Source organism: Oncorhynchus masou, chromosome 13 (genome assembly GCF_036934945.1).
Source record: "Oncorhynchus masou masou isolate Uvic2021 chromosome 13, UVic_Omas_1.1, whole genome shotgun sequence".
Classification (NCBI taxonomy): domain Eukaryota; kingdom Metazoa; phylum Chordata; class Actinopteri; order Salmoniformes; family Salmonidae; genus Oncorhynchus; species Oncorhynchus masou.
The window spans coordinates 5,296,795-5,368,883 of NC_088224.1; the positions used below are offsets into that span (position 1 = coordinate 5,296,795).

The following is a 72,089-nucleotide window of genomic DNA, read 5'->3' on the forward strand; positions in this document are numbered from 1 at the left end:
GCCCCCAGCTCGCACAGAGGGTGTGTCTCCCTGCACCCCCACCAAAGCCCCAGCTGAAGCCCCAGCCCACACCAGCTCCCTCTCCAAAGCCATCTCCAAGGCTGTCTGCAATGACTCAGGATGAGCCAGCTGGGTCTGTATGCGCAGCTCCGTAGGAGAGAGCGCCCGTATGAACTGGTCCCGTGCTAGCTCGCTCTGCACGGAGGGGGCATGTGAGCATATGCCCGCCGAGAGAGGCTCTCAATGTCATTAGCTAGCACCCGTAGAGGCTCTCCAGGCTGCCTGCGTCTATTACTCAGTTCGGAGCGCAGTAGCCCGGGCTGTACACACTGTCCATAGCGCCTCCTCAGTGCTCCCACTAAAGCACCATAATCATGCCTGTCCTCGGGGCTAATCAATATCAAACAGGCCAGAGCTTCATCCGTGAGGCATAAAGCCAACTGCAGTGCCCTTTCTTCATCCGACCACCCCCTAAAATGAGCTAACAGTTCAAACTGAGCATGAAAAGCTTCCCAATCCGAATTACCGGAATACTTCGGGGTCTTAACAGATACGGACGCAGCCGGGAACTGGGCGCCGCCATGTTTGTTTACATCCTGAGCCCCAGATTCCTCGTCACGCCGCGTCGACGTCGCCACTTCGGTCCGCCCACCAGAATCCGCGCGAAATACAGTCGACGAAGCACTCATGCCTGCTTCAGCCGCCATCGCTCTAACGTCCTCCCTCAAGCGGCCTCTGCGCTCCGACGCCCTGGCGATCTCCTCAGACAGAACCCCCGACGTCCATTCACACGCACCTCCTTGGCCATAATCGTCCCCTACCTCCACCTTCGGATTCCCTCGACGCATTTTCAACCCCCGTTCTCACCTACGGTAGCTAGCCACATAAGTCAGCTAGCTAGCTGGCTAACTTGTATCAACGTTTTTACTTCTGACACCAATGTAATGACCTGACTAGATCATAAAGGAACAATTGTCCAGACAGAGGCTTGAGTTTGCGAATTGACGGTTTATTAAACCAACTTTACACAGGCTACTGTTTGGGCCGTAGCACACGCCAAAAAGATAACAGATAACCCATAAGCCAATCGTGACCTTCTCTTGGGAAGCCCAGACGTAAGAGAGAGAATAAAGGCTGAACCTGGTCTTAACTTCCAATGCTCACCCCCTGCCCAACCCCCTCCACGCCACTCCGCCAACCACCAGGATGCCCGGCATCAGAACATTCCAGGCATTCCCGTGATTGGCAGATAGCAGGTTGACTGACATGTCGGACCCCGCGAACACCGGGTACTGGTCAGTACAACACAACCACATCCTAGCCTAAGACATAACACACAGCTGTCTGTGCGGGTCGCTACACATATGATAAAAATGACAGACCTCTACATGCTTTGTTAGTAGGAAACACTGCCGATTTTGCAGGTTATCAAATACTTGTTCTCCCCACTGTATTTATATGTACATATTATTATTCATTCCTTTACACTTGTGTGTAAACGGTAGTTGTGAAATTGTTCAATCACTTGTTAGATATTACTGCATGGTCGGACCTAGAAGAACAAGCATATCGCTACGCTCGCATTAACGTCTGCTAACCATGTGTATGTGACAAATAAGATTTGATTTGTAGAACAGTGTCATGTTTCTACTGGTCAAGACATCTCCACTACAGGACCTTGATGAGTGTGGATGTAGAATTGTAGTGACTGAAGGGTTCAGTTGTCTGTTTGTCCCCAAGGAGTAGGAGTCCAAAGTAGGTTAGGAATTTCCTAGTCTTGGAGTATAACCTTACACATCTATACATATGCTAATTATAAGTTAGGAGTTACCTAGTCTAGGAGTTTCACCCATAAATATGCTAATTATTTCGACACCCTAAAGAGATACTGGAGCAATATCATTCATAGCACTCTATCATTAATATTACTACTTACTGGATATGACTTTGAACTGAATACAGAGGCCTATGGGTCCTGGTCAGAAGCAGGGTACTTCATATGAAATAGGATTCCATTTAGGATGTATAGTAGTGCACTACTTAGGGAATAGGATTCCGTTTAGGATGTATAGTAGTGCACTACTTAGGGAATAGGATTCCATTTAGGATGTATAGTAGTGCACTACTTAGGGAATAGGATTCCATTTAGGATGTATGGTAGTGCACAACTTAGGGAATAGGATTCCATTTAGGATGTATAGTAGTGCACTACTTAGGGAATAGGATTCCATTTAGGATGTATGGTAGTGCACAACTTAGGGAATAGGATTCCATTTAGGATGTATAGTAGTGCACTACTTAGGGAATAGGATTCCATTTAGGATGTATAGTAGTGCACTACTTAGGGAATAGGATTCCATTTAGGATGTATAGTAGTGCACAACTTAGGGAATAGGATTCCATTTAGGATGTATAGTAGTGCACTACTTAGGGAATAGGATTCCATTTAGGATGTATGGTAGTGCACAACTTAGGGAATAGGATTCCATTTAGGATGTATAGTAGTGCACTACTTAGGGAATAGGATTCCATTTAGGATGTATGGTAGTGCACAACTTAGGGAATAGGATTCCATTTAGGATGTATAGTAGTGCACTACTTAGGGAATAGGATTCCATTTAGGATGTATAGTAGTGCACTACTTAGGCAATAGGATTCCATTTAGGATGTATAGTAGTGCACTACTTAGGGAATAGGATTCCATTTAGGATGTATGGTAGTACACTACTTAGGGAAAAGGATTCCATTTAGGATGTATAGTAGTACACTACTTAGGGAATAGGATTCCATTTAGGATGTATAGTAGTACACTACTTAGGGAATAGGATTCCATTTAGGATGTATGGTAGTACACTACTTAGGGAATAGGATTCCATTTAGGATGTATGGTAGTACACTACTTAGGGAATAGTATTCCATTTAGGATGTATAGTAGTACACTACTTAGGGAATAGGATTCCATTTAGGATGTATGGTAGTACACTACTTAGGGAATAGTATTCCATTTAGGATGTATAGTAGTACACTACTTAGGGAATAGGATTCCATTTAGGATGTATAGTAGTGCACTACTTAGGGAATAGGATTCCATTTAGGATATATAGTAGTGCACTACTTAGGGAATAGGATTCCATTTAGGATGTATAGTAGTACACTACTTAGGGAATAGGATTCCATTTAGGATGTATAGTAGTGCACTACTTAGGGAATAGGATTCCATTTAGGATGTATGGTAGTACACTACTTAAGGAATAGGATTCCATTTAGGATGTATGGTAGTACACTACTTAGGGAATAGTATTCCATTTAGGATGTATAGTAGTGCACTACTTAGGGAATAGGATTCCATTTAGGATGTATGGTAGTACACTACTTAGGGAATAGGATTCCATTTAGGATGTATGGTAGTACACTACTTAGGGAATAGGATTCCATTTAGAATGTATAGTATTCCACTACTTAGGGAATAGGATTCCATTTAGAATGTATAGTATTCCACTACTTAGGGAATAGGATTCCATTTAGGATGTATAGTAGTGCACTACATAGGGAATAGGATTCCATTTAGGATGTATAGTATTCCACAACTTAGGGAATAGGATTCCATTTAGGATGTATAGTAGTGCACTACTTAGGGAATAGGATTCCATTTAGGATGTATGGTAGTGCACAACTTAGGGAATAGGATTCCATTTAGGATGTATAGTAGTGCACTACTTAGGGAATAGTATTCCATTTAGGATGTAGCATATTTCACTGGTTTCCCAGAGAGTTCTGTTCCTGAAGTGTCCCCAGAGGTAGATCCTCATTCTTCCCTGACATCATCTAACTGCTGGCAGCATAACTGGCTCCTCTCTCCTGCCAAGCACCAGTTCTCCCTCATGCAGTGGCCTCATGAAATATCTCTCCTCTCTTTGCACTGCAATGCAACAACACCGCCCCCTTTTGTGATGTCACTGCTGACTCCACCAGTAGGGGCGTGTCCTGACACCAGATCTTCCATCCAGCTTAGACTAGGCTGCTGCTCTTGGGGGAGGAAAGCTTTGACACTGCAGCGTACAGAGATAATAATGGGGAATGCACAGGATAAGCCCTCTGGATCCGGGGGGGCTAAAACGGACCAGGCCACCCCAGGATTCAGGAGGAGAAGCAGAGCCGGGAGTACGGAGAAGCCCAAGGCAGCGAAGTGTCCCCCAGAGAAAGGGTCGATGGCCAACGGAGCCACACAGGGGGACAGGAACCAGAGTAAGGACATCCCACCAGACACCAGCTATCTGGACGCCCCCGCTGGAGCTCTGCCGCCCCACCTGGGCCGGCTCAAGAACGAGGGTAACCACCTCTTCAAAAAAGGACAGTTTGCAGATGCTGTGGAGAAATACTCTGCAGCCATCGATGGCTGCTGTGACGCAGGTGGAGTACAATCAATAGCAGTGGCTTGTTACAGAGTTTGATGTCTCAGGATGGGGTTTAGTCTCAAGAGTTCATGACCTCATACATGTCTTTGATGTGTGTTTCATCTCAGCAGGCAGCAGCATGTTACTCAATCAGGACCGGCTCTAGCCTTTTGGGGGCCCTAAGCTAGATTTGGTTGGGGGGCCTCACACCTTATGTATGCGGGTGTTTGAAAAGCCAGAAATTTCAGCCTGTTTTGGTGGGATGGAGTTTTGGCCTTCCATGGTGACATCACCATGTGTTAAATTAGTTAATCGACCAATAAGAAAGAGAGTTCCCAACCTCTCTCTCAATAACAGCACATTCTTTGTTTCCCCCTCATCACTCCTTGACAGTTCTAGCAAAATTCTTGATTAAGAAATTGCCTTTTGCTAAGAAGCTATTTTAGTTTATTTTGAACCATTTTAATTTAAAACAATCTCAGTAAGGTACTTAAATGTTACAAGAAATGATTTATTATTGAGATAAAAACTGCTGCATTGGACCATTAAAGCATGTTTCCTGCAATTCTTATTCTACACATTTTCACATGGGGCAGAGAGGAAGTTGCAATTGTACAACACATTTTATGCAATTCTACCCATTTTGCCAAGGGGTGGAGATATTTATTTAGCAGTTTTAGAGCAAATTTCCTGCAATTCTATACATTGTACATGGCTTATGCTGTGTTAATGACTTCTGAGTGAGAATGACAAACAAAATCAATGGGGACCCCTGGAGGTCAGGGCCCCTGGACACGTGCCCTGCGTGCCCGGTCGCTATTTGGCCATGATTAATACAAGTTTAGATAGCTGGCAAAAAGAAATGTTAGCTGGCGGCTAATTGAGTGACTGTCGGTGATGGACATAACAAGACAAACTGCTGATGCACAACCACATTTCAAAATTCTACTATTTTAACTCTCAATAGTAAGTTGAGACTGAGTTCCTAATATACAACAACAACAAAAATGTCGTGACCGCTTATATTGCTTATGCCTGGAACCGGCCCTGAACTTAATATTTCAGGTTCCAGCAGTGAAGGAAAGTGGGTTAGTGCAAAATCCATTTGATATAACTGAGGAAACCGGCCTACACTAGATATTTTAACAGGAACAGGCCCAACACTAGATGTTTTAACAGGAAACAGGCCTACACTAGATGTTTTAACAGGAAACAGGCCTACACCAGATGTTTCAACAGGAAACAGGCCTACACCAGATGTTTTAACAGGACACAGGCCCAACAGTAGATGTTTTAACAGGAAACAGGCCTACACTAGATGTTTTAACAGGAACAGGCCCAACACTAGATGTTTTAACAGGAAACAGGCCTACACTAGATGTTTTAACAGGAAACAGGCCTACACTAGATGTTTTAACAGGACACAGGCCTACATTAGATGTTTTAACAGGAAACAGGCCAACACTAGATGTTTTAACAGGACACAGGCCTACACTAGATGTTTCAACAGGAAATAGGACTACACTAGATGTTTTAACAGGAAACAGGCCTACACCAGATGTTTTAACAGGAAACAGGCCTACACTAGATGTTTCAACAGGAAACAGGCCTACACCAGATGTTTTAACAGGAAACAGGCCTACACCAGATGTTTTAACAGGAAACAGGCCTACACCAGATGTTTTAACATGACACAGGCCTACACTAGATGTTTTAACATGACACAGGCCTACACTAGATGTTTTAACAGGAAACAGGCCTACACTAGATGTTTTAACAGGAAACAGGCCTACACTAGATGTTTTAACAGGAAACAGGCCCAACGCTAGATGTTTTAACATGACACAGGCCTACACTAGATGTTTTAACAGGAAACAGGCCTACACTAGATGTTTTAACAGGAAACAGGCCTACACCAGATGTTTTAACAGGACACAGGCCTACACTAGATGTTTTAACAGGAAACAGGCCTACACTAGATGTTTTAACAGGAAACAGGCCCAACAGTAGATGTTTTAACAGGAAACAGGCCTACACTAGATGTTTTAACAGGAAACAGGCCTACACTAGATGTTTGAACAGGAAACAGGCCTACACCAGATGTTTTAACAGGAAACAGGCCTACACTAGATGTTTGAACAGGAAACAGGCCTACACTAGATGTTTTAACAGGAAACAGGCCTACACTAGATGTTTTAACAGGAAACAGGCCTACACTAGATGTTTTAACAGGAAATAGGACTACACTAGATGTTTTAACAGGAAATAGGACTACACTAGATGTTTCAACAGGAAATAGGACTACACTAGATCTTTTAACATGACACAGGCCTACACTAGATGTTTTAACAGGAAACAGGCCCAACACTAGATGTTTTAACAGGAAACAGGCCTACACTAGATGTTTTAACAGGAAACAGGCCTACACTAGATGTTTTAACAGGAAACAGGCCTACACCAGATGTTTTAACAGGAAACAGGCCTACACTAGATGTTTTAACAGGAAACAGGCCTACACTAGATGTTTTAACAGGAAACAGGACCAAGAGGCCCACTGTCAGTTATGTAGGATATTGTGGGTACTTGAAGAATGACAATGAAGGTATTCATAAGGACTGCGACAGGAAGATCATGTTCCTTCCAGCTGCTGTTTGCGTGTGTCATGGAGGAAATGGGCATTAGACCCAGGTTCACGTTAAGTGTCACTCGTTCCTAGTTTCTACAGGGTCCATTTCCTGACACACAGGCCTCTTTGTTGTCATTGGGCTTTATGATAGTCATCCCAGAGCCCTCATCAGCCAATCCCTATTTCTGGTAGTGTGTCTGGAGTATGGGCTCGTGACATGCTGCTGCGTAGGCATTAACATTACACTCCTGCAAATTGGATTCAGTTGAATTTCCAAAACGTCGTGAAAGCTCGTGGGTGGCAAAACAAATAGATGCTAGTAGCAGGGAAAAACACAACAGCCAACAACATTATCTAGACTGACAGGAATCCATCACTACTATGTAATGACTGATGATGGTCAACAATGGCTGATGCTGCAGATTGAGCTCCTTGGAGAAAAGGCAGTGGAAAGCCTTTTCCTTGTAAATGGATTGACCATGTAAACTGTACGGTGTGCACACACACACACTCAACACCATAGTCTGTCCTATTAACAAGTTTAACTGAGATCTGAGCAGAGTATGTACAAAATGCTCTCTGTTATTTTCGTTGCTCGCTTTGTTATTTTTTAAATTATATTTTTATTTAAATTACTTTGAAATACAAGTTGTCTTTGTTGTTAAAGGTATAGAGAGTGGAGAGGATCTGTGTATTCTCTACTCTAACAGAGCTGTTTGTTGTTATAGGTATAGAGAGGACCTGTTATGAACTTGAGTGAAGACCCAAAAGCGGTTTTAACAGAAAACAGAGTTCTTTAATGAAAAAACAGGAATGGCATAAATCCTCTTCCAACGTTGTCAGCGGAACAAAAGAACGTTAGTATAGTGCAGGTGGCACCTGCCAGGCAGACTCCGACAGGACAGGACAAGGTGGAAGCAAACGAGACGACAGCTTGCTTCTGGCATCAAAAAACACAAACAAGAATCAGACACTGAAAGTAGCAGGAACAGAGAAAGAAATAGAGACCTAATCAGAGGGGAAGAGAGAACAGGTGTGAAAGAGTGAATGAGCTAGTTAGAGGAGATGTAGAACAGCTGAAGAATGAGAGACAGAGAAGGTAACCTAAAAAGACCAGCAGAGAGAGAGAGTGAAGAGAAAGGACAGGAACAGACATAACAAGACATGACAGTACCCCCCCACTCACCGAGCGCCTCCTGGCGCACTCGAGGAGGAAACCTGGCGGCAACGGAGGAAATCATCGATCAGCGAACGGTCCAGCACGTCCCGAGAGGGAACCCAACTCCTCTCCTCAGGACCGTACCCCTCCCAATCCACTAGGTACTGATGACCACGGCCCCGAGGGCGCATGTCCAAAATCTTACGAACCCTGTAGATGGGTGCGCCCTCGACAAGGATGGGGGGGGAGGGACGAGCGGGGGCGCGAAGAACGGGCTTAACACAGGAGACATGGAAGACCGGGTGAACGCGACGAAGATAGCGGGAGAAGAAGTCGCACTGCGACAGGATTAATGACCTGGGAAATACGGAACGGACCAATGAACCGCGGGGCCAACTTGCGAGAAGCTGTCTTAAGGGGAAGGTTCTGAGTGGAGAGCCATACTCTCTGACCGCAACAATATCTAGGACTCTTGGTCCTACGCTTATTAGCGGCCCTCACAGTCTGCGCCCTATTACGGCAAAGTGCCGACCTGACCCCCTTCCAGGTGCGCTCGCAACGCTGGACAAAAGCCTGAGCGGAGGGAACGCAGGACTCGGCGAGCTGAGATGAGAACAGCGGAGGCTGGTACCCGAGGCAACACTGAAAAGGGGATAGACCAGTAGCAGACGAGGGAAGCGAGTTGTGGGCGTACTCTGCCCAGGGGAGCTGTTCTGACCAAGACGCAGGGTTACGAAAAGAAAGACTGCGTAAATGCGACCAACAGTCTGATTGGCCCGTTCGGCTTGACCGTTAGACTGGGGATGAAAGCCGGACGAGAGACTGACGGAAGCCCCAATCAAACGGCAAAACTCCCTCCAAAATTGAGACGTGAACTGCGGGCCTCTGTCGGAAACGACGTCAGACGGAAGGCCATGAATTCGGAAAACATTCTCGATAATGATCTGAGCCGTCTCCTTAGCAGAAGGGAGCTTATCGAGAGGAATGAAATGAGCCGCCTTAGAGAATCTATCGACAACCGTAAGAATAACTGTCTTCCCCGCTGATGAAGGCAGTCCGGTGATAAAATCTAAAGCGATGTGAGACCACGGTCGAGAGGGAATGGGAAGCGGTCTGAGACGGCCGGCAGGAGGAGAGTTCCCAGATTTAGTCTGCGCGCAGACCGAACAAGCGGCGACAAATCGACGCGCGTCACGTTCCCGAGTGGGCCACCAGAAACGCTGGCGAATGGAAGCGAGCGTACCCCGAACGCCGGGGTGGCCGGCTAACTTGGCAGAGTGGGCCCACTGAAGAACGGCCGGACGAGTAGGAACGGGAACGAACAGAAGGTTCTTAGGACAAGCTCGCGGCGACGGAGTGTGAGCGAGTGCTTGCTTTACCTGCCTCTCAATTCCCCAGACAGTCAACCCGACAACACGCCCGTCAGGGAGAATCCCCTCGGGGTCGGTGGAGACCTCAGAAGAACTGAAGAGACGAGATAAAGCATCAGGCTTGGTGTTTTTTTGAGCCCGGACGATAAGAAATAACAAACTCGAAACGAGCGAAAAACAGAGCCCAACGAGCCTGACGCGCATTAAGTCGTTTGGCTGAACGGATGTACTCAAGGTTCCTATGGTCAGTCCAAACGACAAAAGGAACGGTCGCCCCTCCAACCACTGTCGCCATTCGCCTAGGGCTAAGCGGATGGCGAGCAGTTCGCGATTACCAACATCATAGTTACGTTCTGACGGCGATAAGCGATGAGAGAAAAACGCGCAAGGATGGACCTTGCCGTCAGAGAGAGAGCGCTGAGAAAGAATGGCTCCCACGCCCACCTCTGACGCGTCAACCTCAACAACAAACTGGCTAGAGATGTCAGGTGTAACAAGAATAGGAGCGGATGTAAAACGATTCTTAAGAAGATCAAAAGCTCCCTGGGCGGAAACGGACCACTTAAAGCACGTCTTAACAGAAGTAAGGGCTGTGAGGGGAGCTGCCACCTGACCGAAATTACGGATGAAACGACGATAGAAATTAGCGAAGCCCAGAAAGCGCTGCAGCTCGACGCGTGACTTAGGAACGGGCCAATCAATGACAGCCTGAACCTTAGCGGGATCCATCTTAATGCCCTCAGCGGAAATAACGGAACCGAGAAAAGGGACAGAGGCGGCATGAAAAATGCACTTCTCAGCCTTCACATAAAGACAGTTCTCCAAAAGGCGCTGGAGGACGCGTCGCACGTGCTGAACATGAATCGAGAGAGACGGAGAAAAAATCAGGATATCGTCCATGTAAACGAAAACAAAAATGTTCAGCATGTCTCTCAGGACGTCGTTAACTAGTGCCTGAAAGACAGCTGGAGCGTTAACGAGGCCGAAAGGAAGAACCCGGTATTCAAAGTGCCCTAACGGAGTGTTAAACGCCGTCTTCCACTCGTCCCCTCCCTGATGCGCACGAGATGGTAGGCGTTACGAAGGTCCAATTTGGTGAAAAACCTGGCTCCCTGCAGGATCTCGAAGGCTGAAGACATAAGAGGAAGCGGATAACGATTCTTAACTGTTATGTCATTCAGCCCTCGATAATCCACGCATGGGCGCAGGGACCCGTCCTTCTTCTGAACAAAAAAAAACCCCGCTCCGGCGGGAGAGGAGGAGGAGACAATGGTTCCGGCGTTGAGCGAAACCGACAAATAATCCTCGAGAGCCTTACGTTCGGGAGCCGACAGAGAGTATAATCTACCCCGGGGGAGTAGTTCCCGGAAGGAGATCAATACTACAGTCATACGACCGGTGTGGAGGGAGAGAAGTGGCCTTGGAACGACTGAACACCGTGCGCAGATCGTGATACTCCTCCGGCACCCCTGTCAAATCGCCAGGCTCCTCCTGTGAAGTAGAGACAGAGGAAACAGGAGGGATAGCAGACATTAAACAGGTTACATGACAAGAAACATTCCAGGATAGGATAGTATTACTAGACCAATTAATAGAAGGGTTATGGCGCACTAGCCAGGGATGACCCAAAACAACAGGTGTAAAAGGTGAACGAAAAATTAAAAAAGAAATGGTTTCGCTATGATTACCAGAGACAGTGAGGGTTAAAGGCAGCGTCTCACGCTGAATCTTGGGGAGAGAACTACCATCTAAAGCGAACAAGGCCGTGGGCTCCCCTAACTGTCTGAGAGGAATGTCATGTTCCCGAGCCCAGGTCTCGTCCATAAAACAGCCCTCCGCCCCAGAGTCTATCAAGGCACTGCAGGAAGCAGATGAACCGGGCCAGCGGAGATGGACCGGAAAAGTAGTGCGTGATCCAGAAGGAGAGGCCTGAGTAGTTGCGCTCACCAGAAGCCCTCCTCTTACTGATGAGCTCTGGCTTTTACTGGACATGAGGTGACAAAATGACCAGCGGAGCCGCAGTAGAGACAGAGGCGATTGGTGATTCTCCGTTCCTTCTCCTTGGCCGAGATGCGGATACCCCCCAGCTGCATAGGCTCAGCATCCGAGCCGGCGGAGGAGGGTGGCAGTGATGCGGCAGGTGGCAGTGATGTGGAGAGGGGAGCAGCGGAGAACGCGAGCTCCTTTCCTCGAGCTCGGCGACGAAGATCAAACCGTCGCTCTATGCGAATGGCGAGAGCTATTAAGGAGTCCAGACTGGAAGGAACCTCCCGGGAGAGGATCTCGTCCTTAACCTCGACGAGGAGACCCTCCAGAAAACGAGCGAGCAAAGCCGGCTCGTTCCAGTCACTTGAGGCAGCGAGAGTGCGAAACTCAATAGAATAATCCGTTATGGATCGATTCCCCTGACATAGGGAAGACAGGGCCCTGGAAGCCTCCTCCCCAAAAACAGAACGGTCAAAAACCCGTATCATCTCCTCCTTAAAGTCTTGATACTGGTTAATACACTCAGCCCTCGCCTCCCAGACTGCCGTGCCCCACTCACGCGCCCCGTCCGGTAAGGAGAGAAATGACGTAGGCGATGCGGGCTGCGCTCCTGGAGTAAGTGTTGGGCTGGAGAGAGAACACCACATCACACTGAGTGAGGAATGAGCGGCACTCAGTGGGCTCCCCAGAGTAACACGGCGGGTTGTTGATCCTGGGCTCCGGAGACTCGGAAACCCTGGAAGTGGGCGGTGGATCGAGGTGGAGTTGGTGAACCTGTCTTGTGAGGTCGGAGACTTGGACGGCCAGGGTCTCAACGGCATGTCGAGCAGCAGACAATTCCTCCTCGTGTCTGCCTAGCATCGCTCCCTGGATCTCGACGGCGGAGTGAAAAGGGTCCGGAGCCGCTGGGTCCATTCTTGGTCTGATTCTTCTGTTATGAACTTGAGTGAAGACCCAAAAGCGGTTTTAACAGAAAACAGAGTTCTTTAATGAAAAAACAGGAATGGCATAAATCCTCTTCCAACGTTGTCAGCGGAACAAAAGAACGTTAGTATAGTGCAGGTGGCACCTGCCAGGCAGACTCCGACAGGACAGGACAAGGTGGAAGCAAACGAGACGACAGCTTGCTTCTGGCATCAAAAAACACAAACAAGAATCAGACACTGAAAGTAGCAGGAACAGAGAAAGAAATAGAGACCTAATCAGAGGGGGAAGAGAGAACAGGTGTGAAAGAGTGAATGAGCTAGTTAGAGGAGATGTAGAACAGCTGAAGAATGAGAGACAGAGAAGGTAACCTAAAAAGACCAGCAGAGAGAGAGAGTGAAGAGAAAGGACAGGAACAGACATAACAAGACATGACAGGACCTGTGTATTCTCTACCCTAACAGAGCTGTTTGTTGTTATAGGTATAGAGAGTGGAGAGGATCTGTGTATTCTCTACTCTAACAGAGCTGTTTGTTGTTATAGGTATAGAGAGGACCTGTGTATTCTCTACTCTAACAGAGCTGTTTGTTGTTATAGGTATAGAGAGGACCTGTGTATTCTCTACTCTAACAGAGCTGTTTGTTGTTATAGGTATAGAGAGTGGAGAGGACCTGTGTATTCTCTACTCTAACAGAGCTGCTTGCTACCTGAAGGATGGGAGCAACACAGAGTGTATCCAGGACTGCACCAGGTGAGGAGGCCTTGCTATCGCCCCTTTCTACAGGCCAATACTCTTCTACATCTGTGTCCCAAATGGAACCCTATTCCAGATATAATGCATTACTGTTGACCAGGGCCCTGGTTATAGTACACTATATAGGGCATATGGTGCCATTTGAAACACATCCCACCTCGCCCTGGGCTCAGTAAACATGTTAATAGTGGCAGGAGTATTAGGCTCTCAGAGAGACAGAGTATTAGGCTGTCAGAGAGAGACAGAGTATTAGACTGTCAGAGAGACATAGTATTAGACTGTCAGAGAGACAGAGTATTAGACTGTCTGAGAGAGACAGAGTATTAGACTGTCAGAGAGAGACAGAGTATTAGACTGTCAGAGAGACAGAGTATTAGACTGTCAGAGAGAGACAGAGTATTAGACTGTCAGAGAGACAGAGTATTAGACTGTCAGAGAGACAGAGTATTAGACTGTCTGAGAGAGACAGAGTATTAGACTGTCAGAGAGACAGAGTATTAGGCTGTCAGAGAGACAGAGTATTAGACTGTCAGAGAGACAGAGTATTAGACTGTCTGAGAGAGTCCGAGTAGTAGACTGTCTGAGAGAGACAGAGTATTAGGCTGACAGAGAGACAGAGTATTAGACTGACAGAGAGAGACAGAGAGAGACAGAGTATTAGGCTGTCAGAGAGACAGAGTATTAGGCTGTCAGAGAGACAGAGTATTAGGCTGTCAGAGAGACAGATTATTAGACTGTCAGAGAGAGACAGAGTATTAGACTGTCTGAGAGAGACAGAGAGAGACAGAGTATTAGGCTGTCAGAGAGACAGAGTATTAGGCTGTCAGAGAGACAGATTATTAGACTGTCAGAGAGAGACAGAGTATTAGACTGTCTGAGAGAGACAGAGAGAGACAGAGTATTAGGCTGTCAGAGAGACAGAGTATTAGGCTGTCAGAGAGACAGATTATTAGACTGTCAGAGAGAGACAGAGTATTAGGCTGTCAGAGAGAGACAGAGTATTAGGCTGACAGAGAGACAGAGTATTAGACTGACAGAGAGAGACAGAGTATTAGACTGTCAGAGAGAGACAGAGTATTAGACTGTCAGAGAGAGACAGAGTATTAGACTGTCTGAGAGAGACAGAGTATTAGGCTGACAGAGAGAGACAGAGTATTAGACTGTCAGAGAGAGACAGAGTATTAGACTGTCAGAGAGAGACAGAGTATTAGACTGTCAGAGAGACAGATTATTAGACTGTCAGAGAGAGACAGAGTATTAGACTGACAGAGAGAGACAGAGTATTAGACTGTCAGAGAGAGACAGAGTATTAGACTGTCTGAGAGAGACAGAGTATTAGACTGACAGAGAGAGACAGAGTATTAGACTGTCTGAGAGAGACAGAGTATTAGACTGTCTGAGAGAGACAGAGTATTAGACTGACAGAGAGAGACAGAGTATTAGACTGTCAGAGAGAGACAGAGTATTAGACTGTCAGAGAGAGACAGAGTATTAGACTGTCAGAGAGACAGATTATTAGACTGTCAGAGAGAGACAGAGTATTAGACTGTCTGAGAGAGACAGAGTATTAGGCTGTCAGAGAGACAGATTATTAGACTGTCTGAGAGAGACAGAGAGAGACAGAGTATTAGGCTGTCAGAGAGACAGATTATTAGACTGTCTGAGAGAGACAGAGAGAGACAGAGTATTAGGCTGACAGAGAGAGACAGAGTATTAGACTGTCAGAGAGAGACAGAGTATTAGGCTGACAGAGAGAGACAGAGTATTAGACTGTCAGAGAGACAGATTATTAGACTGTCAGAGAGAGACAGAGTATTAGACTGTCTGAGAGAGACAGAGTATTAGGCTGTCAGAGAGACAGATTATTAGACTGTCAGAGAGAGACAGAGTATTAGACTGTCTGAGAGAGACAGAGTATTAGGCTGACAGAGAGACAGAGTATTAGACTGACAGAGAGAGACAGAGAGAGACAGAGTATTAGGCTGTCAGAGAGACAGAGTATTAGGCTGTCAGAGAGACAGAGAGGGACAGAGTATTAGGCTGTCAGAGAGACAGAGTATTAGGCTGTCAGAGAGAGACAGAGTATTAGACTGTCTGAGAGAGACAGAGTATTAGACTGTCAGAGAGAGACAGAGTATTAGACTGTCAGAGAGAGACAGAGTATTAGACTGTCAGAGAGAGACAGAGTATTAGACTGTCAGAGAGAGACATAGTATTAAGTTGTCTGAGAGAGAGACAGAGTATTAGGTTGTCTGAGAGACAGAATATTAGACTGAGAGAGACAGAGTATTAAGTTGTCTGAGAGAGAGACAGAGTATTAGGCTGACAGAGAGAGACAGAGTATTAGGCTGACAGAGAGAGACAGAGTATCAGGCTGACAGAGAGACAGATTATTAGACTGTCAGAGAGACAGAGTATTAGGCTGTTAGAGAGAGAGACAGAGTATTAAGTTGTCAGAGAGAGAGACAGAGTTTTAGGCTGTTAGAGAGAGAGACAGAGCATTAGGCTGTTAGAGAGAGAGACAGAGTATTAAGTTGTCTGAGAGAGACAGAGTATTAGGCTGTTAGAGAGAGAGAGAGAGACAGAGTATTAAGTTGTCTGAGAGAGACAGAGTATTAGGCTGTTAGAGAGAGAGAGAGAGACAGAGTATTAGACTGTCAGAGATGGACAGAGTATTAGACTGTCAGAGAGACAGAGAGAGACAGAGTATTAGGCTGTCTGAGAGAGACAGAGTATTAAGTTGTCTGAGAGAGACAGAGTATTAGGCTGTTAGAGAGAGACAGATTTCCAGTCTGTATTAAACTCATTCATGCTCATCATGTGGTTGTTGTTGTAGTGTTTAACACATGTTCGTGGCACTACAAACACATTATTCACAGACTGTCTGCCTCTGTTCACAGACTGTCTGCCTCTGTTTACAGACTGTCTGCCTCTGTTCACAGACTATCTGCCTCTGTTTACAGACTGTCTGCCTCTGTTTACATACTTTCTGCCTCTGTTCACAGACTGTCTGCCTCTGTTCTGCATCTGTTTATAGGTTAGACAAATGGCATGTGTTTTAGGTTTCCATCCACACACACCATCTCTCTATCACATGTTTCTAAATGGCAGACATTATCTGCTGCAGCCTAGAGTGTCAGGACTGAGGTGAAGTCTTGTCCCACCACCTGGAACACAACGTGACCAAACGCAAAGTGGGGGTTGTGATCCTCTCTCACTCTCTCTCTCTTTCTCTCCCTCCCTCTGATCCTATTAACCCCAGGGCATTGGATCTTCAGCCCTTCTCCCTGAAGCCCCTCCTCCGCAGGGCCACGGCCTATGAGTCAATGGAACGTTACCGACAGGCCTACGTGGATTTTAAGACTGTTCTGCAGATAGACATCGGGGTGCAGGCGGCACATGACAGTGTCCACAGGTAAACCAAGGATTTAAAGCAGCCCCCCTCAGAGGACATTGTGTATGGCCATACAACCATGACAGTGGAGGTTCCCCTGCAGTGAAATTCTGATGTGAAAATGAACTTGCAGTTGTCTCTGTCAATATGGTGTCAGGGTTTATTTTAGGATGTGAACTGTGTGACCGGAGTGTGTTTTCCTCCAGGATCACCAAGCAGCTTATTGAGCAGGACGGCCCTGACTGGAGACAGAAGCTTCCGGAGATCCCTCTAGTCCCACTGTCAGCTCAGCAGCACCACAAGCAGAAAGACCCCAGCGCTGAGCTGGTCCAGGCTAGAGAAGGTCAGAGGTCACTTCCTGTTTAGCCACATCACTTCCTGTTTACTGGCTAGCCACATCTCATCCTGGTTACTGGCTAGCCGTACCGTGAAATGACCAGATATTTTTTTTACCTTTATTTAACTAGGCAAGTCAGTTAAGAACAAAGCCTTATTTTCAATGACAGCCTAGGAGCAGTGGGTTAACTGCCTGTTCAGGGGCAGAACGACAGATTTGTACCTCAGGGACATGAACTTGCAACCTTTCGGTTACTAGTCCAACACTCTAACCACTAGGCTACCCACTAGTTCAGACCTAGCAGATATCAAACAGTTTGAACATGTTTCATCGTGATCTAATTTAAAAAAAAGTTTTATTTATTTTATTTAACCAGGTATGCTAGTTGAGAACAAGTTGTCATTTGCAACTGCGACCTGGCCAAGATAAAGCATAGCAATTCGACACATACAACAACAGAGTTGAACATGGAATAAAACAGTCAATAATACAACAGAACAAAAGAAAACAAAAAGTCTATATACAGTGAGTGCAAATGTGGTAAGATAAGGGAGTTAAGGCAATAAATAGGTCATGGTGGAGAAGTAATTACAATATAGCAATTCAATACTGGAATGGTAGATGTGCAGAAGATGAATGTGCAAGTAGAGATACTGGGGTGCAAAGGAGCAAAATAAATAAATACAGTATGGGGATGAGGTAGATTGGATGTGTTATTTACAGATGAGCTATGTACAGGTGCAGTGATCTGTGAGATGCTCTGACAGCTGGTGCTTAAAGCTAGTGAGGGAGATATGAGTCTCCAGCTTCAGAGATTTGTCAGTTCGTTCCTGTCATTGGCAGCAGAGAACTGGAATGAAAGACCAGGTATTGAACCTGGGTTGTCCATGCAATTCAAGACAGATTTAGTCCACTAGAGCTGTCGTTCTAATGCCTAGGCAATACGCAAGTCTTCAGGTCTGAGGAAAGGATTACTCATCACAAATGAAACATGCAAAGTTGACCAAATCCATCCAAGTGCTGAAGTTGTGTTCTTGATCTAATAGCTGCAACATATAACATATACAGTAAGTGTGTCACAGGGACTCTGAGTGAATGGTAGAAGTATTCCTGATGAGGTGTCTCAAGGGAATCAATGAATTATGTAGAGTGTAACCTAATACCCACGGGTCTGCCAGTCACAGTGACAATGGCACCGGGGGGACGGCTGCCGTTTTACAGGCTCCTAACCAATTGTGCTACTTTGTGTTTTTTTGGTTGTTGTTTTGAACTTATTTTGTACATAATGTTTCTGACCGAAAAGAGCTTCTGGATATCAGAACATTAATTACTGACCTCAAACTGGACAAAGATTTTTCTTTAATGAGTCTGACGCGAAGGATATACTGTTGCTCCCGGACCAGGCCCAAATCCCCGTCATTCACATGAAGAGGAGACGGAGATCCAATTCCCTGACTTTCCATAACAGAGCCATCACCTACAAAGAGATGAACCTGGAGAAGAGTCCCCTAATCAAGCTGGTCCTGGGGCTCTGATCACAAACACACCCCACAGAGCCCCAGGACAGCAACATAACAAGACCCAACCAAATCATGAGGACACGAAAAGATAATTACTTGGAAATAATTTACAAAACAACTGAGCAAACTAGAATGCTATTTGGCCCTAAACAGAGAGTACACAGTGGCAGAATACCTGAGCACAGTGACTGACCCAAAATTAAGGAAAGCTTTGACTATGTACAGACTCAGTGACCATCGCCTTGCTATTGAGAAAGGCCACCATAGGCAGACCTGGTTCTGAAGAGAAGACAGGCTATGTCACGTAGAGTAGGCCAGAAGGCTAAACTGGATAACCTAACCTCTATCAAAATAAAAAGATGGCGGAACCGCAAAAGTTCTTCTGTGCAAAGGTGTTTATTTACAAGTGATTCCGGAAGAAAAAACAACAGTACTGCCATCAACGTCTTAGCCATGCGCTCAAACCTCAGCAGATAGTTTTCAATGTCCTCCCCCTGCTGGTATGAGGGCATCTTTGGCTCCTTCCTCAGGAATGCTGGAAGATGGACGTTAACACTGCTGGACTGGTCTCCTGGTACTGGCCTCATTACTGCTTGGGGTGCCTGGTGTGGAGTTGAAGTCCCTGCTGCATCGAGCCTTTGTCGTCCTGGTGTTGGAAGACCCAATCTTGGGCTCTCACTGACGAGTTCCGCCTGGTGGGGAGCTGTGAGGATAGATTGGCGTAGGCCACGTAACTCCTGCTTGAAGTCTTCGTCCCTCCTCTCAAGGCAGGTGAAAAGTTGCTGAAAAAGGGTTACCATGGTTGGGTGTGGTTCTGGTCCCCCAACTGCTCCTTCAGTCAGCAGCTCACCCAGTTCTGGTTGCCTTTGGCCCCGCGGTCGGGCTCCTAGTTTCTCATACTTGACCTCTTCTTCACCAGACGATTCCATGGTATTCCACCCCGGTTCAACTTCAGGTACCTTTTCTGACAGTTGATGCTGTTGCTGAGAACGCAATCCTGTACGCATTCCTTTACATCTCTTGTTGGAATTCACTGATTTGCGGTACGCCATCCCACCACTGCCACCATATGTCACGTAGAGTAGGCCAGAAGGCTAAACTGGATAACCTAACCTCTATCAAAATAAAAAGATGGCGGAACCGCAAAAGTTCTTCTGCGCAAAGGTGTTTATTTACAAGTGATTCCAGAACAAAAAAACAACAGTACTGCCATCAACGTCTCCCTTATGGGACAGCTTAAAAACAATGCTGCCCCATCCACAGCTCAATCCAAACTGCCTCTCCATGACTGAAAGAGAGGCTCCTTTTGTAGGGCTAGCCCCTCCCCTCAGAACAATTAACCCTAATTAATTAATCAATTAACAATACAAACCTACATTTTCCATGAACTAAACATACTAAAGGATATACATTGCAACACGGTTTTAAACAATATCACAACATAACATTTACAACATTACATCACTACTGACAATATCTTTCAATATGCCCATATGCATTTATGAGCCATTTGGGACAGGCACTATAAAGCCAACCCAATTCCCTTAGCTCGGGTCCTTTTCCAGCATACCCGGAAGCTACAGAGATGGAGAGAGAGGAACAGAACAAACAAACAATGCGCTCATCCACAACATTGATAAGTATAATAATTATTGTATCTCTCAAATATGAACATTGACAAGTGTAAAATGCATGCACCAAGACAGAAGTTAATTTGTGTGTCGACCCACATTGTTAACTTATCTTATAATGGCGCAGGGAGGAGTGATGAATATGTGTGTGCGTTAAAGAACCAAATGCTGCCCGCGGCCAGTGACTGACTTCTACGTCACAGGCTATGATGTGCAACACTGCCCACAAAATTAGGTGGAAACTGAGCTGCAATTCGGAACCTTCTGCCAAATGGAAAGACACATATTTCAGATTACACAGACCCACAAATATTTTAATTTTTTTGATAAACTCACATATCTATTGGGTGAAATCCCACAGTGTGCCATCACAGCAGCAAGATTTGTAACCTGCTGCCACAAGAAAAGGGCAACCAGTGAAGAACAAACACCATTGTAAATTCAACCCATATTTATGTTTATTTATTTTCCCTTTTGTACTTTAACTATTTGTACAATTTGTGCAACACTGTATTTAGACATAATATGACATTTGAAATGTCTTTATTCTTTTGGGAACTTTTGTAAATGTTATACTTACTGTTCACCTTTATTGTTTATTTCACTTTTGTTTATTATCCATTTCACTTGCTTTTGCAATGTAAACATGTGTTTCCCGAGCCAAGGCCCCTTGAATTGAATTGATAAAGGGGGCACAGATCTGGGTGCCTTGTGAGAATTTGTCGGCGAGTGGGTAACCCGCCTCTACCATCCGTTCTACTGGCCAACGTGCAATCACTGGAGAATAAACTGGATGAGCTCCATTCGAGACTATCCTACCAACAGAGACATTAAAAACTGTAATATCTTATGTTTCACGACGACACAGATAATATACAGTTGGCTGGGTTTCCCGTGCATTGGCAAGACAGAACAGCAACCTCTGGTAAGACGAGGGGTGGTGCTTGCCTGAGGTAAAGTACCTCATGATAAGCTGTAGACCACATTTTTCATTGCTGCCTATTTACCACCACAAACCGATGCTGGCACTAAGACTGCACTCAACCAACTGTATGAAGTCATACATAATTATTTGTTATTTTATTTTATTTAACCTTTATATAACTAGGCAAGTCAGTAAAGAACAAATTCTTATTTACAATGTTGGCCTATCCCGGCCAAACCCAGACGACTCTGGGCCAATTGTGCGCCACCCTTCGGGACTCCCAATTGCGGCCGGATGTAAAATAGCCTGGATTCGAACCAGGAACTGTAGTGACACCTCTTACATTGAGATGCATTGCCACCCGGGAGCAAACAAGGAAATGTTCATCCAGAAGCGGTGCTCCTAGTGGCCGGGGACTTAAATGCAGGCAAACTTAAATCAGCTTTACCTCCTTTCTACCAGCATGTTAAATGTACAACCAGAGGAAAAGAAACTCTAGACCACCTTTACTCCACACAGAGACGTGTACAAAGCTCTCCCTCGCCCTCCATTTGGCAAATCTGACCATAATTCTATCCTCCTGATTACAGCTTACAAGCCAAAACTAAAGCAGGAAGTACCAGTGACTCGCTCAATACGGAAGTGGTCAGATGAAGCGAATGCTACGCAACCGGACTGTTTTGCTTGCACAAACTGGAAAATGTTCCGGGATTCATCCAATGAAATTGAAGAGTATACCACAGCCAACGGCTTCATCAATAAGTGCATTGAGGACGTCATCCCCACAGTGACTGTACGTATATATCCCAACCAGAAGCCATGGATCACAGGATCACAGGAAACATCCTCACTGAGATAAAGGCTAGAGCTTCCGCTTTCAAGGAGCAAGCCGCTTATAAGAAATCCCGCTATTCCCTCAGACAAACCATCAAACAGGCAAAAGCGTCAATACAGTACTAAGATTGAATCCCACAACACCGGCTCTGACACTCGTCGGGTGTGGCAGGGCTTGCAAACTATTACGGACTACAAAGAGAAACCCAGCCCTGAGCTTCACAGTGACTTGAGCCTACCAGATGGGCTACATTTCTTTTTATGCTCGCTTTGAGGCAGCACCAGCTGTTCCAGACGCTTTCCATAGCTGATGTGAGCAAGACCTTTAAACATGTCAACATTCAGAAGGCCGTGGGGCAATTACCAGGACGTGTACTCGGAACATGTGTGGACCGACTGGCAAATGTCCTCACTGACAATTTCAACCTTTCCCTGATTGAGTCTGTAATACCAACATGTTTCAAGCAGACCACCACAGTCCCTGTGCCCAAGAATGCAAAGGTAACCTGTCTAAATGACCACCGCCACATAGCACTCAGGTCGGTAGCCATGAAATGCTTTGAAAGGCTGGTCATGGCTCACATCATCACCATCATGCCTGAAACTCTAGACCCACTCCAATTCGCATACCGCCCAAACAGATCCACAGATGGCGCAAACTCAATTACACTCCACACTGCCCTTTCCCACTTGGACAAAAGGTACATTACTGTATTACTGTTCATTGATTACAGCTCAGTGTTCAACACCATAGAGCCCCCAATGCTCATCACTAAACTAAGGACACTGGGACTAAACACCTCCCTCTGCAATTGGATCCTGGACTTCCTGACGGGCCGCCCCCAGGCGGTAAGGGTAGGCAACAACACATCTGCCACGCTGATCCACAACACGGGGGCCCCTCAGGGGTGCATGCTTAGTCCCCTCCTGTACTCCCTGTTCACTCATGACTGCATGGCCAAGCATGACTCCAACAGCATTATTACATTTGCTTATGACATAATGGTGGTAGGCCTGATCACTGACAACGATGAGACAGCCTATAGGGAGAGAACTGGCAGTGTGGTGCTAGGACAACAACTTCTCCCTCAACCCGAGCAAGACAAAGGAGCTGATTGTGGACTATAGGAAAAGGAGGGCTGGACACGCCCCCATTCTCAGCGACAGGGCTGTAGTGGAGCGGGTTGAGATCTTCAAGTTCCCTGGTGTCCACGTCACCAACAAACTATCATGGTCCAAACACACCAAGACAGTTGTAAACACACAAAGACAATGTCTATACCCCCTCAGTAGACTGAAAATATTTGTCATGGGTCCCCAGATCCTCAGAAAATTATACAGCTGCACCATCAACAGCATGCTGTCTGGTTGCATCACCGCTACAGAGGGTAGTGAGTATGGCCCAGTACATCACTGGGGCCAATCTTCCTCCCAACCAGGAGCTCTATACTAGGTGTCAGAGGAAGGCCCCAAAAATGGTCAAAGATTCCAGCCACCCTTGTCATAGACTGTTCTCTCCACTACCGTATGACAAGCGGTACCGGAGCACCAAGTCGAGGTCCAAGAGACTTCTAAACAGCACCGTTTTGTTTTTACACTTTCTAGAGTGTAACCTGATACCCACGGATCAGCCAGTCACAGTGTGGTAGTTATGTAGAGTGTAACCTGATGCCCACGGGTCAGCCAGTCACAGTGTGGTAGTTATGTAGAGTGTAACCTGATACCCACGGGTCAGCCAGTCACAGTGTGGTAGTTATGTAGAGTGTAACCTGATACCCACGGGTCATTCAGTCACAGTGTGGTAGTTATGTAGAGTGTAACCTGATACCCTCGGGTCAGCCAGTCAGAGTGTGGTAGTTATGTAGAGTGTAACCTGATACCCACGGGTCATTCAGTCACAGTGTGGTAATTATGTAGAGTGTAACCTGATACCCACGGGTCAGCCAGTCACAGTGTGGTAGTTATGTAGAGTGTAACCTGATACCCACGGGTCATTCAGTCACAGTGTGGTAGTTATGTAGAGTGTAACCTGATACCCACGGGTCAGCCAGTGAGAGTGTGGTAGTTATGTAGAGTGTAACCTGATACCCACGGGTCAGCCAGTCACAGTGTGGTAGTTATGCAGTGTAACCTGATACCCACGGGTTAGCCAGTCACAGTGTGGTAGTTATGCAGTGTAACCTGATACCCACGGGTTAGCCAGTCACAGTGTGGTAGTTATGTAGAGTGTAACCTGATACCCACGGGTCAGCCAGTCACAGTGTTGTAGTTATGTAGAGTGTAACCTGATACCCACGGGTCAGCCAGTCAGAGTGTGGTAATTATGTAGAGTGTAACCTGATACCCACGGGTCAGCCAGTCACAGTGTTGTAGTTATGTAGAGTGTAACCTGATACCCACGGGTCAGCCAGTCACAGTGTTGTAGTTATGTAGAGTGTAACCTGATACCCACGGGTCAGCCAGTCACAGTGTGGTAATTATGTAGAGTGTAACCTGATACCCACGGGTCAGCCAGTCACAGTGTTGTAGTTATGTAGAGTGTAACCTGATACCCACGGGTCAGCCAGTCACAGTGTTGTAGTTATGTAGAGTGTAACCTGATACCCACGGGTCAGCCAGTCACAGTGTTGTAGTTATGTAGAGTGTAACCTGATACCCACGGGTCAGCCAGTCACAGTGTTGTAGTTATGTAGAGTGTAACCTGATACCCACGGGTCAGCCAGTCACAGTGTTGTAGTTATGTAGAGTGTAACCTGATACCCACGGGTCAGCCAGTCAGAGTGTGGTAATTATGTAGAGTGTAACCTGATACCCACGGGTCAGCCAGTCACAGTGTTGTAGTTATGTAGAGTGTAACCTGATACCCACGGGTCAGCCAGTCACAGTGTGGTAATTATGTAGAGTGTAACCTGATGCCCACGGGTCAGCCAGTCACAGTGTTGTAGTTATGTAGAGTGTAACCTGATGCCCACGGGTCAGCCAGTCACAGTGTGGTAGTTATGTAGAGTGTAACCTGATACCCACGGGTCATTCAGTCACAGTGTGGTAGTTATGTAGAGTGTAACCTGATACCCTCGGGTCAGCCAGTCAGAGTGTGGTAGTTATGTAGAGTGTAACCTGATACCCACGGGTCATTCAGTCACAGTGTGGTAATTATGTAGAGTGTAACCTGATACCCACGGGTCAGCCAGTCACAGTGTGGTAGTTATGTAGAGTGTAACCTGATACCCACGGGTCAGCCAGTCAGTGTGGTAGTTATGTAGAGTGTAACCTGATACCCACGGGTCAGCCAGTCACAGTGTGGTAGTTATGCAGTGTAACCTGATACCCACGGGTTAGCCAGTCACAGTGTGGTAGTTATGCAGTGTAACCTGATACCCACGGGTTAGCCAGTCACAGTGTGGTAGTTATGTAGAGTGTAACCTGATACCCACGGGTCAGCCAGTCACAGTGTTGTAGTTATGTAGAGTGTAACCTGATACCCACGGGTCAGCCAGTCAGAGTGTGGTAATTATGTAGAGTGTAACCTGATACCCACGGGTCAGCCAGTCACAGTGTTGTAGTTATGTAGAGTGTAACCTGATACCCACGGGTCAGCCAGTCAGAGTGTGGTAATTATGTAGAGTGTAACCTGATACCCACGGGTTAGCCAGTCACAGTGTTGTAGTTATGTAGAGTGTAACCTGATACCCACGGGTCAGCCAGTCACAGTGTGGTAATTATGTAGAGTGTAACCTGATACCCACGGGTCAGCCAGTCACAGTGTTGTAGTTATGTAGAGTGTAACCTGATACCCACGGGTCAGCCAGTCACAGTGTTGTAGTTATGTAGAGTGTAACCTGATACCCACGGGTCAGCCAGTCAGAGTGTGGTAATTATGTAGAGTGTAACCTGATACCCACGGGTCAGCCAGTCACAGTGTTGTAGTTATGTAGAGTGTAACCTGATACCCACGGGTCAGCCAGTCACAGTGTGGTAATTATGTAGAGTGTAACCTGATACCCACGGGTCATTCAGTCACAGTGTTGTAGTTATGTAGAGTGTAACCTGATACCCACGGGTCATTCAGTCACAGTGTGGTAGTTATGTAGAGTGTAACCTGATACCCACGGGTCAGCCAGTGAGAGTGTGGTAGTTATGTAGAGTGTAACCTGATACCCACGGGTCAGCCAGTCACAGTGTGGTAGTTATGCAGTGTAACCTGATACCCACGGGTTAGCCAGTCACAGTGTGGTAGTTATGCAGTGTAACCTGATACCCACGGGTTAGCCAGTCACAGTGTGGTAGTTATGTAGAGTGTAACCTGATACCCACGGGTCAGCCAGTCACAGTGTTGTAGTTATGTAGAGTGTAACCTGATACCCACGGGTCAGCCAGTCAGAGTGTGGTAATTATGTAGAGTGTAACCTGATACCCACGGGTCAGCCAGTCACAGTGTTGTAGTTATGTAGAGTGTAACCTGATACCCACGGGTCAGCCAGTCACAGTGTTGTAGTTATGTAGAGTGTAACCTGATACCCACGGGTCAGCCAGTCACAGTGTGGTAATTATGTAGAGTGTAACCTGATACCCACGGGTCAGCCAGTCACAGTGTTGTAGTTATGTAGAGTGTAACCTGATACCCACGGGTCAGCCAGTCACAGTGTTGTAGTTATGTAGAGTGTAACCTGATACCCACGGGTCAGCCAGTCACAGTGTTGTAGTTATGTAGAGTGTAACCTGATACCCACGGGTCAGCCAGTCACAGTGTTGTAGTTATGTAGAGTGTAACCTGATACCCACGGGTCAGCCAGTCACAGTGTTGTAGTTATGTAGAGTGTAACCTGATACCCACGGGTCAGCCAGTCAGAGTGTGGTAATTATGTAGAGTGTAACCTGATACCCACGGGTCAGCCAGTCACAGTGTTGTAGTTATGTAGAGTGTAACCTGATACCCACGGGTCAGCCAGTCACAGTGTGGTAATTATGTAGAGTGTAACCTGATGCCCACGGGTCAGCCAGTCACAGTGTTGTAGTTATGTAGAGTGTAACCTGATGCCCACGGGTCAGCCAGTCACAGTGTGGTAGTTATGTAGAGTGTAACCTGATACCCACGGGTCATTCAGTCACAGTGTGGTAGTTATGTAGAGTGTAACCTGATACCCTCGGGTCAGCCAGTCAGAGTGTGGTAGTTATGTAGAGTGTAACCTGATACCCACGGGTCATTCAGTCACAGTGTGGTAATTATGTAGAGTGTAACCTGATACCCACGGGTCAGCCAGTCACAGTGTGGTAGTTATGTAGAGTGTAACCTGATACCCACGGGTCAGCCAGTCAGTGTGGTAGTTATGTAGAGTGTAACCTGATACCCACGGGTCAGCCAGTCACAGTGTGGTAGTTATGCAGTGTAACCTGATACCCACGGGTTAGCCAGTCACAGTGTGGTAGTTATGCAGTGTAACCTGATACCCACGGGTTAGCCAGTCACAGTGTGGTAGTTATGTAGAGTGTAACCTGATACCCACGGGTCAGCCAGTCACAGTGTTGTAGTTATGTAGAGTGTAACCTGATACCCACGGGTCAGCCAGTCAGAGTGTGGTAATTATGTAGAGTGTAACCTGATACCCACGGGTCAGCCAGTCACAGTGTTGTAGTTATGTAGAGTGTAACCTGATACCCACGGGTCAGCCAGTCAGAGTGTGGTAATTATGTAGAGTGTAACCTGATACCCACGGGTTAGCCAGTCACAGTGTTGTAGTTATGTAGAGTGTAACCTGATACCCACGGGTCAGCCAGTCACAGTGTGGTAATTATGTAGAGTGTAACCTGATACCCACGGGTCAGCCAGTCACAGTGTTGTAGTTATGTAGAGTGTAACCTGATACCCACGGGTCAGCCAGTCACAGTGTTGTAGTTATGTAGAGTGTAACCTGATACCCACGGGTCAGCCAGTCAGAGTGTGGTAGTTATGTAGAGTGTAACCTGATACCCACGGGTCAGCCAGTCACAGTGTTGTAGTTATGTAGAGTGTAACCTGATACCCACGGGTCAGCCAGTCACAGTGTGGTAATTATGTAGAGTGTAACCTGATACCCACGGGTCATTCAGTCACAGTGTTGTAGTTATGTAGAGTGTAACCTGATACCCACGGGTCAGCCAGTCACAGTGTGGTAATTATGTAGAGTGTAACCTGATACCCACGGGTCATTCAGTCACAGTGTGGTAGTTATGTAGAGTGTAACCTGATACCCACGGGTCAGCCAGTCACAGTGTGGTAGTTATGTAGAGTGTAACCTGATACCCACAGGTCAGCCAGTCACAGTGTGGTAGTCATGGAACAAACAGGGTCTGGTTGCCTGGCTGCTGCTGGCTCCCTTCAGGTTTCAGCATGACAACATTCTGTTGATTATCTCACCACAGACCGACCGTTAGTTTTTACCTACTGTCCAGAGTCAGACTTGTAGAAAGAGACTGTCCATGCAGATTATTCAGAAATAGATACAGATGAATAAAACAGGGTGTGTCATGAGAGACACCAGCACTCCTTAAGGGAGCACCTTAATCAGACTTCTCTACCCAGACTACCCAGTGTGCTGAATATGAAATGTCATATCTGTTGAGTTGACCAGAATTGTGTGCTGTGGATTAGATGTTGTTCATCGAGTCACAGCTCTGTTAAACTCAACAGAGGCTCAACCAGTCAGCTTTTGCTCATTTGACATTAGAAGTCATTGTAGGAAAGTTTTTTTTAAAATATTTACAGTCAGCTAGAAGTAGTTTAATTAGTTAGAAAAACAAATCATATTGCTCTGAGTCTGCAGATTTCCTCTTGCATCACTACTGATAACTGCTTCTCTCTCTCTCCGCAGCCAAAAAAGCAGAGGCTCGCTTTGCCTCTCTCAAAACAGAAGGAAATGAGCATGTGAGGAAAAGCCAGTTCCATGACGGTCTAGAAAAGTACAGTGAATGCCTTAAGATCAAACCTGACGAGTGTTCCTGCTTTACCAACAGGTGACCCCTAACCCTGCTAAACATACTAACCCTAATCCTGCTAGCATACTAACCCTAACCCTGCTAGCATACTAACCCTAACCCTGCTAGCATACTAACCCTAACCCTGTTAGCATACTAACCCTAACCCTGTTAGCATACTAACCCTAGCCCTGCTAGCATACTAACCTTAATCCTACTAGCATACTAACCTTAATCCTGCCAGTATACTAACCCTAACCATGTTAGCATACTAACCCTAACCCTGCTAGTATACTAACCTTAATCCTGCTAGTATACTAACCCTAACCCTGCTAGCATACTAACCCTGAACCTGCTAGCATACTAACCCTAACCCTGCTAGTATACTAACCCTAACCCTGTTAGCATACTAACCCTAACCCTGCTAGCATTCTAACCCTAACCCTGCTAGCATACTAACCCTAACTCTGCTAGTATACTAACCCTAACCCTAACCCTGCTTGCATACTAACCCTAACCCTGCTAGCATTCTAACCCTAACCCTGCTAGCATTCTAACCCTAACCCTGCTAGCATACTAACCCTAACCCTGTTAGCATACTAACCCTAACCCTGCTATCATACTAACCCTAACCCTGTTAGCATACTAACCCTAATCCTCATAGCATACTAACCTTAACCTGACAAGTGTTCCTGCTTTAGCAACAGGTGACCCCTAATCATTCAGATCAAACCTAAGTTAATACTTACAGTAGATAATAGGAAGTGCTTATAGACAAGATTTACATTTGAGTTATTCAGCAGATAGATCTCCAGAGCCACTTACAGTTAGTGAATTCATCATAACCACATATCTCAGTCAAGTCCATTTTTCCTCAGTAATGTCCATGCTAGTAGGGGGAAGTCCATTTTTCCTCAGTAATGTCCATGCTAGTAGGGGAAGTCCATTTTTTCTCAGTAATGTCCATGCTAGTAGGGGGAAGTCCATTTTTCCTCAGTAATGTCCATGCTAGTAGGGGGAAGTCCATTTTTCCTCAGTAATGTCCATGCTAGTAGGGGGAAGTCCATTTTTCCTCAGTAATGTCCATGCTAGTTGGGGGAAGTCCATTTTTTCTCAGTAATGTCCATGCTAGTTGGGGGAAGTCAAGTGCGAGTGGCATTTATTTGATTTATTTTTATATGATTGTAAGCACAGTTCTTTATCAGTGTAGTACTGTACACATAAATTGCCATGATACATGACCACTTTCAAGCCCACTGTCAGTCCTTAACTCCTACCCTTCACCCCCAGAGCCATCTGTTATCTGAGACTGGGTTGTTTTGAAGAGGCCAGACAGGACTGTGACTCCGCCCTCAAGCTGGAACCAACCAATAAGAAGGCCTTCTATAGACGGGCGCTGGCATTTAAAGGTTTACAGGTGGTTATCTATTATTCAAAGTCCTAGTTGGTTCAACGCATGTTTTTGTGTGAAGAATAAGGAAAACCAATGAACACTGTGTTTTCCAAAAACAGAAAAACGGCTTGTTTTTTGTTAGCTCAGCAGATAAACCAAAAACAATTAACATGTGGGTGGGGTTACATGTGGAATGCATTTTATTGGCCAAATGCACAACCAATACTTCCTGTCACTTCAAAATAGGAGTTCACCCTTCTAACCTCATCTACTATCTATTAAGTCACAAATTAATAGCTATTTATTCATCTATTACTGTAAATGGTTAGCTGGTTAGCAAATTGATCAGAACCCCCCCACACCATTCACAATGTCAACAGTGAGAGGCGACTCCAGGATGCTGGCCTTCTAGGCAGAGTTCCTCTGTCCAGTGTCTGTGTTCTTTTGCCCATCTTAATCTTTTATTTTTATTGGCCAGTCTGTGATATGTCTTTTTCTTTGCAACTCTGCCAAGAAGGCCAGTATCCTGGAGTTGCCTCTTTGCTGTTGACGTTGAGACTGGTGTTTTTCAGGTACTATTTAATGAACCTGCCAGTTGAGGACTTGTGAGGCGTCTGTTTCTCAAACTAGACACTCTAATATACTTGTCCTCGTGCTCAGTTGTGCACTGGGGCCTCCCACTCCTCTTTCTATTCTGGTTAGAGACAGTTTGCGCTGTTCTGTGAAGGGAGTAGTACACAGAGTTGTACGAGATCTTCAGTTTCTTGGCATATTCTCTCATGGAATAGCCTTCATTTCTCAGAACAAGAATAGGCTGATGAGTTTCAGAAGAAAGTTCTTTGTTTTTGGCTAATTTGAGCCTGTAATCGAACCAACAAATGCTGATGCTCCAAATACTCAACTAGTCTACAGAAGGCCTCTTTAATCAACACAACAGTTTTCAGCTGTGCTAACATAATTACAAAAGGGTTTTCTAAGGATCAATTAGCCTTTTAAAATTATAAACTTGGATTAGCTAACACAACGTGTCATTGGAACACAGGAGTGGTAGTTTCTGATAATGGGCCTCTGTATGCCTACGTAGATATTCCATTTAAAAAATCAGCCATTTCCAGCCACAATAGTCATTTACAACATTAACAATGTCTACACTGTATTTCTGATCATTTTGATGTTGTCACGTTCTGACCTTTATTTCCTTTGTTTGATCATTATTTAGTATGGTCAGGGCGTGAGTTGGGGTGGGCAGTCTATGTTTGTTTTTCTATGATTTGGGTATTTCTATGTTTCGGCCTAGTATGGTTCTCAATCAGAGGCAGGTGTCATTAGTTGTCTCTGATTGAGAATCATACTTAGGTAGCCTGGGTTTCACTGTGTGTTTGTGGGTGATTGTTCCTGTCTCTGTGTTTGCACCAGATAGGGCTGTTTTGGTTTTTCCACATTTCTTGTTTTGTTAGTTTATTCATGTCTAGTGTCTATATTAAAGAACCATGAATAACCACCACGCTGCGTTTTGGTCCGCCTCTCCTTCACCTCAAGAGAACCGTTACAGATGTTATTTTAATGGACAAAAAAGGTGATTTTCTTTCAAAAACAAGGACATTTCTAAGTGACCCCAAACCTTTGAACGGTAGTGTACGTACAGACAGGGGCACACTCCAACTCTCCAACATAGTTTACAAAGGCAGTATTTGTTTAGTGAGTAAAAATTAAAACTTATAATGAATAGAAATAGTAAAGTCAGGTAATGATACTCCAAAATATCTACTTACAATAAGTAGTACTTTACAGATACGCCCAAAACACTACTTAAATAGTCCTTTAAAGTATTTTTACTTAAGTACTTTACACCACTGGCATTAATATATGACTTAATAGGTATTAATAGATGTCTTAATAGATAGTAGATTAATAGAATGAAGTTAGAAGGATGAACTTCCATTTTGAAGAGACAGGAACTGTTGCATGTGCATTTGGAAAATGACAGGCATTCCACATGTAACCGCACCCACTTGTGAAAATAGAAACATGAAGTCGTTTTTTTGTTTATGTAATTTTTAAAATTTAAAATAGCCTTTTTCACGTTGTAGATTTTTCTGTCATAAACTTGGAAAAAATGGTTTTGTGCCCATGTTTTTGTGTGAAGAACAAGGAAAACCAATGGACACTATCGCCCTTGAGGATAGAAGACATGCAACATGTTTTTATTATTTTCCAGTCATGTGGTCCAGTGCTGCAGAGGAAGGCCTAGTTAAGCTGCAGCTGGCCCAGAACAGTGCGGCACGTTTTGCTCTTCATTGTAATCAGAGGGCTGATATTAATACTATACATGCCAGTCTATCTTGGCTAAGAGTTGAGGGGAGACTGACTGCATCACTTTTATAAGAAACATTGTGTTGAAAATACCAAATGGTTTGCATAGTCAACTTACACGCAGCTCCAGAACAAATTGAAGAAAGCGTATAGTATTATATAGAGCCATGATTGCATGGAACTTCCTTCCATCTCATATTGCTCAAATGAACAGCAAACCTGGTTTCAGACAACAAATAAAGCAACACCTCACGGCACAACGCCTCACCCCCAATGTTACCTAGATAGTTTGTGTGTATTGATATGCAGGATATGTGTGCTGTTTTACATTTTTTTATGTAGTTCTGTTCTTGTCTATTAATGTTCTGTAATATGTTGTGTTTTGTGTGGATCCCGGGAGGAGTAGTTGCTGCTGTCGCAAAGTCTCATGGAGATCCTAAAAAAATACCAAATACCATTGATTTTTAACCACTTTTTGACATTCTACCTCCCCCTCCTCTCTTTCTCCACACACTCTCACCCTTTCTTCATCCCCACTCTCTTCGCCTCCTCTCCCTCCCTTCCCAGGACTACCTGTCTTCCAGCAGTGACCTCCAGGAGGTGTTACAGCTGGACCCCAACGTCCATGAGGCTGAACAGGAGCTGGAGACTGTGACAGGGCTGCTCAGACAGAGCCTCATGGACGGAGCCCAACTCACACCCAGGGTAGATACCCAGCACACACCCAGGGTAGGTACCCAGCACACACCCAGAGTAGGTACCCAGCACACACCCAGGGTAGGTACCCAGCACACACCCAGGGTAGGTACCCAGCACACACCCAGGGTAGGTACCCAGCACACACCCAGGGTAGATACCCAGCACCCACCCAGGGTAGGTACCCAGCACACACCCAGGGTAGGTACCCAACACCCACACAGGGTAGGTACCCAACACCCACACAGGGTAGGTACCCAACACCCACACAGGGTAGGTACCCAACACCCACACAGGGTAGGTACCCAACACCCACACAGGGTAGGTACCCAACACACACCCAGGGTAGGTACCCAACACACACCCAGGGTAGGTACCCAACACACACCCAGGGTAGATACCCAACACCCACGCAGGGTAGGTACCAAACACACACCCAGGGTAGATACCCAGCACACACCCAGGGTAGGTACCCAACACCCACCCAGGGTAGATACCCAACACCCACGCAGGGTAGGTACCAAACACACACCCAGGGTAGATACCCAGCACACACCCAGGGTAGGTACCCAACACACACCCAGGGTAGGTACCCAACACACACGCAGGGTAGATACCCAGCACACACCCAGGGTAGATACCCAACACCCACCCAGAGTAGGTACCCAACACACACCCAGGGTAGGTACCCAACACACACCCAGGGTAGGTACCCAACACACACCCAGGGTAGATACCCAACACCCACGCAGGGTAGGTACCAAACACACACCCAGGGTAGATACCCAACACCCACGCAGGGTAGGTACCAAACACACACCCAGGGTAGATACCCAGCACACACCCAGGGTAGGTACCCAACACCCACCCAGGGTAGATACCCAACACCCACGCAGGGTAGGTACCAAACACACACCCAGGGTAGATACCCAGCACACACCCAGGGTAGGTACCCAGCACACACCCAGGGTAGGTACCCAACACACACCCAGGGTAGGTACCCAACACACACGCAGGGTAGATACCCAGCACACACCCAGGGTAGATACCCAACACCCACCCAGAGTAGGTACCCAACACACACGCAGGGTAGGTACCCAACACACACCCAGGGTAGATACCCAACACCCACCCAGAGTAGGTACCCAACACACATCCAGGGTAGGTACCCAACACACACCCAGGGTAGGTACCCAACACACACCCAGGGTAGGTACCCAACACACACCCAGGGTATGTACCCAACACACACCCAGGGTAGGTACCCAACACACACCCAGGGTAGGTACCCAACACACACCCAGGGTATGTACCCAACACACACCCAGGGTATGTACCCAACACACACCCAGGGTATGTACCCAACACACACCCAGGGTATGTACCCAACACACACCCAGGGTAGGTACCCAACACCCACACAGGGTAGGTACCCAACACACACCCAGGGTAGGTACCCTACACACACCCAGGGTAGATACCCAACACCCACGCAGGGTAGGTACCAAACACACACCCAGGGTAGATACCCAGCACACACCCAGTGTAGGTACCCAACACCCACCCAGGGTAGATACCCAACACCCACGCAGGGTAGGTACCAAACACACACCCAGGGTAGATACCCAGCACACACCCAGGGTAGGTACCCAACACCCACCCAGGGTAGGTACCCAACACACACCCAGGGTAGGTACCCAACACCCACCCAGGGTAGGTACCCAACACCCACCCAGGGTAGGTACCCAACACCCACCCAGGGTAGGTACCCAACACCCACCCAGGGTAGGTACCCAACACCCACCCAGGGTAGGTACCCAACACCCAACCAGGGTAGGTACCCAGCACACCCAGGGTAGGTACCCAGCACACACCCAGGGTAGATACCCAACACACACCCAGGGTAGGTACCCAACACACACCCAGGGTAGGTACCCAACACACACGCAGGGTAGGTACCCAACACACACCCAGGGTAGGTACCCAACACACACCCAGGGTATGTACCCAACACACATACCCAACACACACCCAGGGTAGGTACCCTACACACACCCAGGGTATGTACCCAACACACACCCAGGGTATGTACCCAACACACACCCAGGGTATGTACCCAACACACACCCAGGGTATGTACCCAACACACACCCAGGGTAGATACCCAACACCCACCCAGAGTAGGTACCCAACACACAACCAGGGTAGGTACCCAACACACACCCAGGGTAGGTACCCAACACACACCCAGGGTAGGTACCCAACACACACCCAGGGTATGTACCCAACACACACCCAGGGTAGGTACCCAACACACACCCAGGGTAGGTACCCAACACACACCCAGGGTAGGTACCCAACACACACCCAGGGTATGTACCCAACACACACCCAGGGTATGTACCCAACACACACCCAGGGTATGTACCCAACACACACCCAGGGTATGTACCCAACACACACCCAGGGTAGATACCCAACACCCACACAGGGTAGGTACCCAACACACACCCAGGGTAGGTACCCTACACACACCCAGGGTAGATACCCAACACCCACGCAGGGTAGGTACCAAACACACACCCAGGGTAGATACCCAGCACACACCCAGTGTAGGTACCCAACACCCACCCAGGGTAGATACCCAACACCCACGCAGGGTAGGTACCAAACACACACCCAGGGTAGATACCCAGCACACACCCAGGGTAGGTACCCAACACCCACCCAGGGTAGGTACCCAACACACACCCAGGGTAGGTACCCAACACCCACCCAGGGTAGGTACCCAACACCCACCCAGGGTAGGTACCCAACACCCACCCAGGGTAGGTACCCAACACCCACCCAGGGTAGGTACCCAACACCCACCCAGGGTAGGTACCCAACACCCAACCAGGGTAGGTACCCAGCACACACCCAGGGTAGGTACCCAGCACACACCCAGGGTAGGTACCCAACACCCACCCAGGGTAGGTACCCAACACACACCCAGGGTAGGTACCCAACACACACCCAGGGTAGGTACCCAACACACACCCAGGGTAGGTACCCAACACACACCCAGGGTATGTACCCAACACACATACCCAACACACACCCAGGGTAGGTACCCTACACACACCCAGGGTATGTACCCAACACACACCCAGGGTATGTACCCAACACACACCCAGGGTATGTACCCAACACACACCCAGGGTATGTACCCAACACACACCCAGGGTAGGTACCCAACACACACCCAGGGTAGGTACCCAACACACACCCAGGGTAGGTACCCAACACACACCCAGGGTAGGTACCCAACACACACCCAGGGTATGTACCCAACACACACCCAGGGTATGTACCCAACACACACCCAGGGTAGGTACCCAACACACACCCAGGGTAGGTACCCAACACACACCCAGGGTAGGTACCCAACACACACCAGGGTATGTACCCAACACACACCCAGGGTATGTACCCAACACACACCCAGGGTATGTACCCAACACACACCCAGGGTATGTACCCAACACACACCCAGGGTAGATACCCAACACCCACACAGGGTAGGTACCCAACACACACCCAGGGTAGGTACCCAACACACACCCAGGGTAGATACCCAACACCCACGCAGGGTAGGTACCCAACACACACCCAGGGTAGGTACCCAACACACACCCAGGGTATGTACCCAACACACACCCAGGGTAGGTACCCAACACACACCCAGGGTAGGTACCCAACACACACCCAGGGTATGTACCCAACACACATACCCAACACACACCCAGGGTAGGTACCCTACACACACCCAGGGTATGTACCCAACACACACCCAGGGTATGTACCCAACACACACCCAGGGTATGTACCCAACACACACCCAGGGTATGTACCCAACACACACCCAGGGTAGGTACCCAACACACACCCAGGGTAGGTACCCAACACACTCCCAGGGTAGGTACCCAACACACACCCAGGGTAGGTACCCAACACACACCCAGGGTATGTACCCAACACACACCCAGGGTATGTACCCAACACACACCCAGGGTATGTACCCAACACACACCCAGGGTATGTACCCAACACACACCCAGGGTAGGTACCCTACACACACCCAGGGTATGTACCCAACACACACCCAGGGTATGTACCCAACACACACCCAGGGTATGTACCCAACACACACCCAGGGTAGGTACCCAACACACACCCAGGGTAGGTACCCAACACCCACCCAGGGTAGGTACCCAACACCCACTCAGGGTAGGTACCCAGCACACACCCAGGGTATGTACCCAACACACACCCAGGGTATGTACCCAACACACACCCAGGGTATGTACCCAACACACACCCAGGGTAGGTACCCAACACACACCCAGGGTAGGTACCCAACACACACCCAGGGTAGGTACCCAACACACACCCAGGGTAGGTACCCAACACACACCCAGGGTAGGTACCCAACACACACCCAGGGTAGGTACCCAACACACACCCAGGGTAGGTACCCAACACACACCCAGGGTAGGTACCCAACAGGGTAGGTACCCAACACTCACCCAGGGTATGTACCCAACACTCACCCAGGGTATGTACCCAACACACACCCAGGGTAGGTACCCAACACACACCCAGGGTAGGTACCCAACACACACCCAGGGTAGGTACCCAACACTCACCCAGGGTAGGTACCCAACACTCACCCAGGGTATGTACCCAACACTCACCCAGGGTATGTACCCAACACTCACCCAGGGTAGGTACCCAACACACATCCAGGGTAGGTACCCAACACACACCCAGGGTATGTACCCAACACACACCCAGGGTATGTACCCAACACTCACCCAGGGTATGTACCCAACACTCACCCAGGGTATGTACCCAACACTCACCCAGGGTATGTACCCAACACACACCCAGGGTATGTACCCAACACTCACCCAGGGTATGTACCCAACACACACCCAGGGTAGGTACCCAACACACACCCAGGGTAGGTACCCAACACACACCCAGGGTAGGTACCCAACACTCACCCAGGGTAGGTACCCAACACTCACCCAGGGTAGGTACCCAACACACACCCAGGGTATGTACCCAACACTCACCCAGGGTATGTACCCAACACTCACCCAGGGTATGTACCCACACACACCCAGGGTATGTACCCAACACTCACCCAGGGTATGTACCCAACACTCACCCAGGGTATGTACCCAACACTCACCCAGGGTATGTACCCAACACTCACCCAGGGTAGGTACCCAACACTCACCCAGGGTATGTACCACTCACCCAGGGTACCCAACACACCCAGGGTATGTACCCAACACTCACCCAGGGTATGTACCCAACACACACCCAGGGTATGTACCCAACACTCACCCAGGGTATGTACCCAACACTCACCCAGGGTATGTACCCAACTCTTTATTCCACCTCAGGTTTGATGTCAGAGATCAGACTGAACTCTTTATTCCACCTCAGGTTTGATGGCACAGATGAGACTGAACTCTTTATTCCACCTCAGGTTTGATGGCACAGATGAGACTGAACTCTTTATTCCACCTCAGGTTTGATGGCACAGATGAGACTGAACTCTTTATTCCACCTCAGGTTTGATGGCACAGATGAGACTGAACTCTTTATTCCACCTCAGGTTTGATGGCACAGATGAGACTGAACTCTTTATTCCACCTCAGGTTTGATGGCACAGATGAGACTGAACTCTTTATTCCACCTCAGGTTTGATGGTACAGATGAGACTGAACTCTTTATTCCACCTCAGGTTTGATGTCAGAGATGAGACTGAACTCTTTATTCCACCTCAGGTTTGATGGCACAGATGAGACTGCCACAGGAGACTGTATAGGAGGCTGATGAAGAGAGAGACTGATGGAGACCTGGGAAGGCTCATCATCCCTCACAGAGTTGACATGAACTAAGGTGAACTATGCTGGATGTTGGGCTCTGTCTCCATCTGCCTTCAAAGAGCATCATTAAAGCATTGCGTCGACGACGGCAGAGCGTTGTTCAATAATTCACAGCAGGCAGCTGCATCCTTCATTTCCATTCTGGAGACTCTAAAGATACTTTAGATGCAATGCAGCTTCTTACATTTACATTTGTCATTTAGCAGATGCTCTTATCCAGAGAGACTTACAGTAGTGAGTCATTTAGCAGACTCTCTTATCCAGAGAGACTTGCAGTTAGTGCATTCTTTACCTCAGCATGCTCAGACCCCCTACAGCAACACACTGTAGAGAAAGGGTGCGTCACAAATGATGCCCTACTCTCTATAAAGTGCACTATGTTTGACCAGGGCTCATAGGTCTATAATCAAATGTAGTGCACTATATAGGGGATAGGGGTGTCATTTGGGACTCAGACCCAAATCTTAAAAGCTAGGAGTGACTAGTTTTGCAGAAGTATTTGATTTCTTCCCACTAACAGCAGATTATGCAGACCGGCGGTATTACAGATTGGAGAAGCGATCGACAGAAGCTCTAGAAGCACACTGGAACACAATGTGGGAGAGATGTGGTGTGCCTTATTGAGATTCAAGTTGAACCATATATTTGGGAAGTGTAATCTGAACCTCAGAGAAATAACATCCTGGTATATATGTAATAAACTGCTGCTTTGATACACTGCAGAGTATTTTACATGAGGAAACCAAAAAATATGTTGCCACTGTATTGACAGTCATGCATGTACCTTTTCAACCTTTAAAGGGCACTGTTGGCTAATTAATGCATAATGAAAGATGGACAACTGTGTATATCATGTACTGTATGCTTTTAATCTCAGGTTCAGTCTTGAACATGACCATGATTGTATGGTAAATGTTAGCTCTGGTCCATGGCGTTAGAGGAATTGTAACGGCCTGGACAAGAGATAGGTAAATGTGTATAGTAGTCAAACACTGATCTGCTAGTTTTCAGATGTTGCTCTACTGCTTTATAAAATCCCCAAACCCCCTTCAGATAGTTATTTGTTGAGTTAGAGATCAACCCCCTTCAGATAGTTATCTGTTGAGTTAGAGATCAACCCCCTTCAGATAGTTATCTGTTGAGTTAGAGATCAACCCCCTTCAGATAGTTATCTGTTGAGTTAGAGATCAACCCCCTTCAGATAGTTAGTTATCTGTTGAGTTAGAGATCAACCCCCTTCAGATAGTTAGTTATCTGTTGAGTTAGAGATCAACCCCCTTCAGATAGTTATCTGTTGCGTTAGAGATCAACCCCCTTCAAATAGTTATCTGTTGCGTTAGAGATCAACCCCCTTCAGATAGTTATCTGTTGAGTTAGAGATCAACCCCCTTCAGATAGTTATCTGTTGAGTTAGAGATCAACCCCCTTCAGATAGTTATCTGTTGCGTTAGAGATCAACCCCCTTCAGATAGTTATCTGTTGAGTTAGAGATCAACCCCCTTCAGATAGTTATCTGTTGAGTTAGAGATCAACCCCCTTCAGATAGTTATCTGTTGAGTTAGAGATCAACCCCTTCAGATAGTTATCTGTTGAGTTAGAGATCAACCCCTTCAGATAGTTATCTGTTGAGTTAGAGATCAACCCCTTCAGATAGTTATCTGTTGAGTTAGAGATCAACCCCTTCAGATAGTTATCTGTTGAGTTAGAGATCAACCCCCTTCAGATAGTTATCTGTTGAGTTAGAGATCAACCCCCTTCAGATAGTTATCTGTTGCGTTAGAGATCAACCCCCTTCAGATAGTTATCTGTTGCGTTAGAGATCAACCCCCTTCAGATAGTTATCTGTTGAGTTAGAGATCAACCCCCTTCAGATAGTTAGTTATCTGTTGCGTTAGAGATCAACCCCCTTCAGATAGTTATCTGTTGCGTTAGAGATCAACCCCCTTCAGATAGTTATCTGTTGAGTTAGAGGTATTTCAGTTAGTGTCTGAAACTGATTAATAACAAGCTGCGTGTGTTGAATGCATTGTGAATGTTCTGCTTTCACCACAGATTGGTCTATTTAGAACATAGACCCTTCTGTGGTGGTTGTTCATGATTAAACACTTCTGCTTTGTACTGTATACCATGTGTTAATTCTGAAAGATGTCTAGAGTTGACTTCATGCAGTCACTTACTGACTTTAAAAAAAATGTAATTAAAAAAAAAAGTTACAGTCCTACTGTAGGACTGATGATATGAAGCAACTTACTTGATGACTCTCAGTATTTTAGTTGTCCCGATGACAAATCCATGTTGTATGTTCAACAACAAAGTATTAGCCAGTGAGTTTGAGCTGTCATGCCAAACAGTTTGGTTTGAGCTATGGAGTTGGCCAGAGCACAAACAGATCTGGGACCAGGCTACAAAAGGAGACTACAGATCTGGGACCAGGCTATAGAAAGAGACAACCAGATCTGGGACCAGGCTATAAAAGGAGACAATAGATCTGGGACCAGGCTATAGAAGGAGAACAGATCTGGGACCAGGCTATAGAAAGAGACAACAGATCTGGGACCAGGCTATAAAAGGAGAACAGATCTGGGACCAGGCTATAGAAGGAGAACAGATCTGGGACCTGGCTATAGAAGGAAACCACAGATCTGGGACCAGGCTAACAACTTACACTCATGGGTTTATTTTTGTGAAATATGCATTTACATACCAATTATGAAGCAAATTAGAAAACAAATTTACAAATACCATAAGCTCCAATCGCTCTCTACAAGTTAGACACTAGTCATTAAAGTATCATACAGAATCACTGGAAGTGGGAAAAGGGGGGTGGAAACAAACGGACCAACTGCAGCTTGTGGCATGTTAACAATCCAGACTGATAGTTGTGCAGCACCACAACAGCAGATAAATGAACAGTTTAGGGGTCAACTTTTAGATTAGAACATACATCCATGCATTCTGAGGTATTGCAGGTACATGAACGTAGATTCGATCCTAACGGAACTGTTTCATTTAACATGTACTAAGACGTCAAAGAAGACGTCTTCCCTTGTCTCATTCCTGTTGATGAAACTATATCCATTCTTCACGTTGAACCACTTGACTGAACCTTTGTGACATACAGTGTAAAAGTGAAAGGGAACAGTACACACCTCATCAAGGGTCCTTGGAGTGAGGAGGGTTCACCCACAGTAGCCTGAGAACTGTTCTGTCTTTGGTAGGCTAGGTGGTTACCAGGTTGGTGTGTCCATTAAACTGTTCTGTCTTTGGTAGGCTAGGTGGTTACCAGGTTGGTGTGTCCATTAAACTGTTCTGTCTTTGGTAGGCTAGGTGGTTACCAGGTTGGTGTGTCCATTAAACTGTTCTGTCTTTGGTAGGCTAGGTGGTTACCAGGTTGGTGTGTCCATTAAACTGTTCTGTCTTTGGTAGGCTAGGTGGTTACCAGGTTGGTGTGTCCATTAAACTGTTCTGTCTTTGGTAGGCTAGGTGGTTACCAGGTTGGTGTGTCCATTAAACTGTTCTGTCTTTGGTAGGCTAGGTGGTTACCAGGTTGGTGTGTCCATTAAACTGTTCTGTCTTTGGTAGGCTAGGTGGTTACCAGGTTGGTGTGTCCATTAAACTGTTCTGTCTTTGGTAGGCTAGGTGTTTACCAGGTTGGTGTGTCCATTAAACTGTTCTGTCTTTGGTAGGCTAGGTGGTTACCAGGTTGGTGTGTCCATTAAACTGTTCTGTCTTTGGTAGGCTAGGTGGTTACCAGATTGGTGTGTCCATTAAACTGTTCTGTCTTTGGTAGGCTAGGTGGTTACCAGGTTGGTGTGTCCATTAAACTGTTCTGTCTTTGGTAGGCTAGGTGGTTACCAGGTTGGTGTGTCCATTAAACTGTTCTGTCTTTGGTAGGCTAGGTGGTTACCAGGTTGGTGTGTCCATTAAACTGTTCTGTCTTTGGTAGGCTAGGTGGTTACCAGGTTGGTGTGTCCATTAAACTGTTCTGTCTTTGGTAGGCTAGGTGGTTACCAGGTTGGTGTGTCCATTAAACTGTTCTGTCTTTGGTAGGCTAGGTGGTTACCAGGTTGGTGTGTCCATTAAACTGTTCTGTCTTTGGTAGGCTAGGTGGTTACCAGGTTGGTGTGTCCATTAAACTGTTCTGTCTTTGGTAGGCTAGGTGGTTACCAGGTTGGTGTGTCCATTAAACTGTTCTGTCTTTGGTAGGCTAGGTGGTTACCAGGTTGGTGTGTCCATTAAACTGTTCTGTCTTTGGTAAGCTAGGTGGTTACCATGTTGGTGTGTCGATTAAACTGTTCTGTCTTTGGTAGGCTAGGTGGTTACCAGGTTGGTGTGTCCATTAAACTGTTCTGTCTTTGGTAGGCTAGGTGGTTACCAGGTTGGTGTGTCCATTAAACTGTTCTGTCTTTGGTAGGCTAGGTGGTTACCAGGTTGGTGTGTCCATTAAACTGTTCTGTCTTTGGTAGGCTAGGTGGTTACCAGGTTGGTGTGTCCATTAAATTGTTCTGTCTTTGGTAGGCTAGGTGGTTACCAAGTTGGTGTGTCCATCAGCATCTATTGACTTGTTCAACACAATGATGAGGGGGATGGTTAGCATCTCTTGACTTGATACATTTAAAAAAAATATTTAAAACATACAATATACTTGCAGTGAAGCCACTCAACAACCACATCACACCAGTCAACTAACAGACTCCAATCCAGAGCGATACACAGAAGCAACCAGGGTCAACGTCCTGCTCACGAGCATGTTGACAGATCTCCCACAAGGTTTTTACCTCTTGGTGATGTCATTCAAAAACATAATGTTAACTTTCACTGCTATGCGGATGACACACAGCTGTACATTTCAATGAAACATGGTGAAGCCCCAAAATTGCCCCTGCTAGAAGCCCATGTTTCAGACATAAGGAGGTGGATGGCTGCAAACTTTCTACTTTTAAAATCGGACAAAACAGAGATGCTTGTTCTAGGTCCCAAGAAACAAAGAGATCTTCTGTTGAATCTGACAATTAATCTTGATGGTTGTACAGTCGTCTCAAATAAAACTGTGAAGGACCTCGGCGTTACTCTGGATCCTGATCTCTCTTTTTGACGAACATCTCAAGACTGTTTCAAGGACAACTTTTTTCCATCTACGTAACATTGCAAAAATCAGAAACATTCTGTCAAAAATTATGCAGAAAAATTAATCCACGCTTTTGTTACTTCTAGGTTAGATTACTGCAATGCTCTACTTTCCGGCTAACCGGTTAAAGCACTAAATAAACTTCAGTTAGTGCTAAATACGGCTGCTAGAATCCTGACTAGAACCAAAAAATGTGATCATATTACTCCACTGCTAGCCTCCCTACACTGGCTTCCTGTTAAGGCAAGGGCTGATTTCAAGGTTCTACTGCTAACCTACAAAGCATTACATGGGCTTGCTCCTACCTATCTTTCCGATTTGGTCCTGCCGTACATACCTACACAAACACTACGGTCACAAGACGCAGGCCTCCTAATTTTCCCTAGAATTTCTAAGCAAACAGGTGGAGGCAGGGCTTTCTCCTATAGAGCTTTGTTTATATGGAATGGTCTGCCTACCCATGTGAGAGACGCAGACTCGGTCTCAAGCTTTAAGTCTTTACTAAAGACCCATCTCTTCAGTAGGTCATATAATTGAGTGTAGTCTGGCCCAGGAGTGTGAAGGTGAACGGAAAGGCTCTGGAGCAACGAACTGCCCTTGCGGTCTCTGCCTGGCCGGTTCCCCACTCTCCACTGGGATTCTCTGCCTCTAACCTTATCTTATTACAGGGGCTGAGTCACTGGCTTACTGGTTCCCTTCCATGCCGTCCCTAGGAGGGGTGCGTCACTTGAGTGGGTTGAGTCACTGACGTGATCTTCCTGTCTGGGTTGGCACCCCCCTTGGGTTGTGCCGTGGCGGAGATCTTTGTGGGCTATACTCGGCTTTGTCTCAGGATGGTAAGTTGGTGGTTGAAGATATCCCTCTAGTGGTGTGGGGGCTGTGCTTTGGCAAAATGGGTGGGGTCATATCCTGCCTGATTGTCAAAATTATTTATATAGCCCTTCGTACATCAGCTGATATCTCAAAGTGCTGTACAGAAACCCAGCCTAAAACCCCAAACAGCAAGCAATGCAGAGCAGATGTAGAAGCACAGTGGCTAGGAAAAACTCCCTAGAAAGGCCAAAACCTAGGAAGAAACCTAGAGAGGAACCAGGCTATGTGGGGTGGCCAGTCCTCTTCTGACTGTGCCGGGTGGAGATTATAACAGAACATGGCCAAGATGTTCAAATGTTCATAAATGACCAGCATGGTCAAATAATAATAATCACAGGCAGAACAGTTGAAACTGGAGGTGGACTGGGGACAGCAAGGAGTCATCATGTCAGGTAGACCTGAGGCATGATCCTTGGGCTCAGGTCCTCCAAGAGAGAGAAAGAAAGAGAGAATTAGAGAGAGCATACTTAAATTCACACAGGACACCGGATAGGACAGGAGAAGTACTCCAGATATAACAAACTGACCCTAGCCCCCCGACACATAAACTACTGCAGCATAAATACTAGAGGCAGATCAGAATACAGAAAGTTGATATTTTCCCAACAGTGTTTCCTGTCAATGTAAATTTTTTAACCTTTATTTAACTAGGCAAGTCAGTTAAGAACAAATTCTTATTTACAATGACAGCCTAGGAACAGTGGGTTAAATGCCTTGTTCAGGGAAAGAACACAGATTATTACCTTGTCAGCTCGGGGATTCGCTCTTGCAACCTTCCGGTTACTAGTCCAATGCTCTAACCACTAGGCTACCTGCCACCCCTCCACTCTAACCACTAGGCTACCTGCTGCCCCTATTTACTAAACCATGTATTAAATTCTAACTATTGTCTCAACTGTCTCAATACACCCAGTCACTACAAAGATGCAGGCGCCTTTCAAAACTCAGTTGCCAGAGAGGAAGGAAACCGCTCTGGGATTTGAACGTCAGGCCAATGGTGACTTTAAAACTGTTAGAGTTTAATGGCTGTGATAATGGCTGCTGGCCCAGACAACATCCTTCGCCGCGTCCTCAGAGCATCCGCAGACCAGCTGGCTGGTGTGTTTACGGACATATTTAAACCGCTCGCTATCTCGTCTGTTGTCCCCACATGCTTCAAGATGTCTACCATTGTTCCTGTATCCAAGAAGGCAAAGATAACTGAACTAAATGACTACCGCCCCCATGGCACTCACTTCTGTCATAATGAAGTGCTTTGGGTGGCTAGTCAAGGATCATATCATCGCCACCTTACCGGCAAGCCTAGACCCCACTTCAATTTGCATACCACCCCAACAGGTCCTGTTGGGGAATAATCAGAATTAGTTGGGTAACACAGATAGGATGTTTTATTTTCATGATATGCTTATGAGTTATTTCTCATCAGAATGTATTTTGTTGTACTATAGTGGTGGCCATTGGCAGTTATCTGTTCTCTGTCAGGACTAAGTTGCTTGGGCCGCAGAGAGGGGAGAGGTCAAGGTGTCATCATGTGTTAACATATCTTTTGCTCCACTGTGTCTGTGTGCCAGTCACTCCCTACTTTTCCCATCGGGGAGAGGAGGATGGCAGTGTCTGGAATCATTCTATGCTCCCTCTATCTTAACCTATAGCCTCACTCTCCTCTCCGTGAACTTGTCCAGGATTGGTTGTATTTAGAATTGGTTGTATCTAAATGACAATTTTATATATATCATAGGGTGGGGGTATTGTCTTGGTACCATTTTGTACCAAGGACGAAATAAGAGCTTTGTTTAGGAGACCAAACTGAACGATAATTTATAGCCAACTCTGTCTGGCTAGGGGATACTCCTCTCTGAAGTAAAGTCTTTATTTGTGTAAGTTCCTGGGACAAGGGTTTGTCATGTCGTCTAGGGGGGGTGGATATTCGCTATAAAGGATCCCATTTGCTATTATGTTGGGACTCTCAACTTTTCATTAGAGATACTGAACTGTTGAAAGTCAAAATGCTATTGCAATGTGGAAGGGACTCTCAGAGAATTCATTGATAGAAACTGAATTGATCTGAGAGTCACAGGGTTGTGATAGAGCTCATATAATTAAAGATGGACTTTGATAACTAACTCTGACTTGTGTGTGTGGTTTGCTCCCATGATTTGGTAAATAGAGGACATTTCCACAACAGTCCACAGATGATGCAATCGCCATCACACTGCACACTGCCCTATCCCATCTAGAAAAGAGGAATACCTATGTAAGAATGCTGTTCATTGACTACAGCTCAGCATTCAACACCATAGTACCCTGCAAGCTCATCATCAAGCTAGAGGCCCTGGGTCTCAACCCCTCCCTGTGCAACTGGGTACTGGACTTCCTGACGGGCTGCCCCCCAGGTGGTGAAGGTAGGAAACAACATCTCCACTTAACCTCAACACTGGGGCCTCACAAGGGTGCGTGCTCAGCCCCTTCCTGTACTCCCTGTTCACCCACGACTGCATGGCCATGCACGCCTCCAACTCAATCATCAAGTTAGCAGATGACACAACAGCAGTGGGCTTGATTACCAACAACGACGAGACAGGCTACAGGAAGGAGGAGAGGGCACTTGGAGTGTGGCATTAGGAAAACAACCTCTCACTCAACGTCAACAAAACAAAGGAGATGATCGTGGACTTCAGGAAACACCCCCCTATCCACATCGAAGGGACAGCAGTAGAGAAGGTGGAACGTTTTAAGCTCCTGAGCGTACAGCCTGGTACGGAAACTGCACCACCCTCAACCACAAGGCTCTCCAGCGGGTGGTGCGGTCTGCACAATGCATCACCGGGGGAAAACTACCTGCCCTCCATGACACCTACAGCGCCCGATGTCACAGGAAGGCCAAAAGGATCATCAAAGACAACAACCACTTGAGCCACTGTCTGTTAATACTGCTACCATCCAGAAGGTGAGGTCAGTACAGGTGCATCAAAGCTTGGACAGAGAGACTGAAAAACAGCTTCTATCTCAAGGCCATCAACTGTTAAACAGCCATCACTAACACAGAGAGAGGCTGCTGCCTACATTGAGACCCAATCACTGGACACTTTAATAATATCACATGTACATACTGTATTTTATACCATCTATTGCACCTTGCCTATGCCGCTCGGCCATCGCTCATCCATATACTTATTTGTACATATTCTCATTCACCATTTAGATTTGTGTGTATAAGGTAGTTGTTGTGAATTTGTTAGATTACTTGTCAGATATTACTGCACTGTCGGAACTAGAAGCACCACCATTTCTCTACACTCGCATTAACATTGCTAACCATGTGTATGTGACCAATAACATCTGCTAACCATGTGTATGTGAACAATAACATCTGCTAACCATGTGTATGTGACCAATAACATCTGCTAACCATGTGTATGTGAACAATAACATCTGCTAACCATGTGTATGTGACCAATAACATCTGCTAACCATGTGTATGTGACCAATAAAATTGTATTTGATTGTGGTTACTTCACAATACTAAGCTAAATGACAGAGTGAAAAGAAGAAAGCTTGTACAGAATAAAAAATACTCAAAATCATACATTCTTTTTGCAACAAGGCACAAAAGTAAATGGAAAAGAAATGTACTTTTTGTCCTGAATACAAAGTGTTATGTTTGGGGAAAATCCAATACAACATATTTCTGAGTATCACTCTCCATATTTTCAAGCATAGTGGTGGCTGCATCATGTTATAGGGATGCTTGTAATCGTTAAGGACATGGGAGTTTTTCAGGATAAAAAAATAAACGGAATGGAGCTAAGCACAGACAAAATCCTAGTGTCACCCTGATCTGTTTCACCTGTCCTTGTGATTGTCTCCACCCCCTCCAGGTGTCGCTTATTTTCCCCAGTGTATGTATCCCTGTGTTTCCTGTCTCTCTGTGCCAGTGTATTTATCCCTGTGTTTCCTGTCTCTCTGTACCACTGTATTTATCCCTGTGTTTCCTGTCTCTCTGTACCAGTGTATTTATCCCTGTGTTTCCTGTCTCTCTGTACCAGTGTATTTATCCCTGTGTTTCCTGTCTCTCTGTGCCAGTGTATTTATCCCTGTGTTTTCTGTCTCTCTGTCCCAGTGTATTTATCCCTGTGTTTCCTGTCTCTCTGTGCCAGTGTATTTATCCCTGTGTTTCCTGTCTCTCTGTACCAGTGTAATTATCCCTGTGTTTCCTGCCTCTCTGTGCCAGTGTATTTATCCCTGTGTTTCCTGTCTCTCTGTACCAGTGTATTTATCCCTGTGTTTCCTGTCTCTCTGTACCAGTGTATTTATCCCTGTGTTTTCTGTCTCTCTGTCCCAGTGTATTTATCCCTGTGTTTCCTGTCTCTCTGTACCAGTGTATTTATCCCTGTGTTTCCTGCCTCTCTGTGCCAGTGTATTTATCCCTGTGTTTCCTGTCTCTCTGTACCAGTGTATTTATCCCTGTGTTTCCTGTCTCTCTGTACCAGTGTATTTATCCCTGTGTTTCCTGTCTCTCTGTGCCAGTGTATTTATCCCTGTGTTTCCTGTCTCTCTGTACCACTGTATTTATCCCTGTGTTTCCTGTCTCTCTGTACCAGTGTATTTATCTCTGTGTTTCCTGTCTCTCTGTACCAGTGTATGTATCCCTGTGTTTCCTGTCTCTCTGTACCAGTGTATTTATCCCTGTGTTTCCTGTCTTTCTGTACCAGTGTATTTATCCCTGTTTCCTGTCTCTCTGTACCAGTGTATTTATCCCTGTGTTTCCTGTCTCTCTGTACCAGCGTATTTATCCCTGTGTTTCCTGTCTCTCTGTACCAGTGTATTTATCACTGTGTTTCCTGTCTCTCTGTGCCAGTGTATTTATCCCTGTGTTTCCTGTCTCTCTGTGCCAGTGTATTTATCCCTGTGTTTCCTGTCTCTCTGTACCAGTGTATTTATCCCTGTGTTTCCTGTCTATCTGTGCCAGTGTTTTTCCCATACTCCTTTTTCTATTCTCTTTTTGATAGTCTTCCCAGTTTTGACTCCTGCAAGAAAGAATAAAGTAGACGGCGTGTGTCAAATGTCTGATATATGACCCTATGTCCGGATGACTGTACACACGCTGCTGTTCCTCCTCTGCTCTGTGTACACATGCTGCTGTTCCTTCTCTGTTCTGTGTACACATGCAGCTCTTCCTCCTCTGCTTTGTGTACACATGCTGCTGTTCCTTCTCTGTTCTGTGTACACATGCAGATCTTCCTCCTCTGCTCTGTGTACACATGCTGCTGTTCCTCCTCTGCTCTGTGTACACATGCTGCTGTTCCTTCTCTGTTCTGTGTACACATGCAGCTCTTCCTCCTCTGCTCTGTGTACACATGCTGCTGTTCCTTCACTGCACTGTGTACACATGCTGCTGTTCCTTCTCTGTTCTGTGTACACATGCTGCTGTTCCTTCTCTGTTCTGTGTACACATGCTGCTGTTCCTTCTCTGGTCTGTATACACATGCTGCTGTTCCTCCTCTGCTCTGTGTACACATGCTACTGTTCCTTCTCTGTTCTGTATACACATGCTGCTGTTCCTTCTCTGTTCTTCCCCCCTCTGCTCTGTGTACACATGCAGCTCTTCCTTCAGAAAAGCATGCATCACAACTTTCTTCATTTGCACAATGTCTCTTGTTCACGTTCGCTTGTAATTGTCCACACTCACCGAAAATGACAATTGGTAGCTACTTCAAAAACATTTTTAGTAATTCAGCAGACACTCTTATCCAGAGCGACTTACAGTAGTGAGTGCATACATTTTCATTCTGGTCCCCCGTGGGAATCAAACACACAACCTTAGTCTTGCAAGCACCATGCTCTACCAACTGAGCTAAATGGGACTACTAAACTATGCTTGTATACAGTAATTTTATGAATTGGATTTGCCTATCTTTGCCATTAGTTTGTTTGCTTTTGCTCATTTAGCGTCCTGGTAATGGAGGCCCAATGGGATTTTCTTGCATTTTTGGCGACCCTTGTGAGAGATGGACAGTATGACGATATGAACATCTGGATACTGCCCAAGCCTGTTGCTAGACAACCATTTTCAAGTCTTGCCATAGATTTTCAATCACATTTAAGTCCAAACTGTAACTAGGCAACTCAGGACCATTCAATGTCCTCTTGGTAAGCAACTCAAGTGTAGATTTGGCCTTGTTTTTTAGGTCATTGTCCTGCTGAAAGGCGAATTCATCTCCCAGTGTCTAGTGGAAAGCAGACTGAACCAGGTCCTCTCGGTATCATGACACAAGGCGAGACCCAAATGCAGATGGTTGGAGTCTTACAATATGTATTAATCCAATAGGGGAAGAGAATAGTCGTGGACAGGGAAAAGGGTCAAAACCAGTTCAGAGTCCAAAAGGTACCGAGGGGCAGGCAGGATCAAGGTCAGAGCAGGCAGGATGATCAGGCAGGAGAGAGAATAAAGTAGTCAAACATTGAAAGTCGCTCTGGATAAGAGCGTCTGCTGAATTACTAAAAATGTTTTTGTAGTAGCTACCAAATGTCATTTTCGGTGAGCGTGGACAATTACAAGCAAAAGTGAACAAGAGACATTGTGCAAATGAACAAAGTTGTGATGCATGCTTTTCTGAAGGAAGAGCAGCATGTGTACACAGAGCAGAGGGGCGAAGAATGGAGGAGGAAGCACAGGGACAAAATGGCAACTGTACAGATAACTCAGATAAGAGCTCTTTGACTTTTGGCAGAAAGGCGTTATAAGATATCCGATGGCAATATTTTTATTAGAGAATTGTATACAAGTGCACCTTCATCACCTCATGTATGCCGTACAATAGATACTCGCTGATAGATATAGACCGATGTGGACTCACGATCTCCCTATGGACTCACCATCTCCCTGTGGACTCACCATCTCCCTATGGACTCACCATCTCCCTATGGACTCAACATCTCCCTATGGACTCACCATCTCTCTATGGACTCATCATCTCCCTATGGACTCACCATCTCCCTGTGGACTCACCATCTCCCTGTGGACTCACCATCTCCCTATGGACTCACCATCTCCCTATGGACTCACCATCTCCCTGTGGACTCACCATCTCTCTATGGACTCACCATCTCCTTGTGGACTCACCATCTCCCTGTGGACTCACCATCTCCCTATGGACTCACCATCTCCCTGTGGACTCACCATCTCCTTGTGGACTCATCATCTCCCTATCGACTCACCCTATGGACTCACCATCTCCCTGTGGACTCACCATCTCTCTATGGACTCACCATCTCCCTGTGGACTCACCATCTCCCTGTGGACTCACTATCTCTCTATGGACTCACCATCTCCCTGTGGGCTCACCATCTCCCTGTGGACTCACCATCTCCCTATGGACTCACCATCTCCCTGTGGACTCACCATCTCCCTGTGGACTCACCATCTCCCTATGGACTCACCATCTCCCTGTGGACTCACCATCTCCCTATCGACTCACCCTATGGACTCACCATCTCCCTGTGGACTCACAATCTCTCTATGGACTCACCATCTCCCTGTGGACTCACCATCTCCCTGTGGACTTACTATCTCTCTATGGACTCACCATCTCCCTGTGGACTCACCATCTCCCTGTGGACTTACTATCTCTCTATGGACTCACCATCTCCCTGTGGGCTCACCATCTCCCTGTGGACTCACCATCTCCCTATGGACTCACCATCTCCCTATGGACTCACCATCTCCCTGTGGACTCACCATCTCCCTGTGGACGCAACATCTCGCTATGGACTCACCATCTCCCTGTGGACTCACCATCTCCCTGTGGACTCACCATCTCCCTATGGACTCACCATATCCCTATTGACTCACCATATCCCTATGGAGTCACCCTATGGACTCCCCATCTCTCTATGGACTCACCATCTCCCTATGGACTCACCCTATGGACTCACCATCTCCTTGTGGACTCACCATCTCCCTATCGACTCACCCTATGGACTCACCATCTCCCTGTGGACTCACCATCTCTCTATGGACTCACCATCTCCCTGTGGACTCACCATCTCCCTGTGGACTTACTATCTCTCTATGGACTCACCATCTCCCTGTTGACTCACCATTTTCCCATTGGATTCACAATCTCCCTGTGGACTCACCATCTCCCTGTGGACTCACCCTATGGACTCACCATCTCCTTGTGGACTCACCATCTCCCTATCGACTCACCCTATGGACTCACCATTTTCCCATTGGACTCACAATCTCCCTGTGGACTCACCATCTCCCTGTGGACTCACCCTATGGACTCACCATCTCCTTGTGGACTCACCATCTCCCTATCGACTCACCCTATGGACTCACCATCTCCCTGTGGACTCACCATCTCTCTATGGACTCACCATCTCCCTGTGGACTCACCATCTCCCTGTTGACTCACCATTTTCCCACTGGACTCACCATCTCCCTGTGGACTCACCATCTCTCTATGGACTCACCATCTCCCTGTGGACTCACCATCTCCCTATGGACTCACCATCTCCCTATGGACTCACCCTATGGACTCACCATTTTCCCATTGGACTCACAATCTCCCTGTGGACTCACCATCTCCCTGTGGACTCACCCTATGGACTCACCATCTCCTTGTGGACTCACCATCTCCCTATCGACTCACCCTATGGACTCACCATCTCCCTATGGACTCACCATCTCTCTATGGACTCACCATCTCCCTGTGGACTCACCATCTCCCTGTGGACTCACTATCTCTCTATGGACTCACCATCTCCCTGTGGACTCACCATCTCCCTGTGGACTTACTATCTCTCTATGGACTCACCATCTCCCTGTGGGCTCACCATCTCCCTGTGGACTCACCATCTCCCTATGGACTCACCATCTCCCTATGGACTCACCATCTCCCTGTTGACTCACCATTTTCCCATTGGACTCACAATCTCCCTGTGGACTCACCATCTCCCTATGGACTCACCATCTCACTGTGTACTCACCATCTCCCTATGGACTCACCATCTGGACTCACCATCACCCTGTTGACTCACCATCACCCTATGGACTCATCATCTCCCTGTGGACTCACCATCTCCTTGTGGACTCACCATCTCCCTGTTGACTCACCATCTCCCTGTGGACTCACCATCTCCCTGTGGATTTACTATCTCTCTATGGACTCACCATCTCCCTGTGGACTCACCATCTCCCTGTGGACTCACCATCTCCCTATGGATTCACCATCTCCCTATGGACTTACTCTCTTTCTATGGACTCACCATCTCCCTGTGGACTCACCATCTCCCTGTGGACTCACCATCTCCCTGTGGACTCACCATCTCCCTGTGGACTCACCATCTCCCTGTGGACTCACCATCTCCCTGTGGACTCACCATCTCCCTGTGGACTCACCATCTCCCTATAGACTCACCATCTCCCTGTGGACTCACCATCTCCTTGTGGACTCACCATCTCCCTGTGGACTCACCATCTCCCTGTGGACTCACCATCTCCCTATGGACTTACTATCTCTCTATGGACTCACCATCTCCCTGTGGGCTCACCATCTCCCTGTGGACTCACCATCTACCTGTGGACTCACCATCTCCCTATGGACTCACCATCTCCCTGTGAACTCACCATCTCCCTATGGACTCACCATCTCCCTGTAGACTCACAATCTCCCTGTGGACTCACCATCTCCCTATGGACTCACCATCTGCCTGTGGACTCACCATCTCCCTGTGGACTCACCATCTCCCTATGGACTCACCATCTCCCTATGGACTCAGCATCTCCCTGTGGACTCACCATCTCCATTTGGTCTCACCATCTACCTATGGACTCACCATCTCCCTATGGACTCACCATCTCCCTATGGACTCACCATCTCCCTATGGACTCAACATCACCCTATGGACTCAACATCACCCTATGGACTCAACATCACCCTATGGACTCACCATCTCCCTATGGACTCACCATCTTGCCTGGTTCCTCTCTAGGTTTATAATCTCCACCCGACACAGCCAGAAGAGGACTGGCCACCCCACATAGCCTGGTTCCTCTCTAGGTTTATAATCTCCACCCGACACAGCCAGAAGAGGACTGGCCACCCCACATAGCCTGGTTCCTCTCTAGGTTTATAATCTCCACCCGACACAGCCAGAAGAGGACTGGCCACCCCACATAGCCTGGTTCCTCTCTAGGTTTATAATCTCCACCCGGCACAGCCAGAAGAGGACTGGCCACCCCACATAGCCTGGTTCCTCTCTAGGTTTATAATCTCCACCCGGCACAGCCAGAAGAGGACTGGCCACCCCACATAGCCTGGTTCCTCTCTAGGTTTATAATCTCCACCCGGCACAGCCAGAAGAGGACTGTCCACCCCTCATAGCCTGGTTCCTCTCTAGGTTTATAATCTCCACCCGACGCAGCCAGAAGAGGACTGGCCACCCCACATAGCCTGGTTCCTCTCTAGGTTTATAATCTCCATCCGGCAAAGCCAGAAGAGGACTGGCCACCCCTCATAGCCTGGTTCCTCTCTAGGTTTATAATCTCCACCGGGCACAGCCAGAAGAGGACTGGCCACCCCACATAGCCTGGTTCCTCTCCAGGTTTATAATCTCCACCCGACACAGCCAGAAGAGGACTGGCCACCCCACATAGCCTGGTTCCTCTCTAGGTTTATAATCTTCACCCAGCACAGCCAGAAGAGGACTGGCCACCCCACATCGCCCGGTTCCTCTCTAAGTTTATAATCTCAGAGGTCCATAGGTCGTCCCTGTAGACTGTCCGAAGCTAGTGCTTTACAGCTCAAGACTTTTCATGTAGTTATCAACTTAGGATAGTGCCCTAAGCAACACACCGCTAACTAGGATCGCCCTACATATGACATTAGACCAAATGCCATGATAGAGTCATTTAGCCAAGACTGTGGACGTACACTACTGGTCAAAAGTTTTAGAACACCTACTCATTCAAGGGTTTTTAATTTGTACTATTTTCTACATTGTTGAATAATAGTGAAGACATCAAAACTATGAAATACACATGGAATAATGCAGTAACCAAAAAAGCATTAAACAAATCAAAATATATTTTATGTTTGAGATTCTTCAAATAGCCACCCTTTGCCTTTGATGACAGCTTTGCACACTATTGGCATTCTATCAACCAGCTTCACCTGGAATGTTTTTCCAACAATCTTGAAAGAGTTCCCACATATGCTGAGCACCTGTTGGTTGCTTTTCCTTCACTCTCCTGTCAGACTCATCCCAAACCATCTCAATTTGGTTGAGGTTTGAGGTTTGTGGAAGCCAGGTCATCTGATGCAGCACTCCATCACTCTCATTCTTGGTCAAATAGTCCTTACACAGCCTGGAGGTGTGTTGGGTTATTGTCCGATTGAAAAACAAATGATAGTCCCACTAAGCCCAAACCACCAGATGGGATGGCGTATCGCTGCAGAATGCTGTGGTAGCCATGCTGGTTATGTGCCTTGAATTCTAAATAAATCACTGACAGTGTCACCAGCAAAGCACCCCCACACCATCACACCACCTCCTCCATGCTTCAGCCAACCCGCATCTCACGAAGACACGGCGGTCTCCAATTTGGACTCATCAGACCAAAGGACAGATTTCCACTGGTCTAATGTCCATTGCTCGTGTTTCTTGGCCCAAGCAAGTCTATTTTTCTTATTGGTGTCCCTTAGTAGTGGTTTCTTTGCAGCAAATCGACCATGAAGGTCTGATTCACGCAGTCTCCTCTGAACATTTGATGTTGAGATGTGTGTTACTTGAACTCTGTGAAGCATTTATTTGGGATGCAATTTCTGAGGCTGGTAACTCTAATGAACTTGTACAGTGGAGATGTTTATAAATTGCCTGTTTGGGCTGATGAGACAGTGGATTGTGCAGTGAACTGTAACAGAGTAAATAGGCATTTCAACCTCATAGCCATGGAATAGATACCAGCTGGAATGGGTTTTTAACCAATCAGCATCCAGGGTTAGACCCATCCATTGAATAATGCATTGTACTTTACTGTCCTGTGACTAGCTTGGCCATAGTGTCTGTCTTTTTCTGCAGAGCTGTAAGTCAGGCTCATCCTATCACCTAGGAACTAGGCTACAGGCTGTAGGCAGCCTGGTTTCAATACTGTATTATTAGTAATCCTCACCCTTGTTGCTCCTATTTGAAACACAACCAGGCCAAGGGTGAGCTGCTGATGATGTGGGGATTAAAATAGGCTACATAGGGAACTGTGTATCACCACGGTTACAAGATGCTCTGCTGCAGAGCTCACAAACAAATGGTTGTGTGTGTGCGCGCGTGCGTGCACGTGCGTGTGTGTGTGTGTGCGTGTGTGTGTGTGTGTGCGTATGCTACGACTGCTACGCAGCTACCAGTGGTGAGAAGTGACAGACGTATTATTTACAGTAAAGGGGACAGTGTCTGTCTGTCTGCTTGTATTGTTGGAATCAACTAAACTTTGAACATTGAGATATTAAATAAATGATAGAGAGCTTGTATAGACTAACGATGCTGCACAGTGTCTGTCTGCTTGCATAGACTACAAAATTCAAAGGGCACTCGCACATCTGAGCAATCTTATTTGCAGGTGCATGGCAACAGTGGAACAAGATGAAGGAAAAAGGAAACCGCACACTGCTCTTAATAGTATCACTGATATTTAATAAGCTTCCGCATCATAGCACATAACTCATGTTCAAATTCACAAGATAACATACATAGGCATTTCATCATTAAGTCCCTTAGGAAATGAGGGTGGGAGGAGGATGAAAATCCCAAAATATTCTCTTCTACTCAGAGTATTATTGATATCACCTCCCCTGTCTGATATCATAACTTTCTCTATGCCACAAAATCTACAAGGTAGAAATGTCATGCTTCAGGTCATTGAAATGTACTGCGACTGGATAATCCCTGTCGTTTCTCCTGGTTGAACTTTTATGTTCATTAATTCACTGTTTGAGAGAACGAGAGGTTTTACCGACATAGCAGAGCCCACATGGACATTTAATCATGTAGATAACATGGGTGGTGGAACACGTAATAATGTCATTGATTTGGAACCGTTTTCCTGTGTGTGGGTGGTAGAAGTATTCACACTTCATCATGTTGTTGCACTGTGAGCAATCTCACATTTATAGCTGCCATTCAGAAGAGGGCGGAAAAGAGCCTGGCTGATTTTCTTTTGTGGCTGGCAGTTGGCATGGACCAATTTATTGCGTAAATTGCGACCTCTCCTATAGACAATAAGTGGTGGATTTTTAAATTCAGCTGGCAAAACTGGGTCCGATGATAAAATATGCCAGTGTTTCTTGACCACACCTCCCACTTTTCTCGAGTTCAAAGTAAATGTAGTTGTGAACATTACGGAGTGTTCTATAGCTTTAGCGGGTCTTTTTTTGTAACAGTTCATCTCATGTGTTTTCCAATGCCAAATGAAGAGCTTCATCCACACATTGTGGCTAATAGCCTCTCCTTAGAAACCTCATGTGCATCTCCGCTGCTTTTTCTAGATAATAATAAGAGGAAGTCTTCTTCTGCTTGTATAGACTAACCATGCTGTAGTGTCTGTCTGTTTGTATAGACTAACCATACTGCAGTGGCTGTCTGTCTGTATAGACTAACTATGCTGTAGTGTCTGTCTGTTTGTATAGACTAACCATACTGCAGTGGCTGTCTGTCTGCTTGTATAGACTAACCATGCTGTAGTGTCTGTCTGTTTGTATAGACTAACCATACTGCAGTGGCTGTCTGTCTGCTTGTATAGACTAACTATGCTGTAGTGTCTGTCTGTTTGTATAGACTAACCATACTGCAGTGGCTGTCTGTCTGCTTGTATAGACTAACTATGCTGCAGTGTCTGTCTACTTGTATAGACTAACCATGGTGAAGTGTCTGTCTGCTTGTATAGACTAACCATGCTGCAGTGTCTGTCTGCTTGTATAGACTAACTATGCTGTAGTGTCTGTCTGTTTGTATAGACTAACCATACTGCAGTGGCTGTCTGTCTGCTTGTATAGACTAACTATGCTGCAGTGTCTGTCTACTTGTATAGACTAACCATGGTGAAGTGTCTGTCTGCTTGTATAGACTAACCATGCTGCAGTGTCTGTCTGCTTGTATAGACTAACTATGCTGTAGTGTCTGTCTGTTTGTATAGACTAACCATACTGCAGTGGCTGTCTGTCTGCTTGTATAGACTAACTATGCTGCAGTGTCTGTCTACTTGTATAGACTAACCATGGTGAAGTGTCTGTCTGCTTGTATAGACTAACCATGCTGCAGTGTCTGTCTGCTTGTATAGACTAACCATGCTGTAGTGTATGTCTGTTTGTATAGACTAACCATACTGCAGTGGCTGTCTGTCTGCTTGTATAGACTAACCATACTGCAGTGGCTGTCTGTCTGTTTGTATAGACTAACCATACTGCAGTGGCTGTCTGTCTGCTTGTATAGACTAACTATGCTGCAGTGTCTGTCTACTTGTATAGACTAACCATGCTGCAGTGTCTGTCTGCTTGTATAGACTAACCATGGTAAAGTGTCTGTCTGCTTGTATAGACTAACCATGCTGCAGTGTCTGTCTGATTGTATAGACTAACCATGCTGTAGTGTCTGTCTGTCTGTCTGCTTGTATAGACTAACCATGCTGCAGTGTCTGTCTGCTTGTATAGACTAACCATACTGTAGTGTCTGTCTGTCTGATTGTATAGACTAACCATGCTGTAGTGTCTGTCTGTCTGTCTGCTTGTATAGACTAACCATGCTGCAGTGTCTGTCTGCTTGTATAGACTAACCATGCTGTAGTGTCTGTCTGCTTGTATTACATTTACATTTAAGTCATTTAGCAGACGCTCTTATCCAGAGCGACTTACAAATTGGTGAATTCACCTTCTGACATCAGTGGAACAGCCACTTTACAATAGTGCATCTAAATCATTTAAGGGGGGGTGAGAAGGATTGCTTTATCCTATCCTAGGTATTCCTTGAAGAGGTGGGGTTTCAGGTGTCTCCGGAAGGTGGTGATTGACTCCGCTGTCCTGGCGTCGTGAGGGAGTTTGTTCCACCATTGGGGGGCCAGAGCAGCGAACAGTTAGTGTCTGTCTGTCTGATTGTATAGACTAACCATGCTGTAGTGTCTGTCTGTCTGTCTGTTTGTATAGACTAACCATGCTGCAGTGTCTGTCTGTCTGCTTGTATAGACTAACAATGCTGCAGTGTCTGTCTGTCTGCTTGTATAGACTAACTATGCTGCAGTGTCTGTCTGCTTGTATAGACTAACCATGCTGCAGTGTCTGTCTGTTTGTTTGTATAGACTAACCATGTTGCAGTGTCTGTCTGTCTGCTTGTATAGACTAACAATGTTGCAGTGTCTGTCTGTCTGCTTGTATAGACTAACAATGCTGCAGTGTCTGTCTGTCTGCTTGTATAGACTAACTATGCTGCAGTGTCTGTCTGTTTGTATAGACTAACAATGCTGCAGTGACTGTCTGTCTGCTTGTATAGACTAACTATGCTGCAGTGTCTGTCTGCTTGTATAGACTAACCATGCTGCAGTGTCTGTCTGCTTGTATAGACTAACCATGCTGAAGTGTCTGTCTGCTTGTATAGACTAACCATGCTGCAGTATCTGTCTGCTTGTATAGACTAACCATGCTGCAGTATCTGTCTGTATAGACTAACCATGTTGCAGTGTCTGTCTCCTTGTATAGACTAACCATGCTGCACAGTGTCTGTCTGCTTGTATAGACTAACCATGCTGCACAGTGTCTGTCTGCTTGTATAGACTAACCTTGCTGCTGTGAAGGGGGCTTCCGGTTCCGGTTGGAGCGAGCGGTCGCATCTACACTTCGGTCCGCAGGTAGTATAACTTTTCATTACATTTCATTATAGTACAATGGTTTGATTTGTCTAATCTTAGCAATTTCTTCTTAGCTAGCTACATAGCCGTCTTTGTATCATAGATAATTGCGTAATTATCGTATTTCGTCGTCCTAACGTAGCCTACACTGCTATCTGCCCAGCAGCTAGCTAACGTCCACTAGCACTGTAGAAACTATTAAACTCAACGACTCGATTAGTGTAGTGTTAGCTAGCTACATAGTTGTCTTTGCTGTCTTCGTATCCAAGGTAATTGTGTAGTTTAGAGTGTGTAGACTTAGAGTGATTATCTTAATTTACAGAGGTTAGCTAGCCAGCTACTTGTCGTCCTTAACGTAGGAGTTACTGCTAGCTAGCTAGCCAACAGCTAGCCAACGTCTTCCGATTTGAACTTCAACAACCCGGTCAACATTCCGCCTCGCTCCACAGGTAGTATCACATTTTCATTTCACTTCATTACTGTACAACAGTTTGATTTGTTTGATCGTAGCTAGCTAGCTACATAGCCGTCTTTGTATCTAAGACAATTGTGTAGTCTGGAGCGATTTTCTAGGTTAGCTAGCCAGCTATTGTCGTTCTTTTAACGTAACGTTACGTAATCAACACTGCTAGCTAGCCAGCTAGCCCCGAATAGCAGCACTGTAGAAACTATTACACTCGACGGAACGACTTGATTAGTGTAGTGTCAACAACGTAGCCACTGCCAGCTAGCCTACTCCAGCAGTACTGTATCATTTCAATCATTTTAGTCAATAAGATTCTTGCTACGTAAGCTTAACGTTCTGAACATTCGATAAGTGTAGTCCACTTGTCATTCCAATCTCCTTTGCATTAGCGTAGCCTCTTCTGTAGCCTGTCAACTATGTGTCTATCTATCCCTGTTCGCTCCTCTCTGCACAGACCATACAAACGCTCCACACCGCGTGGCCGCTGCCACCCTAATCTGGTGGTCCCAGCGCGCACGACCCACGTGGAGTTCCAGGTCTCCGGTAGCCTCTGGAACTGCCGATCTGCGGCCAACAAGGCAGAGTTCATCTCAGCCTATGCCTCCCTCCAGTCCCTCGACTTCTTGGCACTGACGGAAACATGGATCACCACAGACAACACTGCTACTCCTACTGCTCTCTCTTCGTCCGCCCACGTGTTCTCGCACACCCCGAGAGCTTCTGGTCAGCGGGGTGGTGGCACCGGGATCCTCATCTCTCCCAAGTGGTCATTCTCTCTTTCTCCCCTTACCCATCTGTCTATCGCCTCCTTTGAATTCCATGCTGTCACAGTTACCAGCCCTTTCAAGCTTAACCTCTTACACTTATGGTGGCGCTATTTCATTTTTGGAAGAAAAACGTTCCCGTTTTAAACAAGATATTTTGTCACAAAAAGATGCTCGACTATGCATATAATTGCTACTGTTCGAAAGAAAACACTCTGACGTGTCCAGAAATACAAATATCTTCTCTGTGCGTGCCCTTTAACGTGAGCTTCAGGCAAAACCAAGATGACTTGGCATCCAGGAAATGACAAGGATTTTTGAGGCTCTGTCTTTCATGATCTCCTTATATGGCTGTGAACGCAAGAGGAATGAGTCTGCCCTTTCTGTCGTTTCCCCAAGGTGTCTGCAGCATTGTGACGTATTTGTAGGCAGATCGTTGGAAGATTGACCATAAGAGACCACGTTTACCACGTGTCCGCCCGGTGTCCTGCGCCGAAATTGGTGCGCAAAAGTCACCTGCCAGTATTTTTCCATGGGGCACAGAGAGAGAAGCAAGCTTCCATGAACTGCATGTCAATGAAGAGATATGTGAAAAAACACCTTGAGGATTGATTCCAAACAACGTTTGCCATGTTTCGGTCGATATTATGTAGTTAATCCGGAAAAAGTTTCACGTTGTAGGTGACTGCATTTTCGGTTCGTTTCGGTAGCCAGGCGCAATGTAGAAAACGGAACGATTTCTCCTACACACAGACGCTTTCAGGAAACACTGCGCATTTGGTATGTGGCTGGGAGTCTCCTCATTGAAAACATCAGAAGCTCTTCAAAGGTAAATGATTTTATTTATTTGGTTATCTGGCTTTTGTGAAAATGTTGCGTGCTACATGCTACACAAAATGCTATGCTAGCTTTGCATACTCTTACACAAATTAGTCAATTTCTATGGTTCAAAAGCATATTTTGAAAATCTGAGATGACAGTGTTGTTAAGAAAAGGCTAAGCTTGAGAGCAAACGCATTATTTTAATTTTATTTGCGATTTTCAGAAATCGTTAACGTTGCGTTATGCTAATGAGCCTGAGGCTTAGTCACAATCCCGGATCCGGGATGGGGAGTTTCAAGAGGTTAACATCCTTATCATTTATCGCCCTCCAGGTTCCCTCGGAGAGTTCATCAATGAGCTTGATGCCTTGATAAGCTCCTTTCCTGAGGACGGCTCACCTCTCACAGTCCTGGGCGACTTTAACCTCCCCACGTCTTCCTTTGACTCATTCCTCTCTGCCTCCTTCTTTCCACTCCTCTCCTCTTTTGACCTCACCCTCTCACCTTCCCCCCCTACTCACAAGGCAGGCAATACGCTCGACCTCATCTTTACTAGATGCTGTTCTCCCACTAACCTCATTGCAACTCCCCTCCAAGTCTCCGACCACTACCTTGTATCCTTTTCCCTCTCGCTCTCATCCAACACTTCCCACACTGCCCCTACTCGGATGGTATCGCGCCGTCCCAACCTTCGCTCTCTCTCCCCCGCTACTCTCTCCTCTTCCATCCTATCATCTCTTCCCTCTGCTCATACCTTCTCCAACCTATCTCCTGATTCTGCCTCCTCAACCCTCCTCTCTTCCCTTTCTGCATCCTTTGACTCTCTATGTCCCCTATCCTCCAGGCCGGCTCGGTCCTCCCCTCCCTGGCTCGACGACTCATTGCGAGCTCACAGAACAGTGCTCCGGGCAGCCGAGCGGAAATGGAGGAAAACTCGCCTCCCTGCGGACCTGGCATCCTTTCACTCCCTCCTCTCTTCATTTTCCTCCTCTGTCTCTGCTGCTAAAGCCACTTTCTTCCACTCTAAATTCCAAGCATCTGCCTCTAACCCTAGGAAGCTCTTTGCCACCTTCTCCTCCCTCCTGAATCCTCCTCCCCCCCTCCTCCCTCTCTGCAGATGACTTCGTCAACCATTTTGAAAAGAAGGTCGACGACATCCGATCCTCGTTTGCTAAGTCAAACGACACCGCTGGTTCTGATCACACTGCCCTACCCTGTGCTCTGACCTCTTTCTCCCCTCTCTCTCCAGATGAAATCTCGCTTCTTGTGACGGCCGGCCGCCCAACAACCTGCCCACTTGACCCTATCCCCTCCTCTCTTCTCCAGACCATTTCCGGAGACCTTCTCCCTTACCTTACCTCGCTCATCAACTCATCCCTGACCGCTGGCTACGTCCCTTCCGTCTTCAAGAGAGCGAGAGTTGCACCCCTTCTGAAAAAACCTATACTCGATCCCTCCGATGTCAACAACTACAGACCAGTATCCCTTCTTTCTTTTCTCTCCAAAACTCTTGAACGTGCCGTCCTTGGCCAGCTCTCCTGCTATCTCTCTCAGAATGACCTTCTTGATCCAAATCAGTCAGGTTTCAAGACTAGTCATTCAACTGAGACTGCTCTTCTCTGTATCACGGAGGCGCTCCGCACTGCTAAAGCTAACTCTCTCTCCTCTGCTCTCATCCTTCTAGACCTATCGGCTGCCTTCGACACTGTGAACCATCAGATCCTCCTCTCCACCCTCTCCGAGTTGGGCATCTCCGGTGCGGCCCACGCTTGGATTGCGTCCTACCTGACAGGTCGCTCCTACCAGGTGGCGTGGCGAGAATCTGTCTCCTCGCCACGCGCTCTCACCACTGGTGTCCCCCAGGGCTCTGTTCTAGGCCCTCTCCTATTCTCGCTATACACCAAGTCACTTGGCTCTGTCATAACCTCACATGGTCTCTCCTATCATTGCTATGCAGACGACACTCAATTAATCTTCTCCTTTCCCCCTTCTGATGACCAGGTGGCGAATCGCATCTCTGCATGTCTGGCAGACATATCAGTGTGGATGACGGATCACCACCTCAAGCTGAACCTCGGCAAGACGGAGCTGCTCTTCCTCCCGGGGAAGGACTGCCCGTTCCATGATCTCGCCATCACGGTTGACAACTCCATTGTGTCCTCCTCCCAGAGCGCTAAGAACCTTGGCGTGATCCTGGACAACACCCTGTCGTTCTCAACTAACATCAAGGCGGTGGCCCGTTCCTGTAGGTTCATGCTCTACAACATCCGCAGAGTACGACCCTGCCTCACACAGGAAGCGGCGCAGGTCCTAATCCAGGCACTTGTCATCTCCCGTCTGGATTACTGCAACTCGCTGTTGGCTGGGCTCCCTGCCTGTGCCATTAAACCCCTACAACTCATCCAGAACGCCGCAGCCCGTCTGGTGTTCAACCTTCCCAAGTTCTCTCACGTCACCCCGCTCCTCCGCTCTCTCCACTGGCTTCCAGTTGAAGCTCGCATCCGCTACAAGACCATGGTGCTTGCCTACGGAGCTGTGGGGGGAACTGCACCGCAGTACCTCCAGGCTCTGATCAGGCCCTACACCCAAACAAGGGCACTGCGTTCATCCACCTCTGGCCTGCTCGCCTCCCTACCACTGAGGAAGTACAGTTCCCGCTCAGCCCAGTCAAAACTGTTCGCTGCTCTGGCCCCCCAATGGTGGAACAAACTCCCTCACGACGCCAGGACAGTGGAGGCAATCACCACCTTCCGGAGACACCTGAAACTCCACCTCTTCAAGGAATACCTAGGATAGGATAAAGCAATCCTTCTCACCCCCCCTTAAATGATTTAGATGCACTATTGTAAAGTGGCTGTTCCACTGATGTCAGAAGGTGAATTCACCAATTTGTAAGTCGCTCTGGATAAGAGCGTCTGCTAAATGACTTAAATGTAATGTAAAAATGTGAATTCCTGCCAAGAAGGGAATAGGAACACAAATCTACAATGTATTATGTTGAACCCTTCACTGGCAAACATATGTTACTGTAATCTCCATTGGAACACAGGGAGAAGAGGGAAGTATGTTTTACATAGAAGAGAGATACTGGAGAGTCCAGAGAGTAGAGAGAAGAGAGAGACTAGAGATTCCAGAGAGTAGAGAGACTGGAGAGGAGAGAGACTAGAGATTCCAAAGAGTAGAGAGAAGAGAGACTGGAGAGAAGAGAGACTAGAGATTCCAGAGAGTAGAGAGTAGAGAGACTGGAGAGGAGAGAGACTGGAGATTCCAGAGAGTAGAGAGACTGGAGAGGAGAGAGACAGGAGATTCCAGAGAGTAGAGAGTAGAGAGACTGGAGAGGAGAGAGACTGGAGATTCCAGAGAGTAGAGAGACTGGAGAGGAGAGAGACTGGAGATTCCAGAGAGTAGAGAGACTGGAGAGGAGAGAGACTGGAGATTCCAGAGAGCAGAGAGTAGAGAGACTGGAAAGGAGAGAGACTGGAGATTCCAGAGAGCAGAGAATAGAGAGAGAAGAAAGATGAGAGAGAGAGAGGAGAGACTGAAGAGTAGAGAAAGAGAGGAGAGAGAAGAGAGAGAGGAGAGAGACTGAACAGTAGAGAGAGAAGAGAGAGGAGAGAGATGAGAGAGGAGAGAGACTGAAGAGTAGAGAGAGTAGAGAGAGGAGAGAGACTGAAGAGTAGAGAGAGTAGAGAGAGGAGAGAGACTGAAGAGTAGAGAGAGAGGAGAGAGAAGAGAGAGAGGATAGAGACTGAACAGTAGAGAGAGAAGAGAGAGGAGAGAGATGAGAGACTGAAGAGTAGAGAGAGTAGAGAGAGGAGAGAGACTGAAGAGTAGAGAGAGAGGAGAGAGAAGAGAGAGAGGAGAGAGACTGAACAGTAGAGAGAGAAGAGAGAGGAGAGAGATGAGAGAGGAGAGAGACTGAAGAGTAGAGAGAGTAGAGAGAGGAGAGAGACTGAAGAGTAGAGAGAGAGGAGAGAGATGAGAGAGAGGAGAGAGATGAGAGAGAGTAGAGAGAGAGGAGAGAGATGAGAGAGAGTAGAGAGAGAGGAGAGAGATGAGAGAGAGTAGAGAGAGGAGAGACTGAAGAGTAGAGAGAGAGGAGAGAGAAGAGAGAGAGGAGAGAGAAGAGAGAGAGGAGAGAGACTGAACAGTAGAGAGAGAAGAGAGAGGAGAGAGACTGAAGAGTAGAGAGAGAGATGAGAGAGAGGAGAGAGACTGAAGAGTAGAGAGAGAGGAGAGAGATGAGAGAGAGTAGAGAGAAATGAGAGAGAGGAGAGAGGAGAGAGGAGAGAAACTGGAGAGTAGAGAGAGACTGGAGAGTAGAGAGTAGAAAGAGTAGAGATAAGAGAGAGACTGGCAAGCCCATAACACACAGCATGCAATTCTTGTTCCCAACCTTCCCATTCAATGTACTAGGAGGTGTGTGGGGGAGGTTGTGTCAAGAGAGGACATGTTCAACTAGCCCTCATCACTACATTTGTCTGTCTCTCTGGTCTGCCTGGTCTGTCAAAATCAGATTGTATTTGCCATATGCTTGGTAAGCAACAGGTGTAAACTAACAGTGAAATACTGACTTACGGGTCAGTTGGACATAACATGGTAAAAACACCAGTTAATCCATGTGATTTTAATTGTGGAAATCTGTTACCAAGTATTCCCACATTCCCACTATACATCCCCATAATAGAGAGACAAGTGATCGTATACAAATGAAAGCAAGGCTTGAAATTATTGTTTTAGCCAAATATGATTTATGTTTGGGCTTCTTGTGGTCAATTGGCAGTCTACAAATGATTTGTAATTATGTTTTTGGCTCCCTGACCATCCACTGAAGAAGAAGAACAATCGTCCCGCGGCTGAATCTAGTTGATGATCCCTGGTCAATGAGTTGGATGGAGGGAGTCCTTGACAATTTTTCAGGGCCTTCCCCTGGCACCGCCTGGCATAGAGGTCCTCGTGGCAGAAAGCTCAGCCCCAGGGATGTACTGAGCCATACACACTACCCAAGACATGATGCAGCCAGGCAATATGCTCTCAATGGCGCAGCTGTAGACCTTTTTGAGCAACTGTGGGCCAAATTGTTTCACCCTCCTGAGGGGGAAGAGGCATTGTCATGTCCTCTTTATGACTGTGCACGTGTGTTTGGAACATGATTGATCCTTAGTGATATGAACACAGAGGTTCTTATACACCTATCGATGTGAATGGGGGGGGGGGGGGGTGCTCGACTCTTCGTTTCCTATAGTCCACGATCAGCTCCATTGTCTTGCTTACTTTGAGTGAGAGGTTGTTGTCCTGACACCACACTGCCAGGTCTCTGACCTCCTCCCTATAGGTTGTCTGATCATTGTTGGTGATCAGGCCTACCACCATTGTGTCGTCAGCAAACTTGATGATGGTGTTGGAGTCATGGGTGGACAGGGGTTGAAGGAAGGGACTAAACATGCCCCCTGAAGGGCCCCCATGTTGAGGATCAGCGTGGCAGATGTGTTGTTACCCACCCTTACCACCTGGGGGCGACCCTTACACACCTGGGGGCGGCCCGTCAGGGAGTCCAGGATCCAATTGCAGAGGGAGGTGTTTAGTACCAGGGTCCTTAGCTTGGTGAGGAGCTTTGAGGGCACTATGGTGTTGATCGCTGAGCTGTAGACAATGAATAGTATTCTCACATAGGTCTTCCTTTTGTCCAGGTGGGAAAGGGCAGTGTGGAGTACAATAGAAATTGTATCATCTGTGGATCTGTTGGGGCGGTATGCAAATTGGATTGGGTCTAGGGTTTCTGGGATAATGGTGTTAATGTGAGCCATGACCAGCCTTTCAAAGCACTTCACGGCTACAGATAAGTGTGCTATGGAGTGGTAGTCATTAAGGCAGGTTACCTTGGCATTCTTGGGCACAGGGTCTATGGTGGTCTGCTTGAAACATGTAGGTATTACAGACTGGGACAGGGAGAGGTTGAAAATGTCAGTGAAGACGCTTGCCAGCTGGTCAGCACATGCTCTGAGTACACATCCTTGTAATCCATCTGGCCCTGCGGCCTTGTGAATGTTAACCGGTTGAAAGGTCTTACTCACGTCGGATACGGAGAGCATGATTACACAGTCACCTGGAACAGCTGGTGCTCTCACCCATGGTTCAGTGCTGCTTGCGTCGCGGAGAATTAAGTCAGTCTTTGGGAAACATGCCTCTCACATAGATTATAGTGACAACATTGAAATATTTCAAAGAGCATTGACTAACACCCCAGTCACCGGTTTGTCCATCATGTTTGTCATGTATGTATACGTATATACTGTACTTTATATCATCTACTGCATCCTTATGTAATACATGTATCACTAGCCACTTTAACTATGCCACTTTGTTTACATACTCATCTCATATGTATATACTGTACTCGATACCATCTACTGTATCTTGCCTATGCTGCTCTGCACCATCACTCATTCATATCTTTATGTACATATTCTTTATCCCCTTACACTGTGTATAAGAAATTAGTTTTGGAATTGTTAGTTAGATTACTTGTTGGTTATTACTGCATTGTCGGAACTAGAAGCACAAGCATTTCGCTACACTCGCATTAATATCTGCTAACCATGTGTATGTGACAAATAAAATTTGATTTGTCTAGAATGCACACACACACACACACACCATGTAGGCCCAGTGGAGTAGGAATCAGCCCACATTAGGAACTAGAAGAGAATAGAGCTAATAGTACCATGTACTGTATAGTACTGAGAGTTAGACAGCCCAGGCTACACTACAGTATATCTACAGAAGACCTCTTATGTACCGTATTTGATTATCTACAGTAGACCTCTTATGTACTGTATTTGATTATCTACAGTAGACCTCTTATGTACTGTATTTGATTATCTACAGTAGACCTCTTATGTACTGTATTTGATTATCTACAGTAGACCTCTTATGTACTGTATTTGATTATCTACAGTAGACCTCTTATGTACTGTATTTTATTATCTACAGTAGACCACTTACGTACTGTATTTTATTATCTACAGTAGACCTCTTATGTACTGTATTTGATTATCTACAGTAGACCTCTTATGTACTGTATTTGATTATCTACAGTAGACCTCTTATGTACTGTATTTGATTATCTACAGTAGACCTCTTATGTACTGTATTTTATTATCTACAGTAGACCACTTACGTACTGTATTTTATTATCTACAGTAGACCTCTTATGTACTGTATTTTATTATCTACAGTAGACCTCTTATGTACTGTATTTTATTATCTACAGTAGACCACTTACGTACTGTATTTTATTATCTACAGTAGACCTCTTATGTACTGTATTTGATTATCTACAGTAGACCTCTTATGTACTGTATTTTATTATCTACAGTAGACCTCTTATGTACTGTATTTGATTATCTACAGTAGACCTCTTATGTACTGTATTTGATTATCTACAGTAGACCTCTTATGTACTGTATTTTATTATCTACAGTAGACCTCTTATGTACTGTATTTGATTATCTACAGTAGACCTCTTATGTACTGTATTTTATAATCTACAGTAGACCTCTTATGTACTGTATTTGATTATCTACAGCAGACCTCTTATGTACTGTATTTGATTATCTACAGAAGACCTCTTATGTACTGTATTTGATTATCTACAGTAGACCTCTTATGTACTGTATTTGATTATCTACAGCAGACCTCTTACGTACTGTATTTTATAATCTACAGTAGACCTCTTATGTACTGTATTTGATTATCTACAGTAGACCTCTTATGTACTGTATTTTATTATCTACAGTAGACCTCTTATGTACTGTATTTTATTATCTACAGTAGACCTCTTATGTACTGTATTTTATTATCTACAGTAGACCACTTACGTACTGTATTTTATTATCTACAGAAGACCTCTTATGTACTGTATTTGATTATCTACAGTAGACCTCTTATGTACTCTATTTTATAATCTACAGTAGACCTCTTATGTACTGTATTTGATTATCTACAGCAGACCTCTTACGTACTGTATTTTATTATCTACAGTAGACCTCTTATGTACTCTATTTTATAATCTACAGTAGACCTCTTATGTACTGTATTTGATTATCTACAGCAGACCTCTTACGTACTGTATTTTATAATCTACAGTAGACCTCTTATGTACTGTATTTTATTATCTACAGTAGACCTCTTACGTACTCTATTTTATAATCTACAGTAGACCTCTTATGTACTGTATTTTATTATCTACAGAAGACCTCTTATGTACTGTATTTGATTATCTACAGTAGACCTCTTATGTACTGTATTTGATTATCTACAGCAGACCTCTTACGTACTGTATTTTATAATCTACAGTAGACCTCCTATGTACTGTATTTGATTATCTACAGTAGACCTCTTATGTACTGTATTTTATTATCTACAGTAGACCTCTTATGTACTGTATTTTATTATCTACAGTAGACCTCTTATGTACTGTATTTTATTATCTACAGTAGACCACTTACGTACTGTATTTTATTATCTACAGAAGACCTCTTATGTACTGTATTTGATTATCTACAGTAGACCTCTTATGTACTCTATTTTATAATCTACAGTAGACCTCTTATGTACTGTATTTGATTATCTACAGCAGACCTCTTACGTACTGTATTTTATTATCTACAGTAGACCTCTTATGTACTCTATTTTATAATCTACAGTAGACCTCTTATGTACTGTATTTTATTATCTACAGAAGACCTCTTATGTACTGTATTTTATAATCTACAGTAGACCTCTTATGTACTGTATTTGATTATCTACAGCAGACCTCTTACGTACTGTATTTTATTATCTACAGTAGACCTCTTACGTACTGTATTTTATTATCTACAGTAGACCTCTTATGTACTCTATTTTATAATCTACAGTAGACCTCTTATGTACTGTATTTGATTATCTACAGTAGACCTCTTACGTACTGTATTTTATTATCTACAGTAGAC

General features: G+C 46.1%; 1 protein-coding gene across 1 annotated transcript; it reads left to right on the plus strand.

The window, feature by feature from the left end:
* The first annotated feature begins 3,630 nt into the window (after positions 1 to 3,630).
* Positions 3,631 to 40,717, plus strand: spag1a (sperm associated antigen 1a). Its single transcript, XM_064982849.1, has 8 exons — positions 3,631 to 4,410; positions 13,111 to 13,210; positions 16,476 to 16,628; positions 16,814 to 16,950; positions 28,703 to 28,844; positions 30,096 to 30,222; positions 33,079 to 33,240; positions 39,051 to 40,717. The coding sequence occupies exons 1-8, from the start codon at positions 3,882 to 3,884 to the stop codon at positions 39,054 to 39,056; spliced, it is 1,356 nt and encodes a 451-aa protein (XP_064838921.1). The 5' UTR covers positions 3,631 to 3,881; the 3' UTR covers positions 39,057 to 40,717.
* The last annotated feature ends 31,372 nt before the right edge of the window (positions 40,718 to 72,089 follow it).

Coding starts and splice junctions, on each gene's coding strand:
- spag1a (XM_064982849.1), top strand. CDS start 3,882: ATGCAGTGGCCTCATGAAATATCTCTCCTCTCTTTGCACTGCAATGCA. Junction 16,629..16,813: donor GCACATGACAGTGTCCACAG/GTAAACCAAGGA, acceptor GTTTTCCTCCAG/GATCACCAAGCAGCTTATTG. Junction 30,223..33,078: donor TGGCATTTAAAGGTTTACAG/GTGGTTATCTAT, acceptor CTCCCTTCCCAG/GACTACCTGTCTTCCAGCAG.